This window comes from Lissotriton vulgaris, chromosome 9 (assembly GCF_964263255.1).
Source record: "Lissotriton vulgaris chromosome 9, aLisVul1.2, whole genome shotgun sequence".
Classification (NCBI taxonomy): domain Eukaryota; kingdom Metazoa; phylum Chordata; class Amphibia; order Caudata; family Salamandridae; genus Lissotriton; species Lissotriton vulgaris.
In genome coordinates this window covers 446072210-446144298 of record NC_141697.1, presented here as the reverse complement: position 1 = coordinate 446144298, position 72089 = coordinate 446072210, and positions in this window count along the sequence as shown.

Here is a 72089-nt window from a genome sequence, read left to right as displayed (position 1 = left end):
AAGGAGTCATGTAAACAAAGTGCTCCAAGACTGTACTTGCCTTCCACAATGCTGGCTCCACCTCCTGTGGGGAGTCTGATGTGCAGGCCCTGCACTGTGAAAGGAAAGGAGAAGTTTGGTAAACAGAGTGCTTCAGAACTGGTTTGGACTGGACAAAGGCCCCTCTCCCCTCAGAGAAAAAAGTAGTTTGGGGTATAAATGTTGGGACCCTGATCCCATGAAATTAGATCACTTTGGACTACAAGAAGAAACCTTTACTGAGGAGAGGAACCTGTTGAAACTGAGGAGAGACTATTCCCAAGCTCAAGTGCTCCTTGGGGGATTGGCCTGCAGTGGTTGCCTTACTGCCAAAGGAAGGAGAAAGGAACTTTGTGTACTTTGCTTTCACCTTGTGAAGGATCTCCAAGGGCTTGGAAAAGAGCTTCCCTCCTGCTGAAGTCTCAGGGACAACAGACTTCACCCCCAGGTCCCCAGAGTTCTTGTGGAAGTGCCTGCTGCTGTTTTGGGCATTCTGAGGAACTGCGTGTCGCAAAGAGCTGGAAGCGCGACTCAACAAGAAGAAGCGTGTCGCCGTCGCTGGACCTACTATAACAAACAAGAACCTGTTGGTCTAAAGAACAACAAATCAAACGGCAACAGGCTAAAAAGCGTTGGTCAGAGAGGTCCCTAAAGGACTTAATCCCATCAGCCCACCGTGATGGTGAAACTCATCACATGGGATCTTCTCTTGACTACAATTACCTGTGCAGCCAAAGAGCCACACCCTTTTGTTAATCAAAGGGAGCTCGTGAATGTCACAGTCAGTGGCCTAAATTTAAATCCACTGTAATCCAAAGAATTATGGTGAAATCAATATACAATTCAAAGGTGGTGATGGTAATGATAACAGTGCTTGAAAAAGTGAATGTGTTGAAAAGTGAAGTAATAAAATTGACTAGCAGAACACTAAACAATTTTAATAGACGCTATTCTGGTGTGAAACATTAAAACAGTGCAACTACAGTTTGAAAAAATAACTGTAAAAAGTCCATGACAGGCCTACATGTTTCAGCCTGTGGATTCCTTAACCCTGGCTTTCATCAAGACCAAAATAGATGAAATAGCTACTGCTTCAATTGTGTTTTAACCCGTTCCATGCTTCCGTCGGCCCTTGGCCAACGGAAGCACTACCTCGCGGCTGCTGCCGCCGGCCGTTGGGTTTTTCCGCCGCGGTGCGGGTGTTGTATTGAGTGGGCGGGGATTCATCGGCCAACCGACGGCAGCACCCGCAAGGTAGTGCTCCCGTTGGCTGGAACTGTCGCACTGCACTGCATTGGAGAGAAGCGTACCACAACAAAGAGGAAGCGTGTTGCTATCGCTGCTGCTGCTGTCCCAACTCCGAAGGAGGGTGTCACTGCTGTAGTTGTCGCACTGCACCGCATCAGGAGAAGAATCTCACAACGAGGTCGGAGCGTGGCGCCGTCGCTGTGCCTGCCGTCGCAACTCCGAAGGAGGGTGTCGCCGTTGGAACTGTCGCATTACATGCATGGACCAAGAGCACCTCGCATCCCTGAGAGGCGCTCCACTGTCGGAGCTGCTGCCATCGCATCTTGGATGTCACTGATGTAGTTGTCGCATCGAGCGGAAGCTTCATGCATCGTGGGAGAAGAGCTGGAGCTGCTGCCGTCGCATCATAAGGGTGTCGCCGCTGCAGTCCACGCATCGATCCGAGAACTTTCACATTCCTGAGAAGCGTGCCGAATCTGGAAGATCTTCACGTCTTTATTTCTTTGTATCTGAACTTTGCCACATTTTCCATCGCTGCAATATTGATTGTCGTGGAAGCGCAACACAACTTATGGTACATTGACGCAGAGTGTTGCATCTAAGAACTGAACTGAACTAAGCTTAAATCTACCATCTTAAAGTAATCATAGTGTGTATTTTTGTTGTTTATGGTCTTGTGGTAACTCTATATAAAGTCTACTTATTTTTTATATAAAACCTGTGTGGTGTCCATTTGTAGTGGTGTCACTGGGTTACTTTATGTGGTCACAACTGCTTAACTTACAATGCCTCTGAAGTAAAGCCCTTCTGCTCGTGCCAAGCTACCAAGGGGGTGAGCAAGGATTATTTTAGGAGTGTAATCCCCTTATCCTGACTAGAGGAGAGGGTCCCTATTTGTCACAAATACCTACCTGTGCCAACTAGAGACCCCCAAATCTAACAGTTAAGTTAAGAAAAAAATATTTTGAGCACTTATAATTGGGCTTACCTTTATTACTGTGTATTATTTTGCTCTTCTACTGCATCCAAATATAGTACTGGTAAAAAAACTGCAGTTTTTATTGGGGTTATACCTGTATATCTGATGCATGAAATTGGCACAATGTCACAATAAGACTGTTATTGGATGTCCATTGTGAAGTTAACACAAAATGCCACACAATAAGAACCACTGTTTTTCTGATATTGTTAGATGCCCTGGTTCTTACTGAGTAGGACTGCCTTTGTTGTTTGTTAACATCTGAGTAAAAATCATTGATGTGGTTGACCCAGATGCTAAGGGTATTGTTACTTGGATGCACTGATGATATACCCGTGTCTTTTCTCTACTGTCACTCTTCAGGATGGATTCCCAGGGTGCTGCATACATTTATGGGTGTTCTTATCACATTAATTAATATTTGTTTATATGAAGATATTTTTACACTCATTTCCTTGGTGTTCCATTTTATTCTATTGCTGTGGCATCTTCTTTAAAAAAATCTCTGGTGTCCCCCATAACTGCAGTCATCCCTTTATTGGTCATGAGAAGAGTTGCACTTCTAACAAACGAATGATTAAGCAGTTGTGAATAGATTGTTACCAGAAGGATACATGTGTAGTGTATGTTTGAGTTGTTAATTACGAGTAGGGATGACAGTGCTATTGCCTATGTTAGATCTCCGTGCCCTCAGCAGTGAGGTGACGTACATGCAGGTTGATGTCCACCTCCACATAGGTTTCAAAATGTTAGCTTGAAGGGACTTTGAAAAGTTTGATGACAATGACCATTTTCCTTTTTAAAGGGGCTGGCATGGTCATGTGGCACTTGTCTGCTTCAACCTCTATAGTCTACCATTTGATCAAAATGCTGGTGATTACAGCCAGAAGTCATGAATGTTTTGCGTTTGCTCTGGCCCATCTAGTGACTGCTAATGTAAGCCATTGTATGCTCCTCTTCCATCCGCCTCAGATGTTGCAATATCTGTGGTCCATTGCAATATCAGGAGAATCAGTGGCACACCAGATCTGGGTATTATAGTGTGCCCATAAATCAGGTGTTAAATGGCTCCCTTTGAATGGTAGTGGGTGTTGTGCGTATTCACGGTGCTATCCTATGGTTTGTGTTGTGCTGGTTGTTGTGGTTTAGCATTGCTTTTTTTTAAATTGTTTGTGCACGGGAAATCACAACATTTGTGTTGTATTACATAGCCAACAAAGGGAACAGTGTGTTTTTAATAATAACTTCTAAAGATAGCTTTTTAACTAATAACTTATCATTATGGCTGGCATAGACTAAGACCTTCAGATTTTAATAAAATGAAACATATCTATAAGCGCTATTAGCAACTTATTAGCATTAGCCTTAATATGATTACTATAGTCTGCCTCTCCGCAGTAATTTATCTGGCTTTCCTTCATGTGCGTAGTTAGGAGCTTTCCTGTATGCTGGCATACACATGATAGAGCAACAGGGGTGCATCTTGGGGTGATTAATGATTGTGTAACTTAATTTGACCTTCAGCTCGAGCACCTGCATTACTTTATCTATTAGTGTTTCCTGTTGAAGCTCTTTGTAGCTATTTTAGAATGGCGCTGGCACCATGCCGGCGCCATTCTAAGTGGGGCTGAGGGCAGAAGGGCACAAAAGTGGGACAGAGGGCAGAAGGGGACAAAAAATGAGTGGGGCAAAGGGCAGAAGGGCACAGAAACGAGTGGTACAGAGGGCAGAAGGGCATAAAAAGGAGAGGGTGGCAGTGATTAACCAGGCAAATAAAAAAACCTGCGAACACGCAAAAAAAATCTGCAAATTCGCACGAATTCCCGAATTTTGCGGATTGCAAGTTCGCAAATTCGCGGAGCGCAAATTCTCAAAATTCGCCCATGCGTAATGTAATGTGCCTCGAGATTAAATGTGCCATATTAAAATTGCATGTGTAGGTTGCCTAGTGAGAAATGTAATTTTTTAACATGAGAATAATGTTTGTTAGGATTTATTAATGAAATGCTTATGTTGTCATATTAGAAATGCATTTAAAAGAGTAAAGGCCTGAGAGAAGAAACGCTAGCAAAGGCCTAACTGTGATTTTCTTAGCATGACTAGAAATGTCGATCTGGAAAAATGCCTTGGGAAAGAAGCTCATGTTTGCAGTTGAATTTCGAATTGTAACTTGGGGCGGGCAGAGGGATCGTTCTCATGCATCTTTTGCAGGTGCAAGTCCATGTAGCTCGTTAGGTAGAATAAGCCATTGTTTAGAAGTTAGATTGGTAGGAGTGAAGACGAAAGGAATGTGCTGGCAGGTGCATTTGCAACATTTGGCGGAGAAGGTGCCTGGGATCCAAGGACACAGCAACGGCTTTTTGAAGGTGATACACTTTGAACTTTCCGGTTTCTTTGCTACTCGCACTACCACTCCCAGAATGCTGAGGGGCGATCCGGTGGAGAGGCTAGCGGTGTGCGCCCATCTTGCGTTCTACTTAAGGGCTTTTGCGAGCCTCCAAGCCGACGGGCTTTTGGGAAACGCACCTGCGTGCTGAGCAGGCAACAAAGCCCTTGACGGATCTACAGCGGCTTTCTTCACCACCCCTGAACTTTATCTCTACTGATGAGGGATACAAATCCCGAAACCCGGGCCATGTCTCGGGTCTAGAGATTACTGAAGCTTCAAGAACTGATTTGCACCATCCAAGGTGATACACTTTGAACTTTCCGGTTTCTTTGCTACTCGCACTACCACTCCCAGAATGCTGAGGGGCGATCCGGTGGAGAGGCTAGCGGTGTGCACCCATCTTGCATTCTACTTAAGGGCTTTCGCGAGCCTCCAAGCCGACGGGCTTTTGGGAAACGCACCTGCGTGCTGAGCAGGCAACAAAGCCCTTGACGGATCTACAGCGGCTTTCTTCACCACCCCTGAACTTTATCTCTACTGATGAGGGATACAAATCCCGAAACCCGGGCCATGTCTCGGGTCTAGAGATTACTGAAGCTTCAAGAACTGATTTGCACCATCCAAGGTGATACACTTTGAACTTTCCGGTTTCTTTGCTACTCGCACTACCACTCCCAGAATGCTGAGGGGCGATCCGGTGGAGAGGCTAGCGGTGTGCGCCCATCTTGCGTTCTACTTAAGGGCTTTTGCGAGCCTCCAAGCCGGCGGGCTTTTGGGAAACGCACCTGCGTGCTGAGCAGGCAACAAAGCCCTTGACGGATCTACAGCGGCTTTCTTCACCACCCCTGAACTTTATCTCTACTGATGAGGGATACAAATCCCGAAACCCGGGCCATGTCTCGGGTCTAGAGATTACTGAAGCTTCAAGAACTGATTTGCACCATCCAAGGTGATACACTTTGAACTTTCCGGTTTCTTTGCTACTCGCACTACCACTCCCAGAATGCTGAGGGGCGATCCGGTGGAGAGTCTAGCGGTGTGCGCCCATCTTGCGTTCTACTTAAGGGCTTTTGCGAGCCTCCAAGCCGACGGGCTTTTGGGAAACGCACCTGCGTGCTGAGCAGGCAACAAAGCCCTTGACGGATCTACAGCGGCTTTCTTCACCACCCCTGAACTTTATCTCTACTGATGAGGGATACAAATCCCGAAACCCGGGCCATGTCTCGGGTCTAGAGATTACTGAAGCTTCAAGAACTGATTTGCACCATCCAAGGTGATACACTTTGAACTTTCCGGTTTCTTTGCTACTCGCACTACCACTCCCAGAATGCTGAGGGGCGATCCGGTGGAGAGGCTAGCGGTGTGCGCCCATCTTGCGTTCTACTTAAGGGCTTTCGCGAGCCTCCAAGCCGACGGGCTTTTGGGAAACGCACCTGCGTGCTGAGCAGGCAACAAAGCCCTTGACGGATCTACAGCGGCTTTCTTCACCACCCCTGAACTTTATCTCTACTGATGAGGGATACAAATCCCGAAACCCGGGCCATTTCTCCGGTCTAGAGATTACTGAAGCTTCAAGAACTGATTTGCACCATCCAAGGTGATACACTTTGAACTTTCCGGTTTCTTTGCTACTCGCACTACCACTCCCAGAATGCTGAGGGGCGATCCGGTGGAGAGGCTAGCGGTGTGCGCCCATCTTGCGTTCTACTTAAGGGCTTTCGCGAGCCTCCAAGCCGACGGGCTTTTGGGAAACGCACCTGCGTGCTGAGCAGGCAACAAAGCCCTTGACGGATCTACAGCGGCTTTCTTCACCACCCCTGAACTTTATCTCTACTGATGGGGGATACAAATCCCGAAACCCGGGCCATGTCTCCGGTCTAGAGATTACTGAAGCTTCAAGAACTGATTTGCACCATCCAAGGTGATACACTTTGAACTTTCCGGTTTCTTTGCTACTCGCACTACCACTCCCAGAATGCTGAGGGGCGATCCGGTGGAGAGGCTAGCGGTGTGCGCCCATCTTGCGTTCTACTTAAGGGCTTTTGCGAGCCTCCAAGCCGACGGGCTTTTGGGAAACGCACCTGCGTGCTGAGCAGGCAACAAAGCCCTTGATGGATCTACAGCGGCTTTCTTCACCACCCCTGAACTTTATCTCTACTGATGAGGGATACAAATCCCGAAACCCGGGCCATGTCTCGGGTCTAGAGATTACTGAAGCTTCAAGAACTGATTTGCACCATCCAAGGTGATACACTTTGAACTTTCCGGTTTCTTTGCTACTCGCACTACCACTCCCAGAATGCTGAGGGGCGATCCGGTGGAGAGGCTAGCGGTGTGCGCCCATCTTGCGTTCTACTTAAGGGCTTTTGCGAGCCTCCAAGCCGACGGGCTTTTGGGAAACGCACCTGCATGCTGAGCAGGCAACAAAGCCCTTGACGGATCTACAGCGGCTTTCTTCACCACCCCTGAACTTTATCTCTACTGATGAGGGATACAAATCCCGAAACCTGGGCCATGTCTCGGGTCTAGAGATTACTGAAGCTTCAAGAACTGATTTGCACCATCCAAGGTGATACACTTTGAACTTTCCGGTTTCTTTGCTACTCGCACTACCACTCCCAGAATGCTGAGGGGCGATCCGGTGGAGAGGCTAGCAGTGTGCGCCCATCTTGCGTTCTACTTAAGGGCTTTTGTGAGCCTCCAAGCCGACGGGCTTTTGGGAAACGCACCTGCGTGCTGAGCAGGCAACAAAGCCCTTGACGGATCTACAGCGGCTTTCTTCACCACCCCTGAACTTTATCTCTACTGATGAGGGATACAAATCCTGAAACCCGGGCCATGTCTCGGGTCTAGAGATTACTGAAGCTTCAAGAACTGATTTGCACCATCCAAGGTGATACACTTTGAACTTTCCGGTTTCTTTGCTACTCGCACTACCACTCCCAGAATGCTGAGGGGCGATCCGGTGGAGAGGCTAGCGGTGTGCGCCCATCTTGCGTTCTACTTAAGGGCTTTTGCGAGCCTCCAAGCCGACGGGCTTTTGGGAAACGCACCTGCGTGCTGAGCAGGCAACAAAGCCCTTGACGGATCTACAGCGGCTTTCTTCACCACCCCTGAACTTTATCTCTACTGATGAGGGATACAAATCCCGAAACCCGGGCCATGTCTCGGGTCTAGAGATTACTGAAGCTTCAAGAACTGATTTGCACCATCCAAGGTGATACACTTTGAACTTTCCGGTTTCTTTGCTACTCGCACTACCACTCCCAGAATGCTGAGGGGCGATCCGGTGGAGAGGCTAGCGGTGTGCGCCCATCTTGCGTTCTACTTAAGGGCTTTTGCGAGCCTCCAAGCCGACGGGCTTTTGGGAAACGCACCTGCATGCTGAGCAGGCAACAAAGCCCTTGACGGATCTACAGCGGCTTTCTTCACCACCCCTGAACTTTATCTCTACTGATGAGGGATACAAATCCCGAAACCTGGGCCATGTCTCGGGTCTAGAGATTACTGAAGCTTCAAGAACTGATTTGCACCATCCAAGGTGATACACTTTGAACTTTCCGGTTTCTTTGCTACTCGCACTACCACTCCCAGAATGCTGAGGGGCGATCCGGTGGAGAGGCTAGCAGTCTGCGCCCATCTTGCGTTCTACTTAAGGGCTTTTGTGAGCCTCCAAGCCGACGGACTTTTGGGAAACGCACCTGCGTGCTGAGCAGGCAACAAAGCCCTTGACGGATCTACAGCGGCTTTCTTCACCACCCCTGAACTTTATCTCTACTGATGAGGGATACAAATCCTGAAACCCGGGCCATGTCTCGGGTCTAGAGATTACTGAAGCTTCAAGAACTGATTTGCACCATCCAAGGTGATACACTTTGAACTTTCCGGTTTCTTTGCTACTCGCACTACCACTCCCAGAATGCTGAGGGGCGATCCGGTGGAGAGGCTAGCGGTGTGCGCCCATCTTGCGTTCTACTTAAGGGCTTTTGCGAGCCTCCAAGCCGACGGGCTTTTGGGAAACGCACCTGCGTGCTGAGCAGGCAACAAAGCCCTTGACGGATCTACAGCAGCTTTCTTCACCACCCCTGAACTTTATCTCTACTGATGAGGGATACAAATCCCGAAACCCGGGCCATGTCTCGGGTCTAGAGATTACTGAAGCTTCAAGAACTGATTTGCACCATCCAAGGTGATACACTTTGAACTTTCCGGTTTCTTTGCTACTCGCACTACCACTCCCAGAATGCTGAGGGGCGATCCGGTGGAGAGGCTAGCGGTGTGCGCCCATCTTGCGTTCTACTTAAGGGCTTTTGCGAGCCTCCAAGCCGACGGGCTTTTGGGAAACGCACCTGCGTGCTGAGCAGGCAACAAAGCCCTTGACGGATCTACAGCGGCTTTCTTCACCACCCCTGAACTTTATCTCTACTGATGAGGGATACAAATCCCGAAACCCGGGCCATGTCTCGGGTCTAGAGATTACTGAAGCTTCAAGAACTGATTTGCACCATCCAAGGTGATACACTTTGAACTTTCCGGTTTCTTTGCTACTCGCACTACCACTCCCAGAATGCTGAGGGGCGATCCGGTGGAGAGGCTAGCGGTGTGCGCCCATCTTGCGTTCGGCTTTTTGAAAAAGAAGGTTCGACACTGGAAAAGTATAAGGGGCTGTACCTGCTGAAGGAGGAGTGTCATGGGCGTATTCATTGTTTTTGGGTTTTTGTATTAGGGAAAGTGCCCTGAGGGAGGAAAGTTAGTTCGGTCTTAGTGAAGCTAGGGTTAGGGTCAGTTGGGTTTAGACTGGGTCCTGTCTAAGGCAGTCCAATTGGATGTGCAGGAAGACATGGGTCTTAGTTTGGACTAGGCAGGAGAAACTAAGGAGCATCTTAGAACGAGCTCTGTAGTTTAGGGTACTTACCTGGAAAAAGTGAATGTGCTTCTTAGGGAGCCTTCACTGCTGACACCTTTTTCTCTTGCCTGGGAGGTTTGTTAAGTAGGGATGTCACTTTAGAATTAGTGTAGGGACAGACTAATCTTTTCTTTTCCATCGGAATAGATGCAGTCCAATTTTCCAGTAGGCACGGTGAATGTGTGTCGAATGCTTCTTGAATTGACTTTGCTTTTTATTTTGAGTCGTCTGAGACTCCTGCAAAGGATTATGTTTGTATTAGTGCCAGTTTATTTCTTGAACCTCTTGCTGAGATGTTTGTATGTTCAGTTATTTTTGGCTGTGTAATACATTTTAAACTTTCCCTTGGAGTCAGTGGTCCTTCAGCTTAAAATGCATTGAGTTGAAAACTTGTCAAAAGAGAATTGAATTTAAGAACTTCCTTCACACTTCCATGCAGACTAAAGAGACCCGTCGACCTAGGGATTCCTCAGAGTGGAATTGTGAAAATCTAGTTGGAAATCCCAGCGTCATCCCACATTACATTTTAATTGAATTTACAGAAACACAGCATTTGTAATCACTCTTATTACAGTATGGTCACATGATGCATCAGCAGTATATGAACAATGTCAACACCTTTATCATCAGATATAAAAGCGTATATATATGCTTAGTCCAAATTTTAAGCACACTCATTAGCACCATACGCACACTGTTTGCACCATGAGTAATACATTTTTTTGAAATAGCGGTGAGAAACCCATTTCTAAGCGCCGTTATCCAATGAAATTGTAATCAAGTCACTGATATTAGAAGGATAGAAGGCTGAGGTGGCCTTGTTAGGATTTGAACTTGTGACTAGCACATCACACGTGTTATCAGTAAAGACAATTTAGCATGCTGATGGATCAGCCAGGATACATAAATCCGCTGATGCGACCGCGCAGCACTACCTCCTGGGACGAAGCGGTGTTCAATGCTCGCCAGACAGGTGATTAACCTTATTGCAGAACTTTTTAACTAATTGCTGGCATTTTTAATAGTTATTTTAAATTGTTTCTTGACATCTCTGTGTTTTCCAGGTGTTATTCTTCTTACTGAGACCCACTGGGCACTTTACCTTTTATGCTTACGTTGCACAGTGACCGCTCGGTGTAGAGGAATTAGGGGCAGGACACCGCCATCTTGGAGGTTAGCGCTCTAGACTTTTCCAGCCAGAATACATAAATCCTCACGCTGATGCAACCACGCAGCGCTACCTCCTGGGAGGAAGATGTGTTCAATGCTCGCCAGGCAGGTGATTAACCTTAGTGCAGAAATTTTTTAACTAATTGCTGGATTTTTTGATAGTTATTTTAAATTGTTTCTTGACATCTCTGTGTTTTCCTGTGTTATTCTTCTTACTGAGACGCACTGGGCACTTTACCTTTTATGCTTACGTGGCACGTGACTGCTCCATGTAGAGGAATCATGGACAGTACACCGCCATCTTGGCGTTTAGTGCTCTAACCTTTTCCAGCCAGAATACATAAATCCTGACGCTGACATGACCGAGCGCAGCGGGCATGCCTAAGGCGCGCCTATGGCAAGTCTGTCTGCGCCTGTCCGCGCTCGGAACGGGCTTAGGGTCTGTCTCCCTGTCCCTTTCATGTTAAACTTTCGGACTTATTCTAGAGAGCAGCTTATGGGTTGGGATCCTGAAGGGGACAATGCTTCCTGCTCAAGGGTCGCTCCCAAATTAATTATGGAAGCACAGGCTGAGCGCTGGCCTACGTGTCTCCTTGTCCTGCCTCGCACTGTGAAACATTCCATCAATCTGCGGGGTAACACAACCAGGGACAGGACCAGTCAAGTTCTTCAGGCACCACTTAAATGTCTTCTTCTCAATGCTAGGTCTCTGATCAAGCATAGTGTGGAATGTGCCTTGTTTATCGAGGAACATAGTATTAAACTAGCCATTATAACAGAATCCTGGTCTGATGAAGCTCCTTGACCTGACCTCAATAAAGCCACTCCACCCGGTTTCTTCTACTATACGCTTGATAGACCTATCAACAGAGGTGGTGGGCTGGCAGTTATCTATCATGACGCTTTAGAGCCCTCTTTTGCTAAGGCTTCTAATAATGCATGCGAGGCACTGTCTATTAGTATTCGAACATCTGACCATGACACATTCAATGCCATCCTCCTCTACCGACCCCCGGGCCCTAGGGGTGCGTTTTTAGATTCCATTGGAGCACTTTTATAGGAAGGGCTGTGTGCTAAGTTCTTTACGGTTATGGGAGATTTAAATTTACACCTTGAGGACCTCACCGATACTGGGTACACAGACAAAATATCGAGTTTTAAATATCGATATACCAAAATATCGAAGTTTAAATATCGATATACAAAAATATCGAAGGTAAGTAATATCGACAGTCTAAATATCGATATTGGTATGATATCAGTAATATCGAAGTTGTAAATATCGATGTTAACAATATCGAAATTAATAACTTTGATGTTACTAATATCAATTTTTAAATAAATTTAGTGTATATTATATTGTATTTATTATGTTTTATTATTTATTTTTAATGTAATTTAATTAAATATTGTCTTTTACTACTGTAGCGGGTTGTGGGTTTATAGGGGAATAGGGTGGGAAGTAATTTAATTATGTTAAATTAATTATTAATTAGTAGGAATTATTAATTAATTAATTGAGAATTAATTTTTAATTATTTTTAATTAATTGATTAATTGATAAATATGTTCTGTAGCGGGTTATGGGTTTATAGGGGAATAGGGTGGGAAGTAATTTAATAATAATTAATTAATTGATATATGTTTGTACATATTTTAATTAATAATTAATTGGTAATTAATTTCTATTAATTAGTTAATTAATTATAATTTTTTACATATTTATAAATATTAATTAGTTGGTAATTAATTATTATTAATTATTTTATTACATTAACTATAGTAATTTTTTTATATATAATTTATTGTTCTTCTTAATTAATTAATTGGGCAAAATAATATTAATTATTAAATTAAATTAATTACAGCAAATGTGCTAATATATTTACTTTATTGTTATTGTTAATTAATAATTAATTGGTAATTAAATTATATTAATTAATTTTGGGTACAGGGGTATTTTTAGGGTTCAGGGTCAGTTTTCAGTTTTTGGGTAAAGGGATATTTTTAGGGTTCAGGGTCAGTTTTCAGTTCATGGGTAAAGGGGTATTTTTAGGGTTCAGGGTCAGTTTTCAGTTTTTGGGTAAAGGGGTATTTTTAGGGTTTAGGGTCAGTTTTCAGTTTTTGGGTAAAGGGGTATTTTTAGGGTTCAGGGTCAGTTTTCAGTTTTTGGGTAAAGGGGTATTTTTAGGGTTTAGGGTCAGTTTTCAGTTTTTGGGTAAAGGGGTATTTTTAGGGTTCAGGGTCAGTTTTCAGTTTTTGGGTAAAGGGGTATTTTTAGGGTTTAGGGTCAGTTTGGGTTTTTGGGGTACAGGGATATTTTTAGGGTTCAGGGTCAGTTTTGGGTTTTTGGGGTACAGGCGTACAGGGTAAAAACAAAAAAATATTACATTACATCAAATAAATTAGATGAAAAAAATTAAAATTACTTTAAATTTTTAAGTGTTTTATTTATTTTAAATGTATATGTATTAGTTTTAATTTTGTTTTAATATTTTTATTTAATACTTGTAAAATTATATGTATTTAAATATTATTTTTACATTATTATTAATACATTTAAAAAAACGATATTTTTGATTCCGATATTTTTGTACTTCGATATTATTTTTTCGATATTTTTGTACTTACCTTAATGAAGATAGGATTCCGATATTTTTGCTGTCGATATTTTTGCTCCGATATTTTTGCATGTCGATATTCTGTCTGTCGATATTATGTCAGACATTCCCGATACTGATATTATAAGACTGCAGCAAATTTTCAGTGGGGGCGACCTCAAGCAGCTTGTGGTAGATCCCACTTATTCTGCAGGGCATATATTAGACGGTATGTTCTCCAATAACCCTAAACTTGTATATACAGAAACATTACCACTTACCTGGACAGACCATGTGGTAATTTTATATGAATTTAAACAGGCTAAGCGCCACCAATATAACCTTTCTATAAGGCTGTTATAACTACAAGGGCCTGGAAAAATATTGATAGCCTAGAACTAGGAAATCTCCTGAAAGCTTCATCACACTCACCATCCTCTAATGTAGAGGAACCTACGGCCACCTACACGGAATGGGTTGATTCCGCCTGCAGGAAATGAGTGCCAGGCAAATGGTGCATGCCCTAGCGGGCATCGCCATCTGCCCCTTGGTATTCAGAAAATCTAAAAGCACATAAACTTGACTGTAAGAGGCTAGAGCGAGCTTGGAGGAGAGGGTACAATCATTCTGATAGAGAGGCATATAAAGTAAGCCTTACAAACTATAAAAAATTGCTCTCTGAAACCAAAAAGATATACTTCAGGGAACAAATTAGGAACGCCGAATCCTCTTCCAAAGTTTTGTTTAAAACGATCTCCACTCTTACGACCTCCTCTAACCCCAAGACAGACAGTAACCCTGAACTATGTGAGACTATATCCGCCTTTTTTCTGCAAAAGTTGGAAAACATATTTTCCTCCTTTACTCTCCTGCCTACTGTCGCTAATATGGCCTCAATAACAGGGCTCCTAAAGGGTAATTGCCCTATCCCCAAACTAGATCATTTTACATCACTGGATTTACATGGGGTCACCATCAAACTACTGCTAGAAATTCGTTCAGGTTCCCCTTTACACCCATGTCCAGCCTCTGTACTGAAACAGATTCCAGCGCTCACCCCATTGTTTTGTTCCTTTTTTAATTCTGGTCATTTTCCTGGACCCTGGAAAACATCATTGATCCTTCCTCTATTAAAAAAGTCCAGCCTGGATCCAAAGGACCCAAGTAATTACAGACAAATTGCGCGTCTCCATTTTCCAGGAAAAAATTATTGAGAAGGCCATGAATGGCCAACTCAGCACTTTTCTTCAAACCAACTCTCTGTTGGACCCTACACAGTTTGGTGTCCATGCGGAGCACAGCACTGGGCCTCTGAAGTGGGTTCTGCAGCTGGGTTGCCACAAAACCGATGCATTGTCACAACTGCGCTAATCTGAACCGATGCATCGCACTTCGACGCCGACATAGAGTTAATTTAAAATGTGTATCTAGCTTACCCTGACTAAGATTGTGGTCCCTAATTGGACAGGGTGCAAACCTCTGCTAACTAGAGACCGATTTGCTGCATTGGTTTTAATCTGTTTCAACACCTAACTACAACATCATTTGAACGTTTGTATTTTCAGTGAATGTGTATGTGTGTTTGTGTGTGTAGGGGTGGGTGGAGGTGTTTGGGGGAAGGAATGTGTGTCTCTATGTGTGTGTGTGTTTGTGTGTGTGTGTGTGTGAAGAAGTGATATATAAAGAACAACATATATTGTTATTAAATTAACTTTTCTGGCAAAGGCTGATCAGATCATTGCACATCATAGGGCCTCCTCGTGCCATCACTGGCACTTGGTCATCTTAGGGCCCCATTGCTAGTCCTTTAGAGTGCTATACTAATGAGACATACCGCAGTCCAGTATTATGAGTTTTAGAAGCTGTGGAAATGTACCTTTTAAAACTGGTGCTTTATCACACATTAAAAGTGAAGCAGGTGGAAAAAGTAAAAGGGACAAGAATTGGGAATTAGCCCAGTAATTTCTGGACACACAGCTTCCCGATCCTGGTCCAGATAACTTGCAATGGCCAATAACTGGGATGGTGATACTGGCCTGTCTCACTAACTACAGCCCAACTCCCCCTCCAATTCTCTACCATCTCTGAAATACTTAATTGTAAAATGTAACGAGAATCATCCTCCTATATTTAATTCCATAAGCATCTTTAGCAAACTTCTGGCTGTTTATGACCTATATCGACATGGCATAGCTATACTGTCCACAGTCGTCTCACTTGTGTGTACCAGGTGGATCAGATAGGACAATACTGAGACAGCGTGAACTGCTTCTTCCATCAGACAATCTGGGCATTGCAGGTGCCCGTCCAATTTAAGATAACACCACAATATCAGGCCGAGACATGTATGATTATTTGTGGCTAGCTTTGCAGCTAGTAACAAATGAAAACATTGACCTGCACCTGAATTCAACTTACTACTTCTCCTTCCAGCTCAACCACAGAAGCTTAGAACAATAGCCTGGTTCTTTATTTATCAGCCAAAGTGTGCTTCAAACTTGTTGCTTCTCAACAAAACATGTCCCTTTACCCCTGCATCAAATCATATCCAAGTGGAGCAACTTTCACTCTTCACTGAGAACCTGGCACAAAAAAGAATACTATTTGTAATAGAGCAGTAATACTGATGCTACTCAGAACCACCTGTGGACACATTTAATATAGCTCTTTAATATAGATCCAAAGCACACACAAACAATAAACATACAGAATAGAAACTCACACCCTCCCCATATGTGTTTCCCTAACTGACCAAGAGAACAGAGCACCGGTGTGCACATAGATGCTTCCAGTAACAGAGAGGGTGCCTAATAATGAAACGTGCCACACAAAGTGGGTTCCTCATGCCATAATCTAGCATCCTCCAGTATTAATCCCATAATAAAGGTTTGCTATGAAGATGTGTAGTAATATAGGGCTGTGATTATGAATTGGTATGGGTTTCCTAACGCATGTGCAAACTAGCTGTTTGAGCAGGGCAGTGAATTCCAAGTTGTATGGAACTTACCATACCTGGTAACTACCAGCTGCAATAAATTCCTCACCATTCACTAAATGTCAGTAGGACAAACCTGCCAGAATTTAAAAGGTGAAAAGCAAATGCTATTTACTATGGCATGATTCAGAAAAGGGGGTGGAGATGAACAGAGTGTCTGAATTAAGCAGACCACTCTTACCCAGTCCAAAGATCAGGGCTTGATCCATCACCGTTTTTTAGCTCACTGCACCATCCCAGCTCGGAACTTGGCTATATGCAAATTAGTCTAACCCTGGCCCAGTGCATCATGGGAACAGGGCAGACCAAACTACCAAGCCAATTCTTATACTGGGAAGGAAACAAGCTACAGAGGACCGGTTTCTGGCATTTCAGCCGTCTTAGGCCCGGCTTGCTTGAATCCTGATGGTGCAATGAGCTAGGGACTCACATCTGAGTATACCCTTCCACGCTTATTGTGGACAAAAATGATTCAGAAAAGGGGGTGGTGCACTGGGACAGGAACAGACTAATTTGCATACAGCCAGGTTCTGAAACTGGGATGGTGCAGTGAGCTAAAAAACGGTGTTGGATCTAGCCCTGATCTTTTGACTGGGTGAGAGTTTTCTGCTTAATTCAGAGACTCTGTCCCTCACCACCCCTTGTTGTAAATATTTTTGTCCACCCTAAGCGTGGAAGGGTATACTCAGACATGAGTCCCTTGCTCATTGCACCATCAGGATTCAAGCAAACCGGGCCGAAGACGGCTGTAATGCCAGAAACCGGTCCCCGGGAGCTTGTTTCCTTCCCAGTGTAAGAATTGGCTTTTGTAGTTTGGTTTGCCCTGTTCCCATCATGCACTGGGACAGGAACAGACTAATTTGCATACAGCCAGGTTCTGAAACTGGGATGGTGCAGTGAGCTAAAAAACGGTGTTGGATCTAGCCCTGATCTTTTGACTGGGTGAGAGTTTTCTGCTTAATTCAGAGACTCTGTCCCTCACCACCCCCTGTTGTAAATATTTTTGTCCACCCTAAGCGTGGAAGGGTATACTCAGACATGAGTCCCTTGCTCATTGCACCATCAGGATTCAAGCAAACCGGGCCGAAGACGGCTGTAATGCCAGAAAACGGTCCCCGGGAGCTTGTTTCCTTCCCAGTGTAAGAATTGGCTTTTGTAGTTTGGTTTGCCCTGTTCCCATCATGCACTGGGACAGGAACAGACTAATTTGCATACAGCCAGGTTCTGAAACTGGGATGGTGCAGTGAGCTAAAAAACGGTGTTGGATCTAGCCCTGATCTTTTGACTGGGTGAGAGTTTTCTGCTTAATTCAGAGACTCTGTCCCTCACCACCCCTTGTTGTAAATATTTACTATGGCAGGCAGATTTTGTTCTGCTGACCAACGAATACTGCATTTTAGTCCCAAAGAGCCTGGTATAGGTGCAATTCATCGCACCTGATTACTGAACTAGAGGGAGTCAGATGTTTAGGATATGATAAATTGCACCTTCCCTTCCACCCACTCATACTCTGAGCCTATGTTTGTTATAAAACTGCATCTTCATCTAGTGCACTCCTGCCGTCACTAAAGTCTTAAACATTTTCAGAATGAAGTTGACAAAATCATTAGACATTCAAAATATCATGTACCAGGACTCTACAACTTCTCAGTGGAGTCGGTGGTCATCTTTTCAACCTTGACACTTCTTTTTATTCTTGCTCCACCTATTTTGTTTCTTATTCATGAATTTTAATAGCAGTACATCCTATAACTTTGAACATCTTCTAAACCAGCTGCTTCATTTACAAAGCTATCACAACAAGCTCCCCCGCTAGTCTTGCAGACAAACTTACCTTTTCTGCCAGGACACCATCCAAGTGCAGACTAAGGGCCATAGTTATCAAAGGCTGCATCACTTTTGCACCACGCAACTTGGTGAAAAAAGTATGTAACCCTTGAGATGCGCTTTACCGAGCCTCGCAAGGTCACCTTGTGTGGCGCTGAAAGGCTTAATGAATCCACGCAACTCAGCACAAAGTGATGTGTTGCATTGTTGTGCTCCATGGGTGGTGTGTGGGTCTTCCCATGCAAAACCCATGGATTTTGATGCATTTCCAGAATTACCAAAAGTGGTAGACCTGGGAATGAGCTAAAAATGGTACGCCTCTCCTGGCGAGCCGTAACAAGGAGAACTAGGTTTATTTCTAAAAAAAAATCCTCTTGCTATGTGTGCTGCATTCTGCCGCACCTATAGAAATGGCAAAATGCCTCAAGGAATTCTTTTGTATGTTTCCCTGCACAAAAACAATTCTGCTTACAACGCAGATACCCTTGCACCATGGTGCAAGATGACCTGTGTTAGTGCTAATCAAACACATTGTGTGCCAGCACTAGGAAAAGGCAGGAATGCACCTTATTGTGTCAAATATGGCACATTTCTGACCTTTCACTATCACATAGCATAACACAGTAAAGCGACTTGCTGCAGTGTGTCACTCAAATATAAATAAGGACAAAACAAGAGAGCAGACCTTTTCCATCTTGCATCCAGTATCTGAAACAACAACCCCATATCCATCAGGACTTTACAACACTGCTCTAATTTAGAAAAGAGATGAAGATGCACCTCTTTAAAAACACTATATCACAATACATTAACAGTCCACAACCCAGCTTCCTCTCCTCTTACTCGACTTTATGCGTGTCTTTTACCATGTACAGCGCTCCTCTGACTTTGTTCTAGGTTCACATTATAGGAAACCCATACACATACATATGTACATACATACATGTAAACAAGATCACAATGAATAGATTTTTGTTTCAGAAAAATAAATTGCAACTCCTAATGATGAATTTGAAGGAAGGATTTAATATACAAGTAGCTGTGAAGCAACAGAAACATGTTGAAAGGTGTGCATGAATTACAGGTACGTGAATTGATATTGTTCCACGGATACTGATAGAATACAATTGGAGAATACCTCACTTAAGTATTTTAGCAATTAAACCATGTCCTCTGTGCTGCAAGACACCTGCCTCAGGAGGAAAGATTACCTCCCATCTAGTGACTTGGTTTGATATTATCTGTGTCTATATGCTGTAGACTGGTTTTCTCAAGAAGCACAAGATTGCTATCAGAGTTGTCACACACAAGAAAGCCTGATTAATATGAATGAAGTGGGATCAAGGGACTGGAAAGTGCTTCCAGGCCCTGAATCCTCGTTTAGAATCTGGCAACACAGAGGAATGGAACAGCAGAGGGAAGGTTTTAGCACCTTGGAGCAAAATGGAAAACAGCCATTTATAATAGGGTTTGTTATATTTATACAGTGAACGATCATTTTTTTCAGAAAGACTTTCATGTTTCTTTCCTAACATGTTTTGCTTTTTTCTGGGTTCTACACCCATAGATCGGTAGAATATTTTAGTAACACAATAATATATTGCACTAGAATTTTTGTTAAATATTGTTGAAACTTCAAACGCATGTATATAATATTGCACAATTTACAAATGTACGATTGAGAAGTGTGCCTTCCGGCTTGTGGTGACGGGATAATTGGAAGTGTAAACCACTGTAGCATGTTTTCTGTTTTTTTATTTTTTTATTTTTTTCATTTTTAACTACATGATAAAAATATCTTTTATACTGGGAATATTCAAGATATTCTGCATAAAGTCTAAAGCGGGTTTTAACACAGATATGGGTAATGTGTGTTGAGATACGATACAGTGTGATGGAGAGGGGAAAGTTGGGCAAAACAAGATATTAAGATTACGGCCATTGCTGAAATGTATTATTTGGTCACCATGCATCAGGTAAGGTCGTGGGATATAGGGGGCATATTAGCTAGAACCTCGTTAAAATTATCGCTGTTTTACCGGCAGTTTCCTGCCGCTAAAACGGCAATACTTTTAATGAATTTCTTGCTAATATGTCACAGAGGGGCATATTACCAACTTTAGGCGATATTTATCGCTAACGATGCTTAGCAACGATTTTATTAACGCTAAGCATTGCCGGAAATTATTGCAGAGATAACTTGCTATTAGAGAGGTTTATATCAGAAGTGATAAAAATCCTCACGCTAACTGCCAATTGAGGGATTATCGCTGGAAAACCAACAATAATCTCTCAAAGTTTGGCGTTAGCTTGATGATAGGGGCTCACAAACTTAGCCATGATATCCACCTTCCATAGGATATAATGGCTAAGTCAGGAAAATACTAGGTGTAAAAAAAGCAGTGCTAACCGCGGTTAGCACTGCTTTTTTTATCACTAACAGGGTTAGCGAAATCCTTGATAATAGGAGAAATGTCGCTTAACAACATTTCTCCTATTATTTTTCTCTGGAACGCCCCCTTTGCATCTCATTAGAGATGCAACGGGACGCGTAGAGAAAAAGGGTGCTAACATGCAAATTTGCGTGTTAGCACCCTGTTACTGATAGGGAGATAATTTTATCTCCGCTTTCTTGACTTTTAGAGCCAAAAAAGCGGAGATAAATCCCTTGATAATATGCCCCATAGTTCTTAAAGTGTGTCAGACAGAGTAGATGAGCATGAGAACACAAGTCCATGGCAATTGCTAAATTGAAGGTGTTGAAAGAGGTTTTGGTGCTGTTGTCAAAGAAGAAGGAATTTCGAGAGAGTAGCCGGGAAGGAGGAAGGAACTGATATAGTGTGCAAGGGGAATTAGGAGTAGTGAGCTGAGGGTGAGTTTGAGATCTGGGAGGTTTTTTCTGGCTGTAGATGAGGATAATCAGAGAACGCTTTTGGTGTGCCAGGGTATAGATTTCCTTAAATGACTACATGATGAATGTGAATATCATGAACCATGGAGCATAGTTCTGGTAGGGAGCCGAAAGGGTGACTATTACAAGCGTGGGTACCCTTTTGTTAAGGGTTTGTGTGTAGGCACTCTTTTGTCAAGGGTTTGCAATGACTGTTGGGGGGGAGGGCAGGAGATTATTTTTGCAATATTCCAAGATTTGTATGACTAAAAGAAATAGATGGTTGAAGTAGAACCTGAGACATTAGCAGATGTTTGTACGTTGAACAGATCCCCTCGGGTTGTAGTAGTCATGTGGATATCACACAAACTTTACCAAAATGAACTCCTATTTCTTAAGCTGGGGAGAATAATATAAGGACCAATGAATGTTTATTAGAATGATGAGCAAGTGCAAATAGTTAATTTTATGGATGGCTTTGGCAATATCCCTTACAGAGGTTCTAGTGTTTCATGGAAAATAGGTCATCAGGATGGATTGTGGGAGCAGCAAGAGAAGGAATATACTGTTCTGTGTTGTTTGTAAACAGTTGGTAAAGTTGAGCAAGAATAAGACTGGGAGTGAGGAAGATACCTTTACGGTCACTATGTGGAATCAACTGGATGCTCAGCTTTCATAGACATACATGTTATGTATGGATTTTAACTTTCATTTTTGCACCTCAATAAAACAATTGTTAAGCACATCAGTGTCTGATTTATAGTTGTTTCACTTAATCAAAGCCGCCAAATACAGAGAAACTAGCAAAAAATGTTCATGCATCCCATAGCCTGTGGACAAAAGCCCTAACTCTGGAAAAGCTCATCTAGCAAGGAAAACTCTCGGAACCCTCTCCGTTACCTAGGAGGCTTTTGGTCTTATTTTCTAATACTGAAGCTCGTATTGGCTGTTGGGGGCATGGCTGCTTGTTAGCCACTCCCCCCCAACCCAAATGAATGATTGCTTTTGGAGATGCCTTATCCTCATGGGACAGCTTGTGCCAAAATATGTACATTTTGTTAGAAGCCCCAATGTCTTATTGCAGACTCAACGATCCCTTTAAGTTCGCTGCCTCCCCCCCGATACAGCTTTGAGCAATCAACATTTCCTCTTAACTTTCTTTTTGCTTTTAATTCAATAATCAACTCAAGATGAAACATGAGTTACACTGTCATTTTCTGGAACATCTGTGACTTGAGTGCTGGAGCAGTGAGGGAGTACCACAGCCCTAGCAGTCATGGCCAGCTGAATGTGTACTCACTGACTGGTAACTGTTCCAAAACTAAAAGCCATAACCCATTTGGTTATGTAGAAAGGGAGAAAAATAGTAGAAAAATAGTTGTCTCTATGTGTGGTTCTAACCTGATGAAGGTGGGCGAATTTCTCCTTTAGAAATTAGTGCCCTCACACACTCTTGTGAGTGTCATGCTTCATCATCTGGCGTTGCTGCTCATGAGGGTGGCGCTGCTGCTCTCCGCAGGCCCGCAAGAGGCCTCATTGTTGGAGATCTTTTTAAGAGACACCGCAGTTGTGCATGTGGGTGTGTGGGCCTAAAGTGGGCCTAAAAGGGATAAGTGTAAGTGTATTAAATTACCCTCCGGTACACTGAAGTAAATTTGTATTCATAGGTCCGTGAGGTAAAAGTAAAAGAATATACAGAGGGGATGGAGCACCTCTAGTGACAAATATATTATAGGTCAAGGTATTACTCTGCTGCTCTCAGTGCCCGTGTGTGTTTGTAAATGTGAAATCTTGTCAACATGTTTCGCGCTGTGAAAAAGGTCCCTAATGGATCTTAGTGCACTTTGTCAGGACCATGCAATCTAAATATGTGAATAAAAAATAGGAGCAGGGATAAGGACACCCTATATTCCTATGATACCTCGATTAAGATGTGAATACATCATAGCGTTCATGGGAACATCTCAATCGTGTTCATGTTATTACCTGGTGGAGAAAAACAACAGGTGTAGAACACAAACATATAGAGACATACATAAGTCGTAGTGAATAAAAATGATCCACATTCAACTTAATTTCAGCAGCTGCGTTTTAGTTGTAACATGCATCTTTTCGCTGCAAGTGTAATGCTGTCACTGTCTGTGGTTCGTGGGGAGGTCTCATGCACTGGCCTCGTGTGTGCATGTCATGCTTTACCCATGTGGATAATTCAAACACACTTGTTTGAATCATGGTGGCCACCGATTCCATTGCATCCAAAGAGCAATTAATGGGTGAAAACGAGAAAGGCATGGCTGCCATGGTGTACAAAGGCAGTCTATTACCGTTGTTTGATAGTGAAACCACTCTCTATCAAATATAAAGTTACGTGACTTGTTACATCTGTGAGGGAACTCTCACTCAAAGCATTCATACATATTACCCCTTCAAAAAGAATGGAATGCCTCCTCGGCGATTCTCTGTGGTCTCAAGGGGGGATATCTGTAGGAAAATGATTTCAGTTGTGAGTGCAACTCGTGATTGGACATACCTGTATTTCTGCTTTCAGAGTCAGCAGAGAAATACTCACTAGTAAGCCCCTTCTTAATGGCCAAGTAGCTGTACATGACCACCACAGTTCTCTGATGCCAGCATGGTAAAAGGCTTCCTTGTCCTTCACTCCCTTCAGAACAGAAGTTCGTACGCAGCAGTCTTGGTGTTGGAGCAGGATGGAATGCAGTACAGCTACACACATGGTACTGCTTTGAGCCGGGGGTAGTTCCTCTCCTCATGAGAAATTCCTGGTACTCTCTGAGCCCTGTGATGTTTTGCTGTTGCACTTGCCGGAGTAGAAATAAAGGTTTGGCTGCAATGTGCCACAGATGAGCTGGTCCAGCATGGCAAAGGTCTTCACAAGGGTGGGGGGGTAACCTGCTGTTAAGCAATTGCTGAGTTCATTTGGACTGGCTTCCTGGGACACAGGCTTCCCTAGAGCAACAACCAGTAAAGCTGCAGCAATGAGAATGCAAAACAAATAGTGATTTCTCTGGTCTCTCTGGGCGTTTTGGATCAGGCTTTTGCTACTGATGGTGCTCCTCAGCCACCTGCCTATGAATTTCAGATCTCCTGGACTCTAAATTTCCAGTGGATTTGAAACTCTTTCACTGCTCAGGGGATGCTTCCCACAGCGTTGTTTAAACTGCATTTATTCCATTGAGGGAGTTTCTCAGGGACCTGCCTATCTACCCCTTCAACTCCGGATATCTCCATGATCAAGGTTCTTCCAGTAACAGAAATGTGAAGCTCTTGAGGAAGACTACAATGCCTGCCTTCACTCCCCAAGTCCCAACCATAGTCTCCTGTCCAATTTCAGGATACCTGTACGTCTTGCAGCATTATGGAATACCCCTTCCTAGGGCACCTCTAGCCAGAACCAGTTTAAAAAAGTCCAGCAAACTCTCTCCCTCGGGATACCCAGCAAGTCTACCCTCTACTGTCCCCCAGGGGGCATTCAAAGGCAGTGACATTGATCCTGGAGCCAAGGTCCCAAAAGGCATAAAATAGAAGCCCTCCCAAGGTAGGGTTTAATACACACAAGGTCTGTCCCTTCTCTTTTGGAATTCACTCTCCTCATCTGCCTCCTCTCCGCCCTTCTGCAGGGGTTTAAAAGTGAGGGTGGAAAGGTGTAGAAGGTTGGCAACTCCTTTCCAATCAAGAGGTGCCACATCACTGATTTATCCCTCTGAGACACTTACTAGGAGCAGCCTATAGACTGGTGGACCCTGTCACAACTTATCCTGTCTGTGCCCAATGGTAATGCTCCAATGGAAAATCCTGCTCATGCGCCCATCACTGTGCTTATGTTCTTGTTACTGCCGTGCCTATATTACCAATAATACCTCTATTTTGTGCCCAAATCTATGACCTTGCTCATAGCCCTGCCATTGTTGTCTACACAATTGTTCACTTAATTGGTCACCTATGTTAAAAGCTTCGATTTCCTGTGGACCTCCATGTCACTGTCATTAACAAATTTGGAGTCATAACCCTTCTCAATATTAGGAATAAGATTTTGGATGAGATCTTATGCGCCTGCAACTCAGCTTGGATGCAGTCCTATAAATACAGTGCAGAATAATCTACTGGTTTCTTGACTTCCTGAATTCTCCACAGAGAGATGTGCCACCCCAGTTGGGAGAGAAGAAATCTACCTGCTGAAACTTCCTTGGGCCTCCATTCCACATCCTGTTGGTCAAGGTATTCCCCATCGATCTTAAGACTTCAATAGGAAAAAAGTAAAAGGAGAAAACACAATCAAACATAGCAAGAAGTGGAGCAGATCGATCTGATTACAAAGACAGTCAGTACAAGGTTGGTGCATCATTTATTATTCACAAAGCCCAGAGAACTTTTTTAAATAACTTGAGGCAAAGATGCTTTGTTTTATAGAGCACTACAGACAGTTTTTAACTTGAAGCCATTTTCCTAGAGAAACACATTGTGAGTTTGAATTAAAACTGCATGCCAATTGATCTATGAGAAACACTAGGAAGACATAAAGGGAAAGAAAAGATCTGGACTAGTTATTACTGAAACAGTGCATAGCAAAGAAGTAAGAATCATTTGTTACTTACTCCATGGATTTAGGGAAAGTGCAAGAAATTGAAGTGGACTGGGTTGGTTAAAAGTAGAAGACAGCTAATGTAAATGTGTTGATTGAAAGGATTGTTAACTGAACACTCAAATTCCTTCTTTTGAAACACGTCAATCAATTGTTGTTATTGCATTCTTTTGAAACACGGCTGATTGCTGAGGTGGCAAGGTGGAACCCTGAAACTACATTTGAGGTGAATTCAACTAAGATTTTTCAAGAAAGACGAAGTTCCAAAACCTTCGCAAAATCATTTGTACCATTTTCTTAAGCCCCTACCAGGCTGTTGCCAGTGTTCTGTTTGTAAGGAGCAGTAAGAGCAGCCTGGTAGTGGTTTGGGAGGACAGACATGGAGAATGCCTAGTAAGACTAGTGTGAGAGTCCTGCCTGTTTCCCTCTTTGTCTCTGTGGGAAGGGCATGTTCAAGTTTATCAGTGGTACGTCAGCTAATCCCCTACGCAGGTTTCTTCCCCCTTACTCTACTTGGAGAAGTCTAATGCCTTTTCCAATGGGCCTATTGTCCGCAAGAGGCTTTGAGCTCCTAGCTGGCCCTCAGATTAATACATTTGTCTGAGCAGGGTAGTTCACACGAGGGTCTAATTAGGGTAAATGAAGAAGAGACAATATAATGTAATATTGTATTTGTTCCATGATCCATATTAAACATGGATAAAGTAATATTAATAATTGCACGGGGTAAGAAAAATTGGGGTCCCAAAACTCTATTTCCAATGTATTTTACATAGGAAATATTAGACAATGTTACATAGAAAATGGCAGAACAGGATTTTACCAAACTTAGAAGACAACTAGAACTTTACCAAGAAAGTATGTTGTTTGTGATTTGGTGTAAATTAGTTCAATCATTTCTGCAGAGACTAAGGGCCAGATGCATCAATCATCCATTTTGCGATTCCTAAATAGCGATTTTTTGCGAATCGCTATTTAGAAAGCGCAAAATGGTATGTATGTACAAAATCGCTATTTTTTAGCGATTCCTTATTATTCTTTATTTGCAATTCGCATTTTGCGAATTCGCAAATAAAGAATAATTTGCAATGCATTCCTATGGGCTAGGAGGCCCATAGGAATGATAGTGCAATAATTCTCAAATTGCGATTTCGCAATTAGCTAATCGCAATTTGAGAATTATTTCAAGGGTGCAGGGGTGTCTCAAAGACACCCTGCTGCACCCCTGAAATTTACATGTGTGTGCATGTGGCACACATACATGACCTATGGGCATGTATGTGTGTCACATGCCACCCTCACAAATGCCAAATAGGGCATTTTTAAAAGAAATCGCAAATTACCACCAACTTCAAGTTGGTGATAATTTGCGATTTCTTAACACAAATTCGCAATTCCAAATAGTTACATACATATCGTTTAAGGAATCGCAAAAATTGCGATTCCTTAAATGCTATGGCAAAATAAGGAATCGCAATTTTTTGCGATTCCTTAAATTGCGATTATTTGTTACATAGCAAATCATGCTAAAAGGCCGTTTGCGAGTCGCAAAGGCCGAAATTCTGCGAATTACGACCTTTGCGAGTCGCTAAAGCCTTGATGCATCTGGCCCTAAGTGCAAAATGTAAATATATGTTACCAGTAGAAAATTCAAAAATGTAAGAGGTCGTATTGCTTGTGAGTGCTTTTTTCCCGTCTACCTGCTCCCCCTCACGAGACTCACTGTCCTGTGGCATTGAGCAATCGGATTGCCAAGAAAAAAAGGAAATTCAATGAAAAAGCACTACAGGTTTAGAACTCCCAACACCACTGAAATTTGCCATTTATAAGTAACTGACATATCTATATCTAGCGCTGCTGTGATACACTGATCATGTCTTCACATAGCACATCACTGATGACATTGGAAATCTATTGTGTGGCAAGTTCTACTCATATCAATTACATATAACTGCCAAATTTCAGTGTTTATTTGGTTTTTAAAAGTTAGTGCTTTTTCTTTGAATTTCTAAGTTTTTTAACATAAATTAAAATCTTACAACCTTCCTCGTGTATAACTTTATTTTTTTGCAGTGAATACTCAGTGTTCTAATGAACAAATAGGGAGCTAATATTCTGTATTTATGACAAATGTGTGTCACACCTGAAGCCATCTTGATTGATTCAAAGCTGTAAAACGTAACACATTCCCTTTAGAAATGAACAAAATGAGGGGGTTCTTCTGTTATAGAAATGATGGTTAGTGCTCAAGAAAGCTAAAATAAATTTTCAATGATTTATCAAACCTCTTCCTCTTCCATTTCAGTAAAATATTCTGACATGCAAAGTGAAATACGTTCTTCCAACCCAAGCAGCAATCTGTCAGAAAACTCCTGAGTAACCAACCTCAGTCTCTAACAGTTTCTAATGAACAACTTGAGTGCTAACATTCTGTAATTATAAAAAGCATTTTCCTTTAGAAGTTAACAAAATCAGGAGGTTATTTTCTATGAGTTCTCAAATATCTTCCTCATCATCTTCAGCAAAAAACATTCTTACATAAGACTGGAATGTGTACTTTCAACACCAGCAGCAACCTGTTAGTGATCAACTGCAGCTTTACCACAGAGTTCTAATGAGCAACTAGTGCCCTAGGGGCATATTTACCAATATGTCATGCAGTGCAGCAAGTCACATTTATGCCCTGCGTCACAGGGAAAGGGAAGGAATACACCATATTTAGCACAATACACTGCATTCCTGCCTTTTCCCAGTGCTGGCACACAATGTGCTGCCTAGCACCACAAAAACAATCTTGAGAGGCATTTTTCAATTATTTATATGTGCTGCGAAATGAACAAAGAAGGAGAAATAAACATATATCTCCTCATTACGCCTCACCTGGGGAAGAGTAGCAGTTTGGCACAATCCCAGGTCTACCGCTTATGGTAAACTTTGAAATTAACCAAAATCCATGGATTTTGTGTGGTAAGACCCATGCACAACCCATGGAATGCCTCCCTGAGGCAGAGTAATGCAACATAGCGATATGCGCTGCATTGTGTTACTCTGGATTCATCAAGCCACTCAGTGCCATGCAAGGGGGCCTTGAGTGGCTGGATAAATCGCATTTTAAGGTTTGCATTGCTTTTGCACCCCATTGCGAGATGCAAAAGCAATGCAACCCTTTGATAAATATAGCCCCTAATGTTTTATATTCAAGATAAAAGTAATCACTAGTGGATGTCATTTTGTTGAAATAGGAGATGCTGAATGTAAAGCCTTCCCTAATGAACAGGCTCAAGTAAATGAGCACTAATATGTTAATGCAGACATTAAAACACAGGGTTACCATGTGAGGGAATATGTTTTTTGTTTAGTAAATTAAGGCATAATATATTGTTTAAATGGCTAAAAGTCTTCAAAGAGTGATACTTCTACTTGAGCACGGCATATTGTTTCAACATCTGTTTACTGATCCTATCCAACTTCTCAGTCATTAAACCAATACCTAATTTTGGAATAGTAACGTGTTGGTAGATAAATGACTAAATATATCAATTGGAAAAGATAGAAAAGGTCAAAATTATCTTATATTCAGTGAACTTAATAAGATTTTAGCTTACAGGAATATATCACTGGAGAACAACTATAATTCTACATGTTTCTTGGAAGGAATTACAAACCTCCTACATAATATACTTTGAAATGCCAAAAACATTAGGCATGAAGATAGCAATCTTCAATCCCTTTTTGAAAATATTACTTATCTACACTGATACCTAGAACCATACAATACTGCAGGTCCGCACACCAGGTTCCCCTTGCTGCTAGGACATATGTCAAGACTCCTCCCTCCGTGGGACTTTCAGCCTGCTGCCGCCTGCCGTTCAGTGCTCAGAGACACTGCGGTCACCTATCTAGTGCCTTACAAAGGGGTTTGACTTATGTGGTTGCCACCTTTTCTGCAATTTAACTGCTTCTACCGCTTTTTCTCAGTCCCCTCTTCCCACCACCTGCTTACCGAAACCTGCTTCGCACCATCCGTCTCCCCAGTGCCCCTCCGAGAACCCACTTAACGGAGGCTGCAGTGCGACCCTATTGAGCAGGTCGTCACTCCAGCTCACCTTGCAGTTGGGATGTGCGTCCCGCCTCTTCCCTTTATTTATTTTATTTATGCAGTTTTATATAGCGCGGACTTTACCCGAAGGCGTCAGAGCGCTTTACAATAGGAACAGAAATGATACAAACTGAGAACATTACACGAACAGCAGATTGCAAAAGCATACGTTACGTTACATACGGTAAAGTGATCATTGTGAGCAAACAAAAATACATGAGGTAGTAAAAATTGTGAGCAACCAAAAATACATGAGGTAGACAAGGTAATAGTGATACTTCTGAGCAAACAAAATACATGAGGTAGTAAAAATGTGAGCTACCAAAAATACATGAGGTAGTAAAAAGTGCACAGGAGGAAAAAGTGACAAGTGTGCAGGCTACAAGAGAAAATAGAGTATAATTTGAGGTATAATACTGCAATATATGCTAGACACTCAAGCACAAGAACAAACGTTACGTAGGCGAAGGTGGCACTTGTGCAAGTATCCAAGGTAAAAAACATGTGAGAGGAAGCAAACCGTGTGTTACAGGGGCAAAGTGGTGAGTGCAAGTTGCAAGAGGGTACCAAACACAAGTACATGGATAATACTCCAATAAAAGGCAAACACTCAAACCACAAGAACACACAGGGAAGGCACTTCCATGGACATGAAAAGTAGAAATTTTCCGTAGTGGGAGGTCTTCCTTTATATAAAAGAGAGGACGTGAATTACTTTTGGAGGTGTCTCTGTAGGAGGAGAACTTTGAGGTCCCTTTTAAAGGCCTGGGAGGAGGCGGTGGTCCGGAGCTGAGGCGGGAATGAGTTCCAGATTCTCACTGCGTTGCCTGAAAAGGATTGGGCCATCGTTCTTTCCTTCTTGAAAGTGGGAGGTTCAAGCAATAGATTCTCCGCATTGCGTGAAGGTCTAGAGCCTCCAGAGAGTTTCAGTTTATTCGCCAGGTAGCGAGGAGAAGAGGAATGCAGGGCTTTGTGGGTGATACAAGCGGTCTTGTAGATAGCTCTAGCCTCAAAGGGAAGCCAGTGGAGGGTGGATAACATCGGTGTGATGTGATCGCTTCTTTTGGCCCCATAAATGAAACGAGCTGCTGAGTGGCAAACAGACTTAAGTGGGGACAAGTGGGATTTGGGGAGGCCAGTAAGAAGAGAATTGCAGTAGTCGAGTCTGGAGAGGACCAGTGATTGCACCAGGGTTATAAGGTCCCGCTCCGGGAAGAAGCGACGGATGCCCCAAAGAAGGCGCAGTTGGTATCGAGCAGATTTTGCAATGGAATTGATGTGGGGAATTAGATTGAGTTTTTTGTCTAGTATGACACCAAGGGATTTGGCGCTGTCGACAATGATGGGTTTATTGTTTAGTAGATTCATCTGATCCATCCATGATTGAACCGGGGGAGGAGAGAGTGAGGAGGAGAAGAGGAGGAATTCAGTTTTGGAGGGATTCAGATTCAGTTGATGGGTTGACATCCAGTTTTGAATGGAGTCGAGAGTGGAGCTTAGGATGGAGAGATCGTGAGTAGAGGCAATCTTGAGGTAGAGTTGAGTGTCGTCAGCATAGAGATGATAGTGAATCCTGGATTTACTTAGGAGGTTTCCCAGTGGTACTAGATAGAGATTGAACAGTGTGGGAGCAAGTATCGAGCCTTGGGGAACACCTTGACCTACCGCCACAGGAGGTGAAAGACTGTTCGCTATTTTGATCATTTGGGATCTGCCAGAAAGGAAGGATGCAAACCATTTAAGCACAGTGCCCTCCATGCCCATTCTCTGTTGAAGAATATTGAGGAGGGTGTTGTGATTGACAGTGTCAAAGGCTGCGGAGAGGTCAAGGAGAATTAGAAGACAGGACCCCCCTGAATCGAGTATCCTCAACGCGTCATCAACCACTTGCAGTAGAGCTGTTTCAGTGCTGCAGTTTTGAATGAAGCCGGACTGACAGTTGTCAAGAAGATCATTGTCCTTGATATGACGGGAGAGTTGTTTTGCTACACATCTTTCAGTGATCTTTGCCAGAAAGGGAAGGTTAGTGATGGGGCGGAAGTTGTTGAGGTCATTTGCATCAGCAGTGGGTTTTTTAAGAAGAGGGGTGACCTGCCCAGTTTTGAAGGAGGCAGGAAGGGAGCCTTGCCAGAGGGAGAGGTTGATCAGAGTGGTCCAATAGGAGAGGGAGTGGGTATAGAAGTCAATGGCAATGGCACTGGGGATAGGGTCAAGAGAATGGTTGGATGGCTTTGTTTCTCGTATGCACTTGAGAAGGGCATCTTCAGATATGGGGTCAAAGCTCTGCCAAATGGCTAAGGATTTGCGCTCCTCTGGAGGGGTAGGATGAGCGACCTGATCCACAAGTGATTTCACTTTTTCAATGAAGAAAATAGCAAAGTCCGCTGCTCTCTTTGTAGAATCATCCACCTTGGAGGTTGGGGGAGAGCAGTTAGGCATTTTGATGAGATCGAATAGTTTTTTGGGTCTATTTTTGGCGGAGTCAAGGAGGATTTTGAAGTGTGTCGCTTTCCCAAGGAAGATGTGCTTGTGGTACTTGGATCTTGCTGAGCGAAGCATGGCCAAATTGTCGGAGGAGGGCACTTGCCTCCAATGTTTCTACAGGCATCTTAGCTGCTTCCTTTCCTCATAAAGGGATTTGTTGAACCAAGGTGCTGAGGGAGTGGGCCTTAACCTTTTGCTTTTGAGTGGAGCGACGTTATTAATTTCAGCTGCAAGAACTATGAGGCATTGGGAGGTGAGTTCGTCAACATCTAGGTTCGGGTCGAGCCTTGGAAGTGATAACAAAGCTGATTCACAGAGGGGACCGACATCAATATTTTTGGCATCCCGGAACCATGAGATGGCCCTCTTGGGTTGGCCAAGAGTTATAGAGTGTGAAAGTTGAAGAGAGAATGGGATGAGGAGGTGGTCAGACCAATCTACATGAATTGGGGTAGTGGTAGAAAGCATGCCTGCTTTAGAAATAACAAGGTCTAGAATTGCACCCTTAGAATGTGTTGATTCAGTGCAGTGTTGGATAAGATCGTTTGCAGAGAGGAAAGTGGCCAGTGAGTTCGCAGAGGAGTCTTGCGGTACTCCCCAGTGGAGATTGAAGTCACCCACGAAGGTCTGATTGTCACTTCGCGAGTATTGGTCGCTGATGAAGTCGGTGAGTTCATCCATAAACGAAGGGCCACTACGAGGCGGGCGGTAAACGACATGGAATCTGAGGGGTGAACGGTGTTGCAATTGAAGCTCAAGAGAAAGGCATTCAAAGGTTTTGGAGGAGCTGTTAGGAGAGGCCTTAAGTTGGAGGGTGTTTCTAAAGATGACTGCAACACCTCCCCCAGTGTTGTCAGTTCTGTCATTCCTAAATAAAGAGTAGCCTGTGGGTAATAGGAGATCAAATATAGAATGAGACGTATCTTTGAACCAGGTCTCTGTGAGGAAGAGCATGTCAATATTATGAAGGGTGATGGTATCGGAGATTTCAAGTTTGTGTTTTACTGCAGATCTGCAGTTGTGAAGCATGCAGCGCAGCTCTGTCAAAACTGTTTTGGTGACGGGGGCACTAGGGCTCTGAAGGGTGATCGGGATATTGTACTTATAAGGGGGTGCTCGGGAGGGTTTAGGTGGATGCTTTGTTCTGACAGAGGTGATGATCGGAATGGTGTAGATAGTGGGGTTGCTAGGGTATGCCGGTTGAGGAAGGGTGGCGTTCGGGGGCTTGAGTGAGTTAACAGAGCTTTCCGACGATAGGTTAAGCTTGGCTGTACTGGGGTGAGGGGGCGAGGTGCATCTCGTGGGAAGTTGGGAAGGAGTAGCGGTGCAAGAAGGGGTGACAATCTTAGAGCATAAAAGTGAGATGGCAGCTGTAAGCTGGGAGATGGAAGTGATAAGAGAGCCTAGCGTGTTTTCCAGTGAGAATGAGGCAGAGCATGGAAGGTTGGGTTGGGGAAGGTTGGGTGGCTCGATTGAAACAAGGGGGGGTGGAGTAGGTGGCGGCAGGTAGGGAGAGGTGGCAGGATAGGAGGTAATTTGGGGTATGGAGTTCATAAGTGGGGAAGGGTGGTGGGTGAGAGCGGGAGTTAGTAAAACGGAGGTTAAGGGAGAGTTGTCTTTGTTGGTGTTGCAAGAGGGAGAGGAATTAAGGACAAATTTAGGGGGAGCGGGGTGTGGAACACGGCGGTAGGGTAGAAGGAGAGGGGAGGCCTGTGTGGAGTCATGAGAATATAGGAGGTTTGGGAGGAAAAGAGGTGCGGTGGTTGTGGAGGACCTGTCAGCTAGGAGAGGTGGCTGTGAGGGAACGGGCATCTGGCAGAGTGAGGGAGGTTGGGAGAAAGGGAAGTTGAGGAAAGGAAGTGGTTCTGCTGGGCCCGAGGGAGGAAAGTGGAAGGGGTTACTGGGCAGGGAAGGGGGGTGGTGCAGCATTACTGGAGGAGTAGGAGGGAGGAGAGAGATGCCGTGGGATTCAGGAGAAGACGGGGTGAATAACGAGGGGAGGGGGGGTGGGGAGGAGGGATGGAAGGGATGAGGGGAGCATAGGTAAAGTACACTGGGGGAGAGGGACGGAGGAGAGGTGGACTAAAAAGGGGGGTGATGTGAAGGAATATGGGGGAGGAGAAGAGATTGGAGAATCGGGATGGTGCAGATGGGATGAGGAGCGTATTGGCTTGTGGTAAGGCTGAAGTGATGTGTGAAGGGACATACTATGAGGGGGGAGGAATAGGAGGGGAGGTCACAAGGGAGGGGAAGGAAGGGGGCCGACCTGTGCTTCTCGAGGGAGCAGCCAATTGGAGTGAGGTGGGGTCTGCGGAGGGGAAAGGGAGTAATGGGTGGAGCTGGAAGGAGAGTCATGGGGAAATCCGGTTGCAGAGGAGGGGAGTAAGGAGGGGAAGAGGCAGTCAAAGAGCGAGAGGAAGTTGTCTTTGCCTTGGATCAAGACAGTACCGTTGTTATAGAGTGAGATAGTGAGGTTACCTTTGAAGCGAGCAGAGGGGGAAATTTTTAGTTTTTTCCCATGGGGGATAGAGGAGGAGGAGGTGACGTTAAGGGAATAGTAAAAACTGTTGGACCAGGAGGGGATGTCGTGAGTGAAGAAAATGAAAGCCTCCCAAAACGACTATTGTAAAATTGATCAACAAAAAGGGAATCTGGGAAACGTTCAATAGTGTTATGTTTCCAACGTTTAGTTGCAGCTTTAGACAGGCTGGGAGGATAAATGATTTTGAAGCAATTAGTTCCAGCCTTAACTCTAGGGGTGGCCATGATGGTAAAATGTGGCGAAAGAGTGTGGGGGGGATAAGACGAAGGTGTTACTGGGAAAGCGGTGGAAAAGAGAAATAGAAGGGCATAAAGGGGGCACATAGTCCGGACATTAAGGTGAGGATATCAGAGCTAATGTGCCGTTTGGGACTAGCAAAGCCTAGGTGTGCACACCAGCCTCAGCATCTTAAGACTATCAGTAGAGGTGCTCAGAGCAGGGTGCGGAGAACATACTACATGAAAAGCAATTTCTAACACCAACATATAACTACTGGCCTGGCGCCCTACAAGTCTTGCAGACTCCTTGTCCAACTGGCCATCTCGGATGGGGCCAGCACAGATGTCCTGAATGCATAGTCCATAATGTCCAGGCTGCTGGCGACGCAGCGTGAGTCATAACGCAATCAAACAAAACTGTCTACATTGAAAAATTGTCTTAAGAGAAGCAGCTGGCACTACTTGCTGCACAGCAGATAAAGGCTTAAATGGAGCAGCTGGCACTTACTTGCTGCCCTCCGTGGGCCGTTCAGCCTGCTGCTGCCTGCTGTTCAGTGCTCACAGACAGTGCAGTCTCCTAACTGGGTGGTGCCTAGCAAAGATGGTTGACTTGTGTTGTCGCCACCTTTTCTGCAGTTTTGGTGCTTCTGCTTGCTTTTTTGCCATAGCCTCTCCCCACCACCTGCTTTCTGCCTCCCCAGCACCCCTCCCAGGACCTACTTAATGGATGTCACAGCGCAGCCACACCAAATGTGCAACAAAGGTAAGCCTGTCTGCGCCTGTCCATGCCTGGAGAGTGCCCAGAACCTAGAACCCTGGCCCTCCAGGCACCAACAGGTACTCCACCGCAGATCTTTGAGTCCTAAATCCCAGATGCTGCAACAACTGCTGCCTCCCATCTGCTTACTACACAGCAGCACCTTTCACCTGCCACCAATGTCAGTTCACCTGCAACTTAGGGCCACCCGCCCTTGCAGAATTCTGCGCCGCTCAGCTGACACCACCCCGAAACTACTCTGATGTCTCCTGATCAATGCCAGATCACTTTGCAAACATGCCACCGAAGTCTGGGACATCATCTCCTCCCTTGTCCCCTACGTGACCTTCAGCACAGAGACATGGCTCAGGCCCTCTTTGACCTCTGACATCGCCACTGCAATGCCCAATGGCTACAAGATGAAATACGGGGACCGCGTTAACCAGCTCAGAGGTGGCATCGCTATTATTCACAAAGAATCAATCCGCTGCACCGCCACCGAAGATGAAACCACTCTGTTCATAGAATGCATGAATTTCCAACTCTACACTGATAATAAACAACATCAAAGGCACCCTCACCTACAGTCCCCAGGACCATGAACTGGCCTCTGCAACACCATCACAGACTTCTTCGCCCCACTTGCCAGTGAATTCCTTCATCGTCAGACTCGCCATCAAATCCAGGCACTATATCTTCCTCAGAGACCTCAATTCAACCTGGACGACCCCACAGACACAAACTCTGCCAACCTCTTGGAACAAATATACACCATCAGCTTTACCCAGTTGGTCACAGACCCAACACAGAGCAGGACACACACTGGAGCCTATCTTCACATACAGCAAAAGATTCAAACACAGTCTCATCGGGATGACCGCTACATTCACTTCACCACCGCAGGAACACCCTACACCACCCACAACCCTCCTAGCATCTCTTTCTGCAGCTGGAGCGAAGTGACACTGAGCAAATGGATGGACACTCTCAACACCACCCAGACTGAAACAGGCAGCCGAGAACTTCAACACCTGGATCAACAATGCTACCTACAGAGATGCCCTCATCAAAGCAGTCAAAACTCACAGATCCTCCAAACTAGCCAGGTGGTACACACCGTAACTCAGCACAATTAAATGCAGCTGCAAACAACTAGAGAGAAGAGGGCACACTGGCAGAGATGAGACCGAGCCACCTTCATGTGAGCCCTCTACAAATACCACCAGCAACTCAATGACCTAAAAAAGGCCACCTTTGCAGACCGCATTGAGGTGAGTGGCAATCACACCAAGGAACTCTTCACCATCATCAGAGAGTTCTCCTGCCCAACAGCCACCAAGAACATGATACCTCCATCACAAGAACTCTGCAACGCTCTAGCAAGTCACTTCCACAACAAGATATCCACAATCTACAGGAACTTTGAATCACAACCAACTAATGTACTCAGCCTTCCCACACCTACATAAGTCTCTCACAACCAACTTCTCACCACATGGGAACAGCTCACCACACCAGACACTGCAACCATAATGAGCTCTATCGACTCAGGAGCACCCAGACCCATGACTCCACTGCCTTTTCGACCTAGGAAGCGACGAGTTCAGTCACCAACTCACCACCATCTTCAATGCATCCATTGCCAAAGCCACCTTTCCCGATGCATGGAAATACACAGACCTCTCCTCAAAAAAAAACCCACAGACCCCCAGGGATCACCAGTACTACTTCCCAATCTTGCTGCTCCCGTTTCCTGCCAACTGTCAGTTCACCGAACACATGGAGAGAAACTACCTGCTAGACCCTCCCAATCAACTTTCTGAGCCAACTGCAGCACCAAAACCACCCTGATCACTGCCATGGTTTACCTCCTCACCCTACTCAACAGAGTAGAATTAGCCACCCTGATCCTTCTTGATCTATCTGAAGCCTTCAACACCATGTTGGTCAAAGTGTACTCCCAGCAACAAAAGTATGTAAAGTGTTGTGTTGATATTTGTTATCAATAAAAAGAATTATAAAAAAAACACTGTGTCCCACTAAAACACTCATCAAACATCTGCACCAGATTCGAATCACAGGAGATGCACTTAGATTGTTTGCATCATTCCTCATGGGATGCACAAAGAGAATCTGTCTTTCCCCCTTCACCTTGCTGTGAGAAGTTGGCCTGGTATATAATGCTCACTAATTCTTAGTGATCACTTTGTACCATGCCAAGCAACCCTTATGATGATTGGTTGTAATTCAACCTTGTAGACCAGTTATCCTAGTGGTAACGTGGACAAAGCAGTCTTAGGCTAAACTCTGAAAGGCATGTGAAGCCAGCTGTATTACCATACACAACCCCCTTGAATACCAAATGAAAGGGACACCAAACAGATATATATTGAAAATATATATTGATTTATTAACTATAAAATCCCCTGGACTCTTTATGAGCACAGAAGCACAAGCGTTAAATCACAAGACAGTTTAAAATACACAAAAGTTGCACAATATAGATGAGCCCTAGGGGCCACCTAAACCATATACTAAGAAAGTGGTATAAGAGATACCATTCAGAACAGGAACAGGCCTAGGGCCTTGGGAATTGCTGGAGCTATTCGAGACTAGCAGTGACTAAGTCGGGAAAGGCCCGCGGGACTCGGGTGCAGTGTCTAAAGTGCACGCACTTTCCAATGTAAAGTCTATGGTGCGTAAAAAGTACAAAGTTAGTTAGTTCGGAACCTTCCGAGTGACCTAGAACGCTGAAACTTAAGACACAGGCCCTTGAGATGTGTACCAGTGTAGGAACACCGGCGGAGCTGAGTTACCTCACCCACAGGAAGCGGGTGCACAGGGCCGAAGTAGTGTCGGGTTTCGTCACGCTGGTCGATGGTGCTTGGAGCTGAAGATGCTGCAGGCGGCTCGATGTGAAGAGTTCCGGTGGATCCAAGGGTGGATCTGAAGTTGTGAAGACCTGAAAGCAGAGGGGACAATGTTCAAAGTCACTAGCCAGTGACTACCGTGGAACCAGATTGGAACCAGGCGATGTCGGGTGCAAACAGGCGTTGAGGTGTAGCTTCTCTCTGCAGCCACGTGCACACCGGGGATCGAGGACGTCCAGGAGTCTGTCACGAGCTGTCCCACGCAGGCTTCTCGCTGTTGGCGGTGTCGGCGACCTGATCGGAGCAAACAGGCCTTGGCTAATGCAAGCCACGCAGGAATCAAAAGATGCCTAACACTCGGACCAGCAAGGTCAGAGCGAGTGCTCCTTTTCACAGGAGCTTAGGCAAGTATGGAGCAACCAGACCCGCTGTGTAGTTTGTCGGTTTCGTCGCCAAGATGGCCGCTGACCACGTGGCTAGTGGCCGGGATGGCGTGTCGAGTGGCACAATGCAAAAGGGCCCCACGCAGATCATGGAGATGCTGGAGGGCTCTTCTTCGGTGCAAGGGCTGCTCGGTGGTGGGGGTTCTCAGTCCCCAAAGCACAACATCAAGGATGCCTCAGATGCTGCGCAGTCAGTTTTTCGAGTGTCTTCCAAGAGATCCGGTCCCACGTCACTCGGTGCCTCCACGGGTCCCTTCTTTGCGGGGACTGTGGATCGGGCTGTGAGAGGTCTGGGAGTCTGGTTCTTGTCGGGCTCTGGGCTCGGGCTCCGGCGGGAGGCGGCGGCAAAGCAGACGTCGAGTTGCTGGTTGGTACCTGTATTCACAGGGTGGCCACTCCTAGGCCACAAGGGAGATTCCACCCTAAGGGTATCTGAGGGTCTCCACCATAGGGAATCTCTACCTGTGGTGTGTCTTTGCAAAGTTAAAGGCTGGTGTTGGGATGGAGTACTGAAGTGAGATTCCTCTGTAGGACTAAGCTTCCTCCAATCACTCTCCACCATGTGTGCCTTTCTTTCTTTGACTGAGTTGCACTGTGCTCTCAGGGTCAACCTCTGGCTACCTAAAGCTGGAGGCTGAGTCCCTCTGTTTGGCTTACTGGAGGGACAGTTCAGGTTTGGGCCCTTAGGGTCCCAGGTTTGGCTGTGCCCAACAATATCCATCTGGGGGAGGTCCCTAACTACTTTTAAGGGGGATCCCTCAGGAGTTTTTAAAGTTTGCACCTCACTAGGGCTACTAGTTTCGGTGCCCCTAATCTGTTGATGGGGGAGCTTTATTTGACAGGGGGCCCTTTGGGTCTCACTGTCCTTCTTGTCCTCTGCAGCCCTGGGCTGAGTAAGGCAAGGTAGAGAGGGGCAGGTTACCTGCTCCAGACTGGGTCCCACCTGAGAAGGGTCCACTGCCATCAGAGGCTCTGTCAGACCAGGCCTAACAACCTCTGGGACAGTTCCTTCATCAGGGGTAAGATCAGTTCCCTGAGGAGGCTGATCTTTTCCTAAAGTCTGGTGGGAGGGAGATTTCTCTTCCTCCTCAATGCTCTCTGTTTGGGTTGAGTGATCCATCATTTCAGGCTTCACTACCCATGTATCAGTTTGAGTTTGGGCTGTGGCCATCACAGCCCCACCAACCTTTTCAGGAGGAGACTCAGTTTGGGTATGGGCTGTTACTAGTACAGCCCTGCTACTCTTTTCAGGAGGGAAGTTATCTAAAGATGGGGCTGAGGTTTGCTCAGCCCTCCCAACCTTTTCAAGAAGGACATCTTGGATTGGGGCTGTAGCCATCACAGCCCCACTAACCTTTCCATGGAGATTTACCATTCTAGAATGGGTTTGCTGTTCAACCTCAGCCCAGGCTGAGATTTCCAAATCATTACCCAGTAGGCAATCTACAGGCAAGTTTGCTGACACTGCCACTCTCTTTGGGCCAGTGACACCTCCCCAGCTAAGATTGACTACTGCCATGGGATGATTGGTTTCTATGCCATCAATGTTTGTCACCTGATATTTGGCATCAGGTAAAAGTTGCCTTGAGGGGACTAGACATTCAGCCACCATGGTGATGCTAGCCCCTGTGTCTCCGAAGGCCTCAACTTTCAAGCCATTGATGAGGGGCTCCTGTCTATACTTGCTCAAAGTGTTTGGGCAAGCAGTGAAATTGGCAAACCCCATGCCAGTCTCATAGATAAGAGTATCTGAGTTAGGGGACCTGGATAGGCCAGAGTCCACCTGTCCTCCAAAAGTAAACCCACCCAAATTCTTGGGGGTGCTCCCACCACCTGGGGGACCACTGCTAACAGTGACAGGAGGTGTTGGAGCCTTACCTGGAGGTATATTCTCTTTATTGCCATTCTTGGGACAACAGCTATCTGTTTTATAATGCCCCACCTGCTTACAGGTATGACAATAAGGCTTTTTCTGGGTTGTAGAAGTGTCTTGGGACCCACCCCCATTCTTGGAGTTTTGGGGCCCTGGGGAAGTATTTTCCTTACTTTTATCCCCACCCTTCTCTTGAGGCTTGGTAGTCTCTTTCTTTTGGTCACCACCCTGGTTCTTAGGCCTGATCCTGGTTCTGACCCATTTGTCTGCCCTCCTACCCAATTCTTGTGGGGAGGTCAGATCAGAGTCAACCAGGTGCTGATGTAGAAGCTGATTTTGACAATTACTTAAGATTTGCTCTCTCATAATTAAATTATACAATCCTGTATAGTCAGTAACCTTACTTCCCAGCAACCAGCCCTCCAGAGCCTTAGTGGCACATTCAACAAATTCAGACCAGTCCTGAGTCTGTGTCTTCTGGGTGTCTCTGAACATTAACCTGTACTGTTCAGTGGTTAAGCCCATCCCATCAATCAGAGCACTCTTCAGGACCAGGTAGTTTCTAGAATCTCCATCACTAACTGTGAGGAGTCTGTCTCGGCCTCTACCTTCAAAGGAGAGCCACAAGATTGCTGCCCACTGCTCCTGAGGAATCTGCTGTACCATGCAGGCTCTCTCAAGTGCAGTCATCCATTTGTGGATATCATCCCCAGCTTTGTAGGGGGGCACAATCGTACCCAGGTTTCCTGTATCAAAGGACCTGTCTTTATCCTTCTGGATAGTGCTGCCACCAGTGGATCCTAATCCACTCTCTCTAGGCTGTCTTGCTCTAGCAAGTTTCTCTTGGGCCAGGGCAACTTCTAATTCTTGTCTCTGGATCCTCAATTCAGCCTCTCTCATTTTGGCCTCATGTTCCCTTCTCTGAGGGCTAGTCATCTTCCTTCTGGAGTGACCATGAGAACCTCTAGAAGCATGGGAGTTGTTAGAGGCACCTGAGTGAGTCCTTCTCCTCCTAGTCTTCTGGTTAAGTCCACCTGGGGGTCTGAATGGGTTGTTACCAGATTCAGTCCTAAATAGGCTTAAGTTAGCCTGGTTCAGTCTACTGACCAGCACCTGACTATTTCTGTCATCATCTGACTCACTGCTCCCCCTTTCTGTCTCTTCTTCCTCTTCCTCTTCCTCCTCATCTACCTGAGGAGCTCCAGTGATGGGGGCTTCCTCATCTACCAGGATGATAGGGACAGGGGTGTCTACAGTGTCATCCTCTGAAGGATGGCCTCCATCAGCATTCCCAGTGGGGTCTGCCTTAGAGGGCTTTAGAGTCTCAGACTGGTCTAAGAGCTCTCTTAGGTGGTCTGTAGTAGGGGAAGGGCCTGTCTTCAGACCCCTTAAGACACAAAGCTGTCTTAGTTCCTTAAAGGAGAAAATAGCAAATTTGGATGGTGCCCTTGGAGGGTCACTCTCAACAGGGATGTTCCCAGTGGAACCCTCTGCTCCAGACATTGCTCTAGTGTGGGTGGATGTGTTGCAATCTACCTACACTGGTGTTTACCTACTAAACCTATCTAGTAGTTGTAGTCAGGGTGTGCTACTCCCTTTGCTCTACAACAACTAAGTTCAGTAGAACTTAAGTATACTAGTCTTGTTATATATGTACCTAGCAGGTACCTGTATGATCTTTCAAATGATAATCTCAAAGATTGTAATGGTAAAACAACAGCAAGCTCAGATCCCACCGCTGCTCACCAATGTGAGAAGTTGGCCTGGTATATAATGCTCACTAATTCTTAGTGATCACTTTGTACCATGCCAAGCAACCCTTATGATGATTGGTTGTAATTTAACCTTGTAGACCAGTTATCCTAGTGGTAACGTGGACAAAGCAGTCTTAGGCTAAACTCTGAAAGGCATGTGAAGCCAGCTGTATTACCATACACAACCCCCTTGAATACCAAATGAAAGGGACACCAAACAGATATATATTGAAAATATATATTGATTTATTAACTATAAAATCCCCTGGACTCTTTATGAGCACAGAAGCACAAGCGTTAAATGACAAGACAGTTTAAAATACACAAAAGTTGCACAATATGGATGAGCCCTAGGGGCCACCTAAACCATATACTAAGAAAGTGGTATAAGAGATACCAATCAGAACAGGAACAGGCCTAGGGCCTTGGGAATCGCTGGAGCTATTCGAGACTAGCAGTGACTAAGTCGGGAAAGGCCCGCGGGACTCGGGTGCAGTGTCTAAAGTGCACGCACTTTCCAATGTAAAGTCTATGGTGCGTAAAAAGTACAAAGTTAGTTAGTTCGGAACCTTCCGAGTGACCTAGAACGCTGAAACTTAAGACACAGGCCCTTGAGATGTGTACCAGTGTAGGAACACCGGCGGAGCTGAGTTACCTCACCCACAGGAAGCGGGTGCACAGGGCCGAAGTAGTGTCGGGTTTCGTCACGCTGGTCGATGGTGCTTGGAGCTGAAGATGCTGCAGGCGGCTCGATGTGAAGAGTTCCGGTGGATCCAAGGGTGGATCTGAAGTTGTGAAGACCTGAAAGCAGAGGGGACAATGTTCAAAGTCACTAGCCAGTGACTACCGTGGAACCAGATTGGAACCAGGCGATGTCGGGTGCAAACAGGCGTTGAGGTGTAGCTTCTCTCTCTCTCTACAGCCACGTGGACACCGGGGGTCGAGGACATCCAGGAGTTGGTCACGAGCTGTCCCACGTAGGCTTCTCGCTGATGGCGGTGTCGGCGACCTGATCGGAGCAAACAGGCCTTGGCTAATGCAAGCCACGCAGGAATCGAAAGATGCTTAACACTCGGACCAGCAAGGTCAGAGCGAGTGCTCCTTTTCACAGGAGCTTGGGCAAGTCTGGAGCAACCGGAACCGCTGTGTAGTTTGTCGGTTTCGTCACCAAGATGGCCACTGACCACGTGGCTAGTGGCCGGGATGGTGCGTCGAGTGGCACAATGCAAAAGGGCCCCACGCAGATCGTGGAGATGCTGGAGGGCTCTTCTTTGGGGCAAGGGCTGCTCAGTGGTGGGGGTTCTCAGTCCCCAAAGCACAATGTCGAGGATGCCTCAGATGCTGCGCAGTCAGCTTTTCGAGTGTCTTCCAAGAGGTCCGGTCCCACGTCACTCGGTGCCTCCACGGGTCCCTTCTTTGCGGGGACTGTGGATCGGGCTGTGAGAGGTCTGGGAGTCTGGTTCTTGTCAGGCTTTGGGCTCGGGCTCCGGCGGAAGGCGGCGGCAAAGCAGACTTTGAGTTGCTGGTTGGTACCTGTATTCACAGGGTGGCCACTCCTAGGCCACAAGGGAGATTCTCTTCAGTCTTCTGAGCAGCAGAATGTCGAAGTCCAGTCTTCTTCTTTGTTTAAAGTTGATTTCAGGATGATCTGCTGTGCAATGGCACTGCTCCCACTCTTATTCCCAATCTGAGGGGTGGATCACCTACTAGGCCCCTCCTCTGGGAGGAACCAGGAAGGGGGGCGGTTACACCCCCTTTCCTTTGTCCAGCTCCTCGCCAGGCCTGGGTCTGGAAAGTCCCAGGACCGGTTTGGACTGGCTTATGCACGGGGACACCTTGTGTGCCCCGGGCATGTCTCAATCTATTCAGCCCTGTCCTACCCAATACACAAAACCCTGTCTGGGGTGGTGCTCACACCTCCCAAGGCAGGAAACCCTTTGTCCAGGCCACCATCTGCCGAGTTTTGGTCAGCAGCAGGAGGCCGGACTCGTGTCTGTGGTGGCAGCATCCATTTTGTGATGCTGAGGCTCTGGTTAACTTTAACCGGGGTTAAGGCTACACACATGTCGTGTCCCTCTAGAAGGGTGGAATGCTATCCCTGTCGACAGAACTGTCGAGGGGATAGTATTCCAATTCGTATGACACCTTACTCGACATGTTTTGATAAAGCCAAACCAAAGGTAGCATTTAACCGCGAGGATTATAATGCACTTAAGAGTATATGGTATGACAATATCCCGGAACAGCTTAGGGAGTGGTTCCCGACAGCTGCAGACAGGCTCAGCTCATGCTAGAGCACCATCTCACATATTTCCAAGCACTCTGCCTCCAGGATTGATGAGGCCTTCCATAGGAGTGGCTGATAGGAACATATGTGTCCAGTTTAGGGTTAGATATAGGGAGACTATATCTAAGCAAGAGGTGATTACACCAACTTACCCCAGCTGAGTGATCAGCCAGTTGTGTCAAATATGGAGGCCAGGCCAGGGGTGGCACAATACATGCTGCAGCCCCTGGTAGGCCTTGGATGCACCTATGCCCTGGGTAGTTAGGGTACACTGTTACAGGGGCCAATAAGGTGAACCATTTCGAATTGTGTATGCATCTAAGGTACATGGAGTCCATTTTAAGGAGAGAGCAATTAGCCTGGGGCCCTGAATAGCAGGATCCCAGGACAACTATGTCAAAAACCAGCTAAACACCAGGCAAAAAGTTTGGGGGTAACCATAGTCAGATATCCACCTTCCTACACTTGCTACCCAAGAGCACCATCTGCAGCATCCCCCAAGGTTCATCCTGCAGCCCCACCCTCTTCAACATCCACGTGACACCTCTAGTCGACATCAGCAGAACCCATGATATCAACATCATATACTATGCCGATGACACCTAGCTCATTCTCTCCTTCTTGGTAGACCCCAACACCAATAAAGTCCATCTTCCACAACTGTGTGAAGAATGTTACAACCTGGATGAAGACAGTTGTCTGAAGCTCAAAACAGACAAGACTGAAGTTCTGATATTTGGCAACCACAACTCCCTCTGGAATGTCACCTGGTGGCCCGTCAGACTTGTACCCACGCCCACACCAAAGGACCACACCCGCAACCTCAGTATCATCCTGCACAGCAAAGTCACCATGAATCAACAGATCAACACAGTTTCATCGGCCTGCTTTCATACTCTCTGCATGCTCAGAAGAATCTTCAAATAGCGCCACAGCAGCACCAGAAAAACAGTCATGCAAGCTCTAATCACCATCCATCTGAACTATGACTGCACACTGAACGCAGAAACCACCATCGAGCTCAAGAGAAGGCTCCAGACAATACAGAGTGCAGCGGCCAGAATTGTCTTAAATATGCCCTTATCACCTAGCACCTGAGGAACTTCCACTGGCTACAGGTCCAGAAAAGATGCCAATTTAAACTACTGACACACACCTACAAAGCCCTCCACAACCAAGGACCAGCATACATGAACAAACCCCTGAACTTCCACCAACCTTCCAGACACCACACATTCCCTACAACCACAGCGGACTGCACATCTTCTTCCACCTCACGCCAAGTCCTGGAATGTCCTCCCCCTCCACCTCCGAACATCACCCTCGAGGACTGACTTCAGGAAGAAACTCAAGCCCTGGCTCTTTGACTATGCCCAGCAACCTAATAACTGGATATCCTCAAGAGTCATAATGCACGCTCTACAAATAACTTTTGATTGATTGATTGACAGGGGTAGGTGATAATCAATGTATTAATAAAAGGTGATTTTCATTTTGAATGCACTGTCATAGTAAAATTCATTACATGAATGTTGGCTTTTTTTTAATAGAGCTGGAAGCATGTCTGTAAGACATAGCTGGAGAATATACCATCATATTTTCTGGATCTAATTGATTTGTAATTAATTTCTTGTTTCAGTTGTGTAAATGAAAGAGGTGGGATCCATTGAAGTAATTAAATAGTTAAAATTATTAATACTGGCATAATGATTAATATACTTTTTTTCTTCTTCTTTTTCGAAAGTTGTAGAACGGAGTCCAGTGAAACGAAGCACATTTTGAAAAACTGTAAATGCTGAACATTACAAGAATGCAGCGTAATGAGAGATTATTAAAGCATAGCCACCCAAAAAGTGCACCTATTTCTGAATTAACTTGATACTTAATTTTTCATTTTTTTAAAGGATCGATTTAGCCTGCCACTGAATTACATAAGAGGCAATATTTCAGATGACAGGACCCAGTAACTTGAGACATATTTTGACCCATATTTAAGATTATAATTTTATTACTATGGAACAGATGATAATAGCCAGCCTAAGAAAGACAAACAGCAGTGCACTTAACCAGCAATCAGCAGAGATTAAACAGCCACTTGATATGTTTAAAAGCTGGACCACATAGGAAAACATACCACAGCTGTTTCCTCCACTCGGATGTGCTGGATTTGAACAGTGATCAACTTTTATACAGAAGGATTAGTGAGACATAATTCGAAAAGTCTTACAGAATAAAACACTTTTAATTCTGTAATGTATACGTTGCTGTCCTTCCCCCAACGAATCAGTAACAATTATATATGACTGGGCGTCTTAAAAGAGATGGTCTTTACTCGACCATGCTATGTTTTTACGTTAAATAATAAGTTATGAGTTCCATTAAAGGGCCTGCTATTAAAATATTTCCAGCTTTGTTCGCCTTTACTGTCACAACCCATATTTTAGCTGTACCAGCATCCTATAGCTGTTCTTTTTTTAATTACTGATAATTGGTATTTATATAAAGCCTGCAGCAAACAACCCTTGAAGCGGTTGGAGTAATTACAAGTGTGATTTGCTATTAAGGAAAAATGTTCACAGTTAAATGAAATGTTTACTGATTAAGTACATAGGATATGGAGGATTAGCTTTTTAATGTTTGAAAACATTATTAAAATAGACTCACTGTTTCTCTCGAGGCGTATGACGCATACCCTCACAGTGCACGTCACATCAGACTACAAATAGAGGATTTTGAGTTTGTGATGCAGAGAACAAGGATAAACTGAGCATTATTATTAATAGAAGTAGAATTAGTTGCAATAGTGATAATAATAATAATATGAATAGTAGTAAAAGTGATCGTAAGAAAAATATTTTATAGATTGCTTTATTTCACAATGTGTGCTTTTCTAAGCACTTTAAGTATTAAGTCAGTTAACAAGTCGTGAGTGACGTAATCTGTGAGATCATAAGCAGTGCATGGTGGGGTGTAAGTAATAGTTCGCTCAGTAAAATATATTTGGTGAATATCAGTGTTTGTTAGTTTCTAAACATTAGTTTTAAGATGATGGCAACACTAATAATACATTTGCTTTTTCAGTGAAGTTCTAGGGTATTTCCTTTATCTGTAAGCTAAACTCTTATTAACTTCCAAGACTATTAGATCATGTTGACATTTTCTATATTTTTCAATTGATATATTTCAACATTTGTCTACCAAAATGTTACTATTCTAAAATTAGGGATTTGTTTAATGACAGAGAAGTTGGTTAGGCTCAGTAAACAGATGTTGAAACAGAATGCTGTGTTTATGCAGAAGTATCATTCTTTGACTACTTTTAGCCCCTTTAAAAATTAATTATGCCTAAAATTACTAAAAAATAAACACATTTCCCCACATTTTAACCCTGTGACTTAATGTTTGCATTAACATATCAGTGCTCATTTACATCAGCCTGTTCTTTATTTAAACTCAACAGCTCGTATTCCAACAAAATGACATCCAACATTACTTACTTTTGTGATGAATATAAAACATTAGGGGCTATATTTATTAAAGGGTTGCATTGCTTTTGCACCACGCAATGGGGTGCAAAAGCAATGCAACCCTTAAGATGAGATGTATCCACACACGCAATGCCCCCTTGCATGGCACTGAGTGGCTTGGTAAATCCAGAGTAATGCAATGCATCGCAAATCGCTACATTGCGTTACTCTGCCCCAGGGAGGCATTCCATGGGTAGTGCATGGGTGTTCCCACACAAAATCAATAGATTTTGATGCATTCCCAGATTTACCCTAAGTGGTAGACCTGGGAATGCGCCAAAACTGCTACTCCTCCTCAAGTGAGGCATAACGAGGAGAAATATGTTTATTTCTCCTTTTTTTATTTCGCAGCACACATAAAAACTGAACAATTTTCTCAGGATTGTTTTTTTGCAGGAAGGAGCACCTTCCTGCACAAAAAAATCCTGCTTACAACACAGGCAGTTCGGGCTGGACTCTTCCCATTGGGCACAGGGTCAAGACTGATTTGCATATGGCTGGGTCCAAACTGGAATGGCATGGTGAGCAAAAAGCAGTTGGATTTAGGCTCTGTATTGGGGTGAATGTAAGACATTGTTCTGCATTCTGTCCATAAATTATTCTTTTAGCGCTGGGAAAAGGCAGGAATGCAGTGTATTGTGCTAAATATGGTGCTTTCTTGCCCTTACCATGTCACGCAGCGCAGCAAGGTGACAAGCTACACTGCATGACATATTGGTAAATATGTCCCTAGGGCACTATTTGCTCATTTGTAAAGCTACATTTGATCACTAGCTGACAGGTTGCTGCTGGTGTTTAAAGTACACATTTCAGTCGTCTTCTGAGAATGTTTTTACTAAAGAGGATGAGGAAGATATTTGAGAACTCATAGAAAATGTTCCCTCATTTTTATCTTTTTACAGCACCAACCAATATCTCTGTGACAAAAATATCCTCCACATTTTGTTAATTTCTAAAGGAAATGCTTTACATTTTAAAACTTTGATTCCATCAAGATCACTTCAGGTGTACCATGCTTTTGTTATAAATACATAATGTTAGCCCTCTAGTTGTTCATTAGAAAACTGTTAGACACTTAGGTTGGTTGCTAGGGAGTTTACTGAAAGATTGCTGCTTGGGTTGGAAGAACTTATTTCACTTTACATGTCAGAATATTTTACTGAAATGGATGAGGAAGTTGTTTGATAACTCATTGAAAATGTATTTTAGCTCAGACAAATGTATTCATTTGCTGGCCAGCCAGGAGCTCAACAGGCCCATTTGCAAAGGCATTAGATTTCTCCAAGTACTGTAAGGGGGAAGAAACCTGCATAGGTGATTAGCTGACATATCACTGATAAACCCGGAATTGCCCTTCTCACAGAGACAAAGAGTGAAAAAGACAGGCCTCTCATACTAATTACACTAGGTACTCTCCATGTCTGACCTCCCAAACCACCACAAGACTGCTCTTACTGCTCCTTACAAACAGAACACTGGCAACAGCAAAGACTTATGCAGGTGTGGAAATCTGAGGAAATTAGTGGGCTGGGATTTGAAGTTCCCCTAGATTGTGGATATCTTGTTGTGGAAGTGACTCGCTAGAGTGTTGCAGAGTTCTTGTGAGGGAGGGAGGGATCATTTTCTTGGTGGTGGTTGGGCAGGAGAATTCTCTGATGATGGTGAAGAGTTCCTTGGTGTGATTGCAGTCTGAAAAGGGGGCCTTGTTCAGGTCTTTGAGTTGCTGGTTATATTTGTGGAGGGCTGACTTGAAGATGGCTAGTCTGTATCATCTCTTCTTGTACGCCATCTTCTCGCTAGTTGTTTGCAACTGCATTTAATCGTGCTGAGTTCCGGTGTGTACCAGCTGGCTTGTTTGGTGGATCTGTGAGTATTGGCTGGTTTGATGTTGAAGTTCTCGACTGCCTGTTTCAGATTGGTTGCAGCATCAGGCTGGGTGGTGTTGAAGGTGTCCATGTGTTAAGAAAAAGAGAGGTACCCCTTTGAGAAGTCAAGGGAATTGAGGTATCACAGCCTGAAAAAGTTAAGTCCCCTTGATCTACATATATTCTAAAATCGTATGATCATCAATCATACAAATACAAGTAAATGTATAAAAAGAACATCAGATTTATTCCATATATAATAAAAATATACATTCATATAAAAATACAATGACAAACAAGGTACTTAAAATCAACAGGAATCACTTAAAAAAAATCAACAGAATAATGCAATTCAAATATAGTTCAAAACCAGACATTAACAATTATGACCCGCATAATCACATGGAAGGACAGAAAAAAAGTAAGACATTAACAATTGTGCAGTACAATTAGTACACTTGATGTCCTAGTGACACTCTAAATATAGCACACTGTATAATTTGTGCTGCTATTAGGGTACTGGCGTCTTGAGTTGTACGTAGAGGATGCGTCTACGCGTTTGGATGGAAAAATGGTCACTCCATCGTTATCAAGACTGTAAAACTTTTTGGCTCTGTCCTAGTATCAGGGTCCTCTATAGTAATACACACCTGTTGCAAGTGGGTAGTCAATGGCGTTCCTAATTGAATGGTCCAGCCTCAAAAGAGGGTATATTTTACATAAGTCCAATGATAGAGGACCAAATCTTTATGGTTATACTTGAAATCAGGACCTTTTTGCGCAATGTTCGTATGTAATCTAGTCCTTTCCTCGAAATATTGGACACGGGGGACGTGGTCCTTAATGCGTAAAATCAGGTATGCTGCAATAAGCTCCCTTCCCAAAATAGGGTCTGAGTTGAAGCACTGTCTTCCGTATAATATGACACTTTTAAAGAATATACCCATTCCCGGGTTTCCACCAAATTGCTTGTGTTTAGAAGTCTGGCGTGACCGTTGTGGCTTCGGAATAGAATAGCTTGTTTGTCATTGTATTTTTACATGATTGTATATTTTTATTATATATGGAATAAATCTGATGTTCTTTTGATACATTTAGGTGTATATGTATGATTGATGATCATAAGTTTTAGAATATATGTAGATCAAGGGGACTTATTTTTTTCAGGTTGAAGGTGTCCAGCCATTGTCTCAGTGTCACTTCGCTCCAGCTGCAGAAGAGATGCTCGCAGGGTTGTAGGTGGTGTAGGGTGGTCCTGCGCTAATGAAGTGAATGTAGCGGGCATCCCGATGAGTTCAGTAGTATGGTTGTGTTTGACTCTGTTGCCTAATGTGAAGATAGGCTTCAGTGTGTGTCCTGCTCTGTGTTGGGTCTGTGACCAACTGGGTGAGGCTGATGATGTACATTCATTCCAAGAGGCTGACAGAGTTTGTCTCTGTGAGGTCGTCCAGGTGGAAGTTGGGGTCTCTGAGGAAGACGCAGTGCTTGGATTCGATGATGAGTGGCGAGAGGAAGAGATTTGATGGCGAGTGGGGCAATGAAGTCTGTAATTGTGTTGCAGAGGCCAGTTCATGGTCTGTAGGTGAGGGTGCCTTTGATGGTTGTTTGTTGGCTGTGTGGAGTTGAAAATTCAGGTTTTCTATGAACAGTGTGGTTTCATCTTTGGTGGTGTAGTGGATTGATTCTTTGTGAATGATAGCAATGCCACCTCCGTGCTTGTTGGCACCACCCCCGTGTTTCATCTTGTAGCCATTGGCATCGCAGTGGCGATGTCGGTGGTCAAAGAAGGCTTGAGCCATATCTCTGTGCTGAAGGTCAACGGAGACATCAGATTGGTTTTGCAGTGGTGTCGGCTGGTGGGGTGGGAGCAGCTGGGGTTTATGCAAGGGTGGGTGGTCCTAGGTTTCAGGTTAACTGACATTGGTGGCAGGTGAAAGGTGCAGCTGTGTAGTGAGGAGATGCAAGACAGCAGGTGTTTCAGCATCAGGGGTTTAGGGCTGAGAGATCTGCGGTGGAGTACCTGTAAGTGTCCAGAGGGCCAGGGTTCCAGGTGCCAGGCACTGTCCAGGCATGACCAGGCGCAGATGGGATTACCTTTGGTGCACATTTGGCGTGACTGCGTTGTGTCCTCCATTAAGTAGGGTCTGGGAGGGGTGCTGGGGAGGTGGGTGGCGGGAGGAGGGTATGGCAAAAAAGTGTGGTAAAGCACTAAAACTGCAGAAAAGGTGGTGACAACACCAGTCAACCTGCTGTACTAAGCACTAGCCAGTCAGTAGACTGCACTTACTATGAGCACTGAACAGCAGGCAGCAACAGGTTGAACGGCCCACGGAGGGAGGAGGCTGGATGCACATCCCAACAGCAAGGGGAAATGGAGAGAGGGCTTGCTCAATTGGCTCACACTGCACCTCCATTAAGTAGGGCCTGGGAGGGGCACTGAGGAGGCGAGTGTCATGATGGTAAGAGGGTGATAGGAAGAGGGGACTGAAATAAAGCAGGGAGAAGCAGTTAAATTGTGGAAAATGTGGCAACCATTCAAGTCAAACCCCTTTGTTAGGCACTAGATAGGTGACCGTAATGCCTATGAGCACTGAACAGGCAGGCAACAGCAGGCTGAACTGCCCACGGAGGGAGGAGTCTGAACATATGCCCTTGCAGCAAGGGGAAGATTGTGTGAGGACCTGCAGTGTTGTATGGATGTAGTTAAGTAATACTTTCAAAAAAGGACTGAAGATTTTCTAACTTCAGGGACTAATGCTTTTGGCAGTTCAAAGTATAACATGTAGGAGGTTTGTAACTCTTTCCAAGAAACAAGTTAATTTTAGTTGTTCTTCAGTGATATATTCCAAATCCCAATTCTCTAAAAATGTTCTCTCTGTCATGAGCAAAACAATTACACAATATTGACACTCTTAAGGGTGTTAGCCAAGGGTAGCTCCCAGAGCAGAGAGTGTTAATCACACTTAAGTGGCTTCTCTGCAATTAGTGATCTGAAAGAAGAGTGAGGGTGCTTAATTGAGTATTGGGCTATACAAACTGTCTGCTCATGCCTGTTAGAAGGTAATCAGCATCAGCACCCACTCAAGCAGAACAATAGGATGACTGTCAATTAATGTTCTAGTCCATGCCTCAAATTATTCCTGATATCTAAGGCAAACAGCAAACAATAGCAGTTGATCAACATTCAATGCTTTCTGATAGGCTGAGCCAATCTAGACAATCCTTCAAAGGTGCAAATACAAATCAACACCAAATCTTATAGTTATGAAAACATGGCAATCATGTTTGTTTGTACTTTATCCATAGTAGTATTATTAAAAAGCAAAGATTACCTCTACTAGCTCCTTTGCACATATGTCAATTTCACATGTTCTATATAAACCTTCCAGTTTCATCAATTCAGTTATCTGATAGGGACTTTTTCATATATTTTTTTAAATAAGAATACATTTGGCAGGTGGGCAATCGTGACTGCCCAGAGACAGACCTCCTCCAATGTTATTCAGTAGTCTAATCTGGACCACAAGCCATGCACTGCGGAGATAAAAGTGTTCTCATGGGCAGTGGGGTTACGTAGTCTCCTGATGTCCCAAAACCCTTCAGCATGCATAACTTCTGACAGGACCTGTGAGGCTTTTGTCCCTCTCCCACCCACAGCATGTGGTCTGTCCATTTCCATACACAAACTAAAATCACCACCCCACAACACCGCCACAGGAGAAAACAAAGAAATTCTTCTCCACTCATAACTAAAGAACACATGGTCATCGACATTGGGTCCATAAATATTGACCAGCAACACTGATGTACCCCCTAGTCTACCCAAAGATATCGCCACCCTGCCCTGCTCATCTGTTTCTGAGCGGATCAAAGTGAATGGGGTGCCTTTTTTGACTAATATCTACACCCCACGTGCACACGAGCAGTACGATGCCGCGACTCTCACCGGAGCCCGTTTTTCCCCCCACATTTTTTCCAGTCTATTTGGTAAGGTGCGTTTCCTGCAGGAAAGCAATGTGTGCATTAAACCTATCCAAATAGGCTAAGACATATCTAATCCTTTTGGGGTTACTAAGTCCGCGCACATTCCATGTTAAAAACTTCATTGTACTACCCATGCCAGCAGCACATTTTCATTATAATTACACATTGTTACCCATCCAGTGACCGTACATAGTAGAATGAAAGCATCATGTATGCAGAATACCACATTTGCTGGGGACCATTCCCTACCTTCCCACCCACCTACCACTTCAGCAGCCCCAACACGCGTAAGTCATTCTCCAGTCCCGTTAACCGCCCTCCCAAACAACAAAACATCTCCATAATCCTGCATAGATTAGAATCATCTTGTACATACTTCACATATAACAATTGTGACAGTTCCCCGCATGGATCTCTACCCCCCATCCACTTCAGCAGCCCCAACATGCCAAAGTCATCTCCTACGAAAAGCAACATAACCCATTGCACAACATGCACAAGAAGTAAAAGTGGGGTACACCCATAGGGATGTGAAAGGAGGTGGCCGAACAGCAGCACTCAATCTAATCCACTGAATTTCATACACAGCAGTGTAATATTCTCAAAAACCATGTAGTGGCAGTCAGAACAAGTATCCAGTCTGCGCACACCTGGCAAACAACATTATGGCATTAGTCAGACAGCATAGTACAGAAATATAGGGAGTTATGCAAGCTTTAGTGTATAATATTACTCCTCAATAGACCCTTCAATCATTGTTTTGTAGATCGTTACGTCTCTGGTTATACTGCAGCAGCACTAGTTCCAGGATCCCTCAACCCCATAGCCACAAAATAAATAGTAGTGAAGCGGCGATCAAATATCTAATTACAGGCATATAATTGCACATACAGGCCCCAATATGGAGATGTGTCTGTCAGTAGACCTGCTAGTCTCCAATCAGGGCAGTCCGCCGGGTAGCCGGTCATGTGGTCAGTCCTCCTTATCCTCTGGAGGATTAGATTTCTCACGTCGGGAATGCCTGAGCGTCTTTGGTAAGTTCATGGTGGCTTGGGATTGGAGTCGATTTGGGCTTTATCCTACACCCCTATGTGCAACCTGGCAGGATACAGCATGTCACTTTCTCTGCAATCAGCAGCTTCTTGACAGGCTGAAATTTCCACCTGGCAGCCTGAACCGTCAGTACAAAAGTACAAATTCTTACCTTGATGAGCTACTGCACCCTTCTCTCTGTACAATCTCAGGATCGTGTCCCAATCCCAGTAATTCAGGAGACAGGCAATGACAGGCCTCAGAGGGGCCCCTGGTGGAGGACAGGTGGCCAAGGCCCAGTGAGCTCTCTAAACCACCAGCATTGCGGACAGGTGCTCAGATCCAAACATTTTGCGCAGTAAGTCCACTACATACGTCTCCAACCTGCTGGTGTTGGTTGTTTCCGGCATACCTTTGATCCTGATGTTATTACAGCAGGACCTAGCTTCTAAATCCTCATTTTTTGCTTGGATTACGGCGAGCAGCTTCTCCATGTGGAGTGTTTTGGTGGTAACAGCTCCCAAACCATCCTCAGCGTCAGATTTTAGTTTTTCTGCTTCACCCAGTCTGGCGCCCTGTTTGTCCAACTTAGCAGACATATGGTCCATCCTTAGGCTGAGAGCGTCAATTTTTTCGGCGATAGATAGCAGGCTGCTCTGTATGGCCAACAGCGTGGATTCCAGTGGGGTGGGACTCTCCGATGGGGCATCCAGTTCAGAATCAGATGTAGCCCCCTGCTGTGCCTTACTTGATTTTCGAGCTTCAAAGTTGAGGCGTGAATGTGTTTCGTCAGGTTTACCCATTTTGTGTCCTGGTTAGTCCAGAAAGACACCCCAGCAAGCCACGTTCTGCAAGCAGACCACACAACGCCACTCACACAGTAGGATGGGTGCACCTCCACAATCCAATTGTTATCCTCAGTTAAAGCAGTACGCCCAACTCCAGTGCCCAGTGCTCCATCAGGTACCGAAGTATCCTTCCAATAATTGTAGTAGAACGCAGGATGATCTGCAGGTTTAAATGATGTCCCAATGCACCAAGCATCTCGCCAGACTAGTGTCCCCAGACTAGCACAGGGGTGGGAATGCAGCACAGGCCCGTGCTCTTCAAAACCATCTCACAGATTTTAACCCCTTCGATGCTCATGACGAGCTCAGCTGGTCATGAGGCACGGTTGAGCTATGCTGATGACGAGCTGAGCTCGTCATGAACAATGGGATTTACTGATAGCTCAGCACAGGAGGGGAAAACCATCAGCAGCGATGGTGTTAAAGGAGGCACACATTCTCCTCATGTACAGTGCATCCATCCAACAACACACAGGTGAGCGAGCAGTTCGGGGAACCAGTGTCTCCACCTGATCCACGCTCCGGGCCAAGCAAGTCCAGCAGTTATAAAGAGGTACCTTATCGCCAGAACGCGGCTTCTTTAGCGATCCGTGTGGCATGGGAACGCGATGTGATGCTCATCGTGGGTATGGTTAGTGGCCTATCACAAGTCCCCCAGCAAGGCCTCTGTTAACGCCTCCCACAGCGCTGCAACTCCGCTAATGTGGTCCAGCGGGGGCACAGCACGAGGCCACAATCATCACGGACTGTTTTCCAGGCTCTCTCCTTCAAATTCTTGACCGGCCAGGGAGTCCAGAACCAGCGTCCTGGGTTTTGCAGCCCCAAAGGAAGGACACTCAATGCTGGTGCAGGCAGGGGCAGCAAGTTCCGATCCCGAACACCTCTTCCGCTCCGCGCACGGCCATTAGCTGCCAGCGCCTACCTTCGGCCTCTCATAGTAGGGATCCCCACTCCCGACCAGGGCGTACTGTCATTCCCCGAGGGCTCCGCTACAGATTAGGCAGGCATCCCAGTACTCCCGCCACTGATCCGTGACCTTTGCAGTCTGAGAGCTGCTACTCAAGGACCCCGGCAGCCCAGTCCGTCAATCCTCTCCCGCCTCGCAGATTCAGCAGGTAAGGGCCACAAGGCAACTGTCCGCCACCATTTGGCACACAGGCCCGATTGGACAGGGCCGTCTAATCCCAGATTTCTGCATCCAGCAATTCTCTGAAATCACCCCAGCTGCGCAGAGGGTGTCGTGAGGACTTCGCCCCCAGGGTCCAGGGTGAAGGATGGCGCGATGAGAGCAAGATAATGAGCGGATCCATAGTACAGTCGGCGGAGCTGCACAAAGGCACAGCCATCTTGCTGTGCACCCTCTAATGCTCACCAGATAGGGACATGTTTATTAGGTTTTGAGACTAAGAAATCCTTGCCCATTAGCTTACTGACAACTTATTGGCAGTCAACGTTTCTCTATCATGCTAGCTTGTTGTTACAAAATTCTCCCTTGTCATATTTTTCTGTTTGAGACTAAATAAAAAATCTCCTATCCGCCCTAACCTAGATAATGGACCGAAAAGAAGCACATCTGGCACAAAATCTTGAATTTAGAATGATGCCCAATACTCTGCAAAACTGCTGTTCCAATTCTAAAAAGTAATTCTGACAAATATCACATTTTCTTCATAGGCATGCGCACAATGCAGTACACACGCATCAAAATATATTTTTTAAACTAATTACCCTAAAGCATAATTATTCATTTTGTCCTTTCAATGAGCATACTACTTAAGTACTATTGTTTGTCAAAGACCAGTGTACCAGGAGGCCGAGATCCTTTTTTAACCCCTTCTTTTTAGTCTGCATATGAAACCACTCGCCTACTCTTTAGACAGTCATGAATTGGATATAATTTTTACACTGACAACACTCAGCTCTATCTAGAAATTCCAATAAAGACATTGAAATTGTTGTCCACGTTCTACCTAACGTTCAGTCCTGGACAATGATTCATCAGCTCAAACACAACACAGTTAAACAGAGTTCATTCTGGTTTCTTGACCAAACTGAGCTGTCCACAACTGGATCAACAAATGTTGTTTACTTATCTCACACTATTCCATTACATACCGCTGTAGGCTTTTACCGAGAAAAGAAATTGCTTATTCAAGCACAGATCAACTGTCTGGCTAAAAATGCCCAGTATCAGCTCAGACTCCTTCAAGGTATCCATCCCTTCATCACAGAACACAATTTTTAACCTGGTGTTTCAGTCTCTTTTTGTACTTAGACTGCATCATAGAAATTCACATCTTACAAGAATTCTGAAATTTTACCTGGATCCTTTCAATGAGAGCACAATTTTTCCTACTTACAATTATGTCATTCAAAAATTCAAACTTTTCTGGGAGATCCCATGTGTCTGGTATCCCATTAGGACTTTAACACCTCAACATATATATATGTATATATTCATTGAAAAAAACAAATGTTACAGAGACGTAATAATTAGGCTCAGGTGTCACTCGTATAAAACTAGAGAAATTAAGCCATTATAGTTAGTGAGCTAACTAAAACTTGCGCCCCCACAATGCACTGCTTATGGCCTCACATATTATATCACTCATTACATGGTTAGTGACATCACTGATGATAGCGCTAATGACATCTTAAATGAAATCACTGATGACATCATCCAGTGACTGTGAGTGGCTTTGAAACACTTGAGTGCTCAATTATATACTAAGGTGTATTGGTGAATCAGTGGGTATATGACTGCCTGATTGGATGATTCAGTGGGTGCATGCCTAACTGTATAAGGAAGTGAGTAGGTATCTCAGAGAATGTATTGGTGAGTGACTGGTTGTGTGAATGTCAGTATCTGTCTGTTAGTTGTTTTGTAAGTGGCTGCATGGGTGTGTGAGTGGGTACATGAGTTTCTGTATGGGTGAGTGATTAGTTGTCTGAGTACCTCTTTGGGTGTCTGCGTGTCTCTGTGGGTGAGTGATGAGTGAATGGAGGTCAGTCAGTGGCTGTATGGGATAGTGAGTATGTGTATGTGTGATGCTGTATGGGTGATTGAGTGGGTACATGGCTGTATCAGTGAGCGACTGCATGTGTCACTGGGATATGGGTGAGTAACTGGGTTTGTGAAAGGCAGTTTAGATGAATGATGGGTATATGTGTGACTGTATGGGTGAGTGAGGGACTGTAAGAGTGGCTATCTGGGTGTGTGTGCTCATGTCAGTGACTGTATAGTTGAGTGATTATGCATTAATATCTATATAAGTAAGTGAGTGAGTGTGTGTGTAACTGTATGGGTAGGTGGCTGTGTGATTGAATGTATGGGTGAGTGAGTAGGTATGTAAGTAGCTCTATGGGTAACAGACTCAGTGTCAGAGTGGCTGTATGGGAGTATAAGTGGATATGTCAGTGGCTGTGTTAGTGAGTTGGTATATGTGTGGCTGTATGGGTGAGTGAGTAGATGTGTGTGTTGATCTATGAATCAGTGAGTGGCTGTGTAAGGACTGGTATGTGTGCATGAATGGGTTTGAGAATGGTAGTGGGGTAGTTGGAGTGGGTGTATGAAAGCTTATATGAGAAGTGAGTGCGTATGTCAAAAAGTCTGTAGATGATGTCAGCAGTGATGTCATTTGAGATGTCATCAGCAATGTCATCAGTGATGTCACTGTCCATGTCATGAGTGATGTAATATGTGAAATCATAAGCATTGCATTGCGGGGGCACAAGTAATAGTTAGTTCACTAAATAAAATGGCTGAATTTCTCTGGTTTTATATGAGTGACACCTGAGCCTAACTATACCATCTCTGTTACCTTAGTTTTTTTGTGTGAATTTCTATGGTTTATTTAATTCCATTTCCTAACTATAATGCCCTGTAACCTTTGTTTTTTTCTGTGAATTTCTAAGCTTTTTCCTAACTCTAACACCCCTGTAACCTTTTTTTAGTGAATTTCTAAGGATTTTTTTAAATGCTAATTTCTAACTATAACATCCCTGTAACCTTTGTTATTTTCAGTGAATTTTTATGGTTTTTAAGTCGACTTAGACAGTGCATGTTGTCTCTTTGAGACCAGCTGTAATCAGTCTGTGGGTTTCAAGTCCATCCCCTTTCTTGACATTTCTTTTCATTTGTCAATGTCAATGTCCTTTAGAAATCCTTGCTTGCTAGTGGTCAGTCCTGCCTCTTTGTCTCTCATTTTGCTCTTCTGTTTCTTTTACAGAGCAGGCCCTTAGTACTGTCTCATTCTGCTATGGTTCTTTATCTGTTCTTTGGGGACTATTTTTTTCTTGGTTTTGTGCTCTGTTACTGTTTGTGTGTGTTTAGCTTCAGTGTGCTCTCTGTTTACATTCAGATATAGCATTCATCCTCCCACATCTTCTTAATGCCACAGTTGTGTTACTGCAGACTTTCTTACTTCTGACTCTCTCACTGTGGCTCCCGCTCCGTTGCTTGTATTTTTTTAATTAGGCTTTTGCACTTTTTAATCTCCACCCTCAGTTGGGCTTTTTTGAGTAGGATATTTGCTTGGTTTGGGCTTGCTTTTAAGGGGGATTTGGTTTGTTTTTCAGCTTTGGCCTGCAAAGTGTTACATCCTCCCCCATTCTTTTTGACTTTTCATTGGTTCCTGTAGGGGCAACTTACTTTCCCTCCAGTTTTATTGGCTGTAGCATATTTTCTCGCATTGACCAATGTTTGTTTGTAAACATCTGGGCCTCTGCTCTTTCCCTGGGCATCTTCCAGTCTGTTGTTAATTTCCTCTCTGCTGCCTCGCCATTTACTTGCACCCGGGAGATGCACTTTCTGCTTTTGATATAACTGAATTGGAAGTGCTTTATAATTCTAATAGACATTGTCTATTTTGTTTTTCTTTAACCCCTTGGGTGCTCATGACGGCTCCACAACATCATGAGTCACGGTTGGCATGTGCTCATGATGGCGTGGAGCCGTCATGCAGCTGCCGCTCTGCCCACGCAGCACTAATTTCCTGCCTGTGCGGGCGAATTAATGAGTGGGCATGGTCATGGCGGCACCACGCTGTCATAAGCACCTGCAACCCGTGACTCATGACAGCGTGGAGCCGTCATGAGCACCAAAGTGCCGCACCCACTCCCTAGCCCCCTGCGCTGCGGCGGAATTCGCAGCACAGGGAAGGGATTAGGGAAAAATATTAAAGATTTTTAATTACTGTGCTCACATTGGGTCAGTAGTTTAAAAGGCTGTCTAAGTTGTGCTTTATGACAAAGTGCTGCTCTCTATAAAAATAAGGGGTCACCAATTTTCTTTACCACATAAAAAAAGTCTATAAAATTGCATAGCTTAACATTTGCACTTTATTTCGTTACGTGGAGACTGTTAATTTGAGTTCATGTATGTTCAACTTGCTTTTGTAGACTAGGTCTAATAGCGACGCTCGGGGTCGGTGAATCTCCCAGCCCATGGTGACACAGATAAAGCAAGGGGCCCAGTTTATTGGTGCATACCCTTGCAGCTGGGCAGGTGTATTGTGCTCTGTGACTTGTATCAGTCATGCATCTCACCAATCTGTGCATCAGCCATATTATGATAACAGGACATGAAATTGATAAATGAGTAATAAAGCATGTGTGCATCATAGACAGAATTATGAAAGTTTTAAATCTTGTATTAGCTTTGGTCAGTCTGTATTTTTACCTGGGCTTACCTGCAAATGTATCTAGAAGCCCACAGACCTGCACCCTGAAACACAGAAGCATGCGCACATACACACAATTCTATCTCTCTGTATCACTCTCTCTTTCTGTCTCTCTCTCTTTCTCTCCCTATTTCTCTCCCTATTTCTCTCTCTCTGTATCTCTCTTCTGTAAGCTGGAGTTAAAGCAATGTGAGAGTGAAAATTACATCGAACATCCCGACATTCACTGGAAGTGTAATAGGGAAAAAACTGTCAATGTCCATTTGCACAACATTCACACTTGAAGCATTTTCCAAATGAATGGAAATCTAATACCATAAATTTTAAAGCTAGGACATCGCTGGCTGTGAAATCTAGCCCCTTTCTTTCCCCCTCCTATGGATATGTTAATTAGTAGACTGATTTGAACTATACCAACTGATAGTATTTAAGAAACTCTAAATGTGATTTGTATTTCTGCTACAAATATGGATGACATTATGTTTGTCATATTCTGGTTACCAGATCATTATGCATAAATCCTTTTCATGAAGAAAATTGCTATCTACGCAGAGATTTGAAAATACACAGGCGAGACGTAGACCACTTTTTGCGTATTTGTTAAATCTAGATACTTTTGTTGTACATCAGCGGTAACCTGAATGATGCACCACTATCTGCCATCGTTCCCTAATCTAATGCCCCACGATCAGCTTTGCTCAGAGAGACATTATCATTAGAAGAGGAAAGCTATTGGTATAATGTATTCCAACAAGTGGATTACACAGCAGGGCATAGCTGGGCCAAGAAGGTACTTCAAAGCACCATTTAGGGATATCAGGAAAACAGAGGGATGGTCCCAGTCTAGTAACACAAAGGTGATGTCAGTCAAGATTGATGTTCATTAGCAGAGCCTGTTCATCACATTTGTGTAATATTGACACATTGATACCTTTTAGGGTCGAGTATGTTCTAGCGTTTCGCTTCCAAGACACTCTTATATCCAAAATGAGCTTGGAGGCCACCTGGTATTTACCCATTTGTTGGCTTGCATGGCGCTCTTCTTTACAGTCTCGTAACTTGTCCTTGGAATGTGTCCATCAATGTTTCCTGAGGCAGACATGTGTTCATGAATAAGACTGATGGCACAGTGTGTAGTAACTATATAGCACTTCAATCCCTGGGGGCACTGCACCCAGGAAATTTGCTGCATGGCTAAAAATGTATAAGGTCCCAAAGGCGAGACCTATTAGCTATGCCAATGCTTGTTTAACTAGTAGTTGCATTTGCAGAGTGATGGAGGAAGGGGGCTGGGATTCCGACCATATCTCAGGAATCCCGCTATGTAGACTTTACAGGCGGTACCTGGAGGGCCTCTTGGCCCCTATGGTCTCTCAGGAGTAAAGTGAACTTCATCCCCCCAACCAGTAGTGCACCTCAAGCCATGTTTGCAAAGTGGTGGAGAAAGGGGGCGTGGCCACCAAATACCTCTTATCAATCCTGCTGTGTGGGACTTACTGGAGGTAACAGAAGGAGTAGCCCTGGGGAGGTGGCCGTCAGGGTCCTGAGGGTGGGACACGTGGCTCCCGCATTTCATTATCTCTAGCCCCGGGAAGGTGGAGGTCCCCTGGGCTGCAAAGAACTCACGCCAGCCCCTAGCATCATTATTGAAACTTGCCCCAGGGACCTGGACCACCAGGGGGCATATTTTTTTCTCCTGCAGGAAATGCAAATCCAGCACGGTTCCTGCTAAATTCTTTTTTTTAAATGGCCTGGGGGCCCCCTCCCCAAGAGCTCTAGGGCGTCAGGATGTTTCTACTTGTGACTGGGTTCAAACGAGTCACAAGATGGCTGCCAACACTTCCAGGTTTGAAGTCTTAGCAGCTAATCAGATCACAGGTACGAGAACAGTAGGGTTTGCAGATCCTTTGCGTCCCTGTATATTCCACTGGGTATTACCTTAAATTTCCCTTGGAACTACTGAACGGATTTACACCATTTGGTGTAATTCCATTCAGCAGTTCGAGCTACAGCTGTGTCTAACGTTTCCCATGGAATTTATGCAAGAGAAAAAGCATTTTGGGAACCCCTCCTTTTTCTAGGCTCCTGCTTGATGGATCATGCAGAAATTTTCAAAACAGCAGCTGAAGCGAGCGTCAAAATAGTTTCAAAAATACGCAAAGATTAATCAAAGGACGCCAACGTAATTGGCAAATGAACAAACACTCTTCCTATGGAAACTACATCCTAACTATAAGTACCTTCTGGCAATTGCCAGTAGGTAATATATATCTATAATAAATAAATGAAAATAAAGTGTGTCAGGACTCGAGCCCCCCACGTTACTCTAGGGATCACCACCTCCTCGGGGCATACATTAATTAAATGCAGGGATCAGTTGTGGAGCCGGTCTCAGGCACCACCACTTCCCAGGGGCTACAATGAAGATGGGAGCCGTCCATGGCCCTGGGGATAGCCACCCCCCAGGGCCGGCTCAAGCTATGTTACAGGGTACCCACCCCCAGGACATTGCAGTTTGCTATGGCATGGCAGGAGCACTGCTCCCACAATGCCATAGCAAACACTGCTTCACTTCATGGAAGCGAGAGTATGGAAAATGCTCTTGCTTCCATGAAGCACAGCAGAATTGCTTTTGGGCAGAGGAAGCTGCATTTTAGCAATGCTGGCTCCCGCAGGAGTTGGGTAGCCAGCATGGACCTTGGGGACTTCGTGCTCCCCCTTCAGATCCCCAATGAGAGGGCAACCCCCGGGGGGGTGTGGACCCCATGGCGGAGAATGGCCTGTGAGAGGCGCCACTCGATGTCCTACCTTTAAAAAAAATGTTTTAAATGACGCAGCCCCCGGTGGTGGGGTTCCAGGAGTAGAAAATGGCCTGCGGCCCCTCTCACCTTTCAAAAATGTGTAAATTGAAAGACCAAGCCCCGGGGGATGGGTCCCGAGGCTTATATCGGCCTCGGGAGGGGGGCTATTGGGCTCCCTCCTTTTTTTATTTAATAAAAAAAATGGGTCAAGTCCTGGGGATGGGACCCCCAAGGCCCAAAAGTGCCAAGGGAATAGGGGCCACACAGCCCCTTTCCTAAATGAAAAAAATATATAGGAACCAGCAACTTAACGGAGGCCCTGCCCCCTCTCTGCACTACTCTGAAAATGTGCCTGCTGGTGCGCTCTTGGTTCGGGGATGAAGTCCCTATCGCTGATGAGGGTCCTTAGGTGTCAATTAACCCACCAGGTACCTCAAGCAAGCCCCACACAGTGGTATTGCTGTGAGGAGTTCGGAGACTACGCCCCTTTTTCCACCACTCTACAAATACGCCTCTTGACATACTGCTGGGAGGGCAATGAGGACCTCCATCTCCCTGGGGGTTATAGATTGAATGCAGGGACTATATAGCCCCCCGCAGCCCTGTAGACCACCACTTCCATGGGGCTTTTTTCTTATAAAAACATGCATGGGGGCTCCTGCCCCCCCCACACAGCCCAAGGGACCGCCACCTCCCCAGGGCTACTCATCTGAAATGCAGAGAGCACACAGCCCCCTGCCCCCCCAGGGACTGCCACCTCCCGGGACTACATTTAAAAGAAAAGTGTGTGGGGGCTCCAGCCCCCCACACAGCCCCTGGGACCACCACGTCCCCGGACTAATATACAGCTGGAGGGGGGCTGTGTGGCATCCCCTTGTAGAGCCATATATGGCTCTGGGGACCACCACCCTCAGGGCATGCTCCAGCAATGCCCCGGAGTGCCCGCCCGGGACTTTGCAGTTTGCTATGGCTTGGCGGGAGCACTGCTCCCACCACGCCATAGCAAACACTGGTCTGCTTCATAGAAGCTAGAGCAGGAAAAATGATCTTGGTTCCATTAAGAGGAGCAGAATTGTTTTTGGGAAGAGGGAGCTGCATGTTTGCAGCTCCCTCTGCTCAAAAGTAATGCCAGCTTCCACATAGGCGGGGAGCTGGCATGGACTGCGTATTGCTTGAGACTCCCCTCGCGGTCCCCAATGACCATGCCCCGAGGATGGGGTCTCCTGGGCAATTAAGGCCAGGGTAGAAGGGTCACGCAGGACCCCCTCCCCATTTGAAAAAAAGAGGAAGGCCTTGCGCCGGGGGATGGGGTCCCCAGGGCCAAAATTGGCTTCAGGAAGGGGACCACCAGGCCCACCTACAATTTTTTTTAAAATACAATAAAATACAGGACAGGCCCCTAGGTATGGGGTCCTTGGGGCCCAAAAGGGTAAAGGGAAGTGAGCCACACATCCCCCCTTCCTAAAATAATTTTTTTTTAAATGGTAGCTGGCAACTCACTACTCTGCAAATGTGCCTCCTGGTGCCCTCTTGGTTGCGGGATGAAGTCTCCTTCGCTGCTGAGGGTCCTTAGAGGCCGATTAGCCCACCTGTTACCTCCAGTAAATCCCACACAGTGGGACTGCTGAGAGGTGGTTGGAGGCCACTCTGCAAACGCGCATCTAGGTGCACTGCTGGTGGTGTGATGAGGTCCCCTTGCCTCCCGAGGGCCTCAGAAGTAAAGTAGATTTCATCCCCCAGGCAGCAGTGCACCAGGAGGTGCATTTGTAGAGTGGTGGAGAAAGGGGCATGGCATCTGACCACCTCTCAGCAATCCAGCTGTGTTGGGCTTACTAGAGGTAACAGTACTGCTTGCTGACCTCCAGGGACACTCAAGAGGCAAAGGGACTTCATCAGCCAACCAAGAGTGTGCCCGGAGACGCATTTGCAGAGTGGTGGAGAAAGGTGTCATGGCTCACAGGTTCCCCACTGTGTGGGGCTTACTCGAGGTAACAAACAGGTAGGTTAGTTGGCCCCTAAGGACTCCCAAAAGTGAACGGTACTTTATCCCCCAACAAAGAGCACGCTAGGAAGCGCGCTTGTAGAGTGGTGGAGAAAGGGGGCGCTGCCTGCTATCAGAACTCAGCAATCCTGCTGTTCGGGAATTACTGGTACTAATAGGAGGGGTAGTTGGCGCAAAAGGATGTCCTTTGGGTCAACTATGCCTCTTAATACCTCCAGTAGGTCTCAGATAGTGGCATTGCTAAGAAGTCTTCGGAGGCCACGCACCCCCTTTCACCACCACTCTGCAAAAACGCCTCCTGGCATATCAATCAATCAATCAATCAATCAATCAATCAATCAGTCATTTGTTAAGTGCACTACAAACCCACGAGGGTCTCAAGACGCTGGGGGGAGGTGGGGGCCACTACTGATCAAACAGCCAGGTCTTTAGTATCCTCCTGAATGTCAGCAGGTCTTCTGTCTGTCGTAGGCTCAGTTGGAGGGTGTTCCATGTTTAGGGGCGAGGTGGGAGAAGGATCTCCTGCCTGTGGTTGTTCTTCGGATGCGCGGGGCGGTGGCGAGTGAGAGGTCGGCGGAGCGTAGCTGGCGGTTTGGGGTGTAGAAGGAGAGCCGTCTGTTGAGGTAGGCTGGGCCGGTCTTGTGGAGTGCCTTGTGTGCTTGGATGAGGAGCTTGAAGGATATCTTCTTGTTGACGGAGAGCCAGTGTAGGTTTTTCAGGTGGGGGGTGATGTGGCCGTGTCGTAGTACAGCGAGGATAAGTCGTGCCGAGGCATTTTGGATGCTGTGTAGTCGATTGATGAGCTTGGTCGGGGCTCCCGCATAGAGGGCGTTTCCGTAGACGAGTCTGCTGCTGACGCGGGCCTGGGTATCTGTCGGGATCTATATGTAGATCTTGCAGCGCATGCAGAGGGTGTTGTAGCAGGAGGAGGAGACAGCGTTGACTTGCTTGGTCATTGAGAGCGTTGAGTCGAGGATGATTCCCAGATTGCGTGCGTGGTTGGTGGGGGTCGGGGCTGCCCCAAGTGCCGTTGGCCACCAGGAGTAGTCCCAGGCTGACGGGTTGGAGCCGAGGATGAGGACCTCCGTCTTGTCCCAGTTCAGCTTTAGATGGCTGATCTTCATCCAGTCGGCAACAGCCTTCATTCCTTCATGGAGGTTGGCTTTGGTGGTGATGGGGTCCTTGGTGAGGAAGAGAATAAGTTGAGTGTCATCGGCATAGGAGATTATGTTGAGGTCGTGCTGTCAGGCGACGTGTGCGAGCTGGGCCATGTAAATGTTGAACAGTGTCGGGCTGAGGGAGGACCCTTGAGGTATGCCGCAGATGATCTCAGAGGCTTCGGAATGGAATGGGGGGAGGCAGACGCTCTGGGTTCTGCCGGAGAGGAAGGAGGTGGTCCATTCCAGAGCCTTGTCTCGGATCCCCGCGGCGAGGAAGCGTGTGCGTAGTGTGTGGTGGCAGACGGTGTCGAAGGCGGCGGAGAGGTCTAGGAGGATGAGTGCTGCAGTCTCCCCGTTGTCTAGCAGGGTCCTAATGTCGTCGGTGGCGGCGATGAGGGCGGTCTCGGTGCTGTGGTTGCTGCGGAACCATGACTGGGAAGGGTCCAGGATTCTGTTCTCTTCGACGTTTCGGGTTAGTTGTCTGTTAACAATTTTCTCGATGACCTTGGCCGGGAGGAGGAGCAGAGAGGTGGGTCGGAAGTTCTTGAGGTCTCTTGGGTCTGCCTTGGGTTTTTTGAGTAGGGCGTTGATCTCAGCATGTTTTCAGCTCTCTGGGAAGGTTGCGGTCTCAAGGTAGAGATTGATGACGTTGCGTAGGTGGGGTGCGATGGAGCTGCTTGCTTTGTTGAAGACGTGGTGCGGGAATGGGTCTGACGGTGAGCCGGAGTGAATTGTGCTCATGGCCTTTATGGTATCATCGACGCACACGCTGGTCCAGGCTAGCAAGGGGATGTGGTCGATGGTCTGTTGTGTTGCTGTCTGTTGGGGTTGTCTGGGTGTTGAAGCTGTCATGGATGTCTGCTATCTTGCGGTGGAAGAAGGTGGCGAGGGAGTCGCACAGGGCTTGTGATGATGGGATGTCGTTGGTGTTGGAGCTGGGGTTGGAGAGATCCTTAACGATGTTGAAGAGCTCCTTGCTGTTGTGTGCGTTGTTGTCGAGGTGGTCTTTGAAGGAGGTCCGCTAGGCAGCCCTGATGAGGTGGTGGTGGTTGTGGACGGCGTCCTTATGTGCTGTGTGGCTGTCCGGAGTTTGTTCACTGTGCCATTTCTTCTCTAGTTTCCGTCAGGCTTGCTTGGAATCTAGGAGTTCTGGGGTGAACCAGCTGGCCCTCTTGCTGGTGTCTCTGTGGGGGGTTTCCTCAGCGGGACGAGGGTGTTGGCGCAGTCCTCGATCCAGCTTCTGAGGTTGTGGGCAGCGACGTCGGTGTTGGAGGGTTCGGTGGTTTAGCTGAGAGCAAGGTTTGCATGTAGTTGGTCTTCGGTGATTTTGCTTCAGCAGCGGTGGTGGATCTGTTTGGTGCGGTGGTGTGTGGTGGGTTTCTGGAAGGTGAAGTGGATGCAGCGGTGGTGGGTCCAGAGTAGTTTGTGGTGTGGTTGACAGAGACGTGCAGGCTTGAGGAGAAGACGGGGTCGAGCGTGTGGCCGACTGAGTGGGTGGCCATTGTAACAAGTTATCTCAGTCCGAGGTTGGTGAGGTTATTGATCAGGGTTTTGGAGTTGTTGTTATTGTTGTTCTCAAGGTGAAAGTTCAGGTCTCTGAGGAGGATGTAGTCAGTTGACGTCATGGCGTGTGTGCTGATGAAGTCGGCAATGGAGTCGCTGAACTGGGGGCGAGGTCCTGGGGGTCAGTAGACGAGGGTGCCTCTGAGGGTGGAGTTGGGGTCTGTCTAGATCTGGAAATGCTTATGTTCGGCGGTGCTGAGTGTGTCGTCGGTGCTAGCCAAGACCCTGATATTGTTCTTGTGGACGATGGCGATTCCTCCTCCGACTCCATTGGTGCGGTCTCTACGGGTGATCTTGTCGCCGTCTGGGATGGCTATGGCGATGTCGGGTGTGGAGGAGTTGTTCAACAAGGTCTCTGTCAGAAAGGCAACCCCTGGGGAGGTTGTATTGAGCAGGTCCCAGAGCTCGATGGCGTGTTTGCGGGTGTTCAGTAGTATGCATCAGAGGTGGTTGAGGTCTTTCTTGGCGGGTGGTTTCTCGGCTCTGTGGCTGGTGTAGCTGCAGTTCCGGCAGGTGAAGTGACTATGTGTGCGTTTCGGGCGGCCTTGAAGCAGTTGTGGGTCCTTCAGGGGTTGAAAGCGTGCAGAGTGCTGGCGTCGTAGTGGTGGCAGTGCGGGCCAGTGGCTCTGGCGCTGGGTGCAGTCCAGGCGTGGGTGGGCGCACACAGGCGGGAGGCGGGGGCAGCGAATGGACACGAGTGGCACTGAAGGTAAAAAGGTCACAGGAAGGGCAAAAAGGTCACAGAAAACGGGGTAAACAAGTGACACAGAGCGCAAAAGGTCACAAGAAAGGGCAGAAATGTCACAAAAAATGGGGGGGGGGAACGAGTGGCACAGAAGGCAGAAAGGTCACAGAAATGCAGGGGCAGCTAAGCAGCAGAAGGAAAAACCGGGCAAAGAGACACAGGGCAGCGAGGGGAGCAGAAGGGTAACTGGGCAGAGAGACACGGGGCAGCGAGGGAGAGAACGGGCACAGGCGGTGCTGTGCGGAGGGGGGAGCGACCTACCTGGAAAGATCGAAGGTCGCTCTCCTCACTGCACGGCGGCCGGCCTATATGGGGAGGTGGAAGGGAGGAAGAGCTGGGAGGCGGAGGTGGGGGCTACTAGCACCGCCCGCCACAATGTTAAGAATGCAGGATGCGCCCGCCACTGTGGCGGGCGCATCTTAACACCCCCCACGGGACCCCCGCCCTTATGGCGGGCGGTCCTAAATTCCGATAGGATGGTGTGCGGACTAAGTCCGCCCGTCATCCTAATGACCCCTAGGTATTCCTTACATGCACACTTATACCTCAAAACTTAGGACAAAGGAGCGGTATTCTCCCCAAAGCATTAAACAAGCTCCTGCCACATATATGGATAGTTTTCCTTCAATTGTGCACGCAAACTATTTCTCCCTAAATCGACATACACTTAAAAAAGAATATAAGTGAATATCGGGCACCGTGTAATGCCTCTGCTTTTTTCTCAGTGCACATATCTCCTACTAAAGTATTCTAAGTCCCACCATGAGTCCACTACGCTAATCTCATATACTCGCCAAGCCTCTTTCCATTATTTGGTGCGCCTTGTAACTCATGGGCAAACTACAAACAGGCCTCTTAGCCAAACCTGCCATAATCCTATATTAAGCCTAAAGATCTCATGTCTCTAACCCCCACGCTCGAGCCCCCTGTATTAAAGCCGGCTCCCCCACTCACCGCAAACACCATTTCTGTCAGCACATCTCTGTATCCAATTTCCGTCAACAGAGCCGTTCTCTTTGCACATGCTTAAGAATGAATCTCTGACAGAATATAGATGGACAGAATATCGACCTACTAAACATCGACACTGGAATATCGAAGGCAAGTATATCGACACCCTATCTACAACATGGTAGGTACAAAAATATGAAAACCAAAATATCGATGTTAAAAATATCGTAATGAAAAATATCGTTTTTTTTCTGTAAAAAATAAAAGTAAAATAAACTAAATAATACTTATAAATAAAATAAACATATTTAAACATATTTAATAATGTTTAAAATTAATAAATAATACATATCTAATTCTAAAACTTTAATTAAAAATAAACATAAAATATATAAAATATACTTACTTAATAATAATTTTTTATAATAATTTTAATTACTTAAAAATTATTAAAAAATATTATAAATTACAAATACATCTACACACTTAAAAGAATAACATAAATAAAAATAAATATTTATATTTAATAAATTAAAAACAATCAAATATAATTTCAATATTTTTAAAATGAATGAAATACAACATTGTCTAAAATAATACAAAAATATTAAATACATAAATAAATACAACTACTATTTAAAGTCCAAAAAAAACTACAGTAATGAAAACCTTTGATAGCGTAGAACGTAAAATACTATTCCCACTCCAGAAAATTCAACAGTAGGGAAAGCGTTAAATAGTGTGGGAGTAAAAATTACTATTCCTAATCCAGAGAGTGCAACAGTAGGAAAAACGTTCCCACTCCAGAGAGTGCAACAGTAGGGAAAATGTTGGATAGCGTAAGGGTAAAAACTACTATTCCCACTCCAGAGAGTGCAACAGTAGGGAAAGCGTTGGATAGCGTAGGGGTAAAAATTACTATTCCCACTCCAGAGAGTGCAACAGTAGGGAAAGCCTTAGATAGCGGGTGAAAAAATTACT